We start from the raw sequence: 72,089 nt of genomic DNA, 5'->3' as shown, positions 1-72,089 counted from the left end.
TTGGATCAGAAGTGGAAGTAGCTGAGGTTCAAACCAGCACCAGTACAGGATGGTAGCACTACAGGCAGAGACCTAATCATTATAAACAGTGTGGAAAGCTCCCACTTTATCTATACTTTTTAGATAAATAAAAATATATTCAGATTTTCCTTTGTAGGAAATTGAAAGAGGACTGGATAAAGAAACTGTGATGCATCTGCTCTAGTAAATACTACTAGGGAATAAAACTGTAAATTTAAACTGATTATTTAAAAGTACATATAATAGTTAAGCCAACTATCCATCATAAGGCAGTCTTATAATATATAGCCACTTCTTTATGTTTTAAGAAGAACCAACTTTTACATTTTTTGTGATGAGCCTGGGAGTACAACAGAAGATAGCCAAGACCTTGGGACCCTGCATCTATGTAAGAAATTCAAATGGAGTTTCAGGCTCCTGGCTTTATCCTGGCCGAATCTCAGTCCTTGAGCCAACAAATAGGTAGAAGATTTGTCTGTCTGTCTGTCTGTCTGTCTCTCTCTGTGACTCTGACTTTCAAATGATACACTTCTGGAAAATTTGTGATTATTTCATATCAGAACTTTGGATTTCAGTATGTCAAACTTTATTTATTAATGATTTCTAAATTAGGTAATTCATTATTGTGTAATGGCAGTTTCTTTTGTTTTTAAACCATATCTGATTAAGAGATTCATCAATGGAAGCAGAGAATTTTTACAGGATGTTTCAATGTTAATGAAATTTGAGTTAATGACTTTGAATCCATAAGACAATTGTTGTGTTTGCCTGCTATGTGAAGTTTGCCATTTTCATATGGTTAAAAATTAAGTCATATTATTTTATTACCTTGTAAGGATAGAATGTGTGATTTCATACAAATGTAGAAATTTGTATTATCTGTAGAACATACCTGTATTTCATGATGCTTTCACACCATGAAAAATTTTGTTTTAATTCTTTTTTTTCTCACTGAACTTTTGGCAATAATCTCAGTCTTCTCAAGAAAAAAAAATTGTGTAGTACCCATATTGTAATAATTTTCAGATATCCAAAAAGTGAGTAGAAAAGTGTAAGTTGAGCTGTAAGTTTAAACTAGAATTGTCTCATGATCATTAGTTACTGCAGTGTTTATCAGTAATAGCAGGGGTGTCATATTTTAAGACAAACCAGTGATTAAAATGATTTCTGAACCAGTTTCTTCTTGGATACAAAAATAAGCTTCCTTGTACAGATCCAGTATTTACTATGTTTTAAGGGAAACTTTGATGCTATGTTCCGGTCCATTTGTCAGATTTCAAAAGGCAATTTCAGTCCAAGGCATTTTTTTATACATACATGATGTAGTGTTAGTACAAAATTATGAAAGGTTTCAAACATATCCTGATTAAAAAAAAAATCTCTTTGGAGTTACATTATTATAAAGCACAGGTAAAACAGAAATTTGACCTAGTATAAACTTGAAAGAATCAGAATTGTCAATGGGAGTAAAAAAAAATAGACATATACAGGAAATCCTTTTGAATGTTTTGTTACTCAGGTTTGTGTTACCACTAAATGGGTCATATGGTTTCTTCACACTTGTGTAGCCGTGTCCAAAATCTGTCTTTATGTCCATTTGCAGAAACAAACCTGGTGTTCTCTTGTTAGGCGAAACTAAAGGCCTCTTTTGAAATTATCAGTACACAGACAAGTTCAGACTTTCCAGACAAGTTTAAGGCTGGTCCTTGCCAGTTGACATTGCACTGTTCCTGGTTGCATTTTGACAAGCAATAAATAATATGTCCTGGTCATCAGGCGTTTGGAGTTCTGGCTCTAGTGAGTTCAGGGAGATTGTATCAGTGGCCTGGCCATGACAATGGATCGCTGAGGATATGAAAGGCCGCTTCTCCTCCAGAAGAGTTAGTTGAAACATTAGACCCACTAAAGTCTCTAACATTAAGTCCTGACATGATAATAATGGTTTCTCATAAGTAAGCTAGCTATAAATATGAATTTTGGTTACTGTCTAAATACCTGAAATTATTTTACATTTTTGCATAACATACTATTATACATTATGCCAGATTGTTATAAGATTTCTCTGATGCATCAGTCTTATATGAAGTTATGAAAATGTATTGCATAATCAGGTATAGGTTTGTGAATGAGAGTTATTCAAATATATTACTTTTTTATTTATCTTAATATGTGACATGAAAATACTTCTAAAAATGGATTTGCATTTCCCTTGAGTGTGGGGATGCTGTTCCAACTCCCTCTTCATGTTGAATGCAGTGGTACATGACTTACACGCCATGCCACAATATGGCTTTGCTGCTTTCATCCCTCTTGGTTGGATACCAAACTTCCAGCCATGTAACTCCTCTGAAAAGCTGATGCCTAAAGCCCTGTGAAAAACAAACAAATAAACAAACAAACTAGTGTATCCTCTAGGAGTTGTTCAAAAGTATCCATAAAAGACTAGGAGTAGACATACTCAACCAAAACCTTTTCAAGTTTAGATAAATGACACAGGTTTGGGTTGTTCATGCATATTTATCACATGGCTCATTTTTATGCATGTGGAGCAGTTAGCTTTGTGGGCCATTGAAAATCAGGAGGTAGAAACACCGCCCAGACAGAAACCCTCAGGCTTTGAGTCCACTTTATCCTTCCAAGAAATATGCCATCTAACACACAGATATTGACCATGGCCCAAGAAAGGGCATTGTTGGTGCTTGTAAATATATTTTTTTTAAGTTTGGTAAGGATTTATGGAAAGGCGAATTAGCAGAGAGATGGTAGTCTAGAGAGATGTGAACTTTTCTGATTTGCCCAAATCCTTTCTTGAGTGCCTGAATCTCCAGTATTCCCACCTCTGTGACTGTAATGAATTTCAAAATGCAAGAACACTGTACTGAAGCAGGCTTCCGCCCTGCATGTTAAAGTGGTGTGAAGTTATCCCAGACCCCCGGAGGGTGTGTGCTATGATTCCTCCAGTTTTTCAAATCCACCAGAAGAGCAGCAGTGAAAAACAGGATGACAAAAATTGAGTTGGTTGTGTGTATTTGTGATACTGTATGTACCTGCATATGTAGACTGTATGTGTAACTTCTGCATATGTGTATATATATAATATGTATGATGATGATTTATTGATCACTTACAATATACCATTACATATTAAGTTTCACTTATCAGAAAATCTGAAATCTGATATGCTCTAAAATCCAGAACTTTTTTGAGTACTGACATGAAATGTCCGTAATTCCCATGGAACTTTCTATATAATGCCTCATGCTACAAAGGACAAAAGAAAAGCACACTACTGTATTAAATGATCTGCGCTTCTCTGTAGCTGTGATTTTTCATTTAGATGCAAGTAAGTAAATAGATAAATAAATAAAAATAAATCTTAAGAAATATCGATAGCTACCATTTAGATTCAATATAAATCAAAAAAGAAAAAAAATACGGCTGGAATAGACCCATGCCAGAACTAGTGCCACTGCATTGTGTTGAAATGGATTCGTCTTTAAGATCATCCCACTACTATGTCTCAGAAATGTGGATCATGAATCATTAAGAAATAATTATGTCTATTATTCTTTTATTATTATTATATTAGTAAAAAGGAACTCTATAGTATAATTGTGCTTAGTATATAATAGGCATCCAATGACTTTCTTTTGAAGGATTTACAACATTTTACAATATACACACTATAAAGTTTCATATCAAGATAGTTGTAAATCCTGGGGGCTAGCTTTATTTTAAAAAAAAGTGTTTGAGAGGCTGCAGGAGAAACTGAGAGAATATTTCGATCACCAGTTCACTGCCTAGATGTCCACAATGACCACAGTTTGGCTAGGGACTGAGCCGGGAAACGGGAACAGAATTCGGGTCTCCTGCCTAAGTGACAGGAAGTCAGCCACATAAACTGTCACACTTCCAATTTCACATTAGCAGGAAAGTGGAAGTGTAAGAATTGCTAGGAATGGAATCCAGGGACTTTCATAAAGACACAGCTGTCTGCCCTGCTGGACTAAATGGCCACCAAGGGCTCTAAGGAGATGTGTTATAGTTAACATTCCATAGCCAAGCTTATTAACTGAGCAGCCATTGATCATGATGGTTATAAAGGCAACCTGAAGTTAGAATCAATAAAGAATTTGTATCATTTAGGTTCACTGCTCATATGCTGAAGGTATATAACTATTGGACAATAAAATGTTTCTATATTCGCTTGCTATTGAACTATTTGATCAATCATATTTCATTTTCTAGTAATTCCAAATAGGAATATAACCTAAATTTTTCAATACTAAAAATTGAAGAATATCTACACTGTGTTATTTAATCCTTATGAAGGTTTGAATAATGAGTCTTCCATGGGTTCTGTGGAGGAAAAAATGGAATATGTCAAATGAAGATTTTGTGCCACTTTTATTTATCCTCACAGGCTTCCCACACACCTTCAGCACTGACTTGGACATCTCAAGGTTTGCTTTCACAGATATCTTAAAAGGTAACTTGGAGAAGAGTTCAGAGCTACAAATTAGATTTGAACTTAGAGTATCTGTCTATATACATTCCATAGATAAGAATGAGATCAGCCAGATGCCAAATTCACTAAAAACTTACATAAAATGCTTCTGATCAGGTATTTCTCTTTCTGCACGCATTTTGAAATCTCGGTAGGCAGCCTGCTTTCTGAGAGCTGCCAGTTGAATGACAGTGGAGCAAATAAGGCACTATAGAAGCTACCCCAGGTCAGCACACCTGTTCATATTCCTTTTTCCTTCAACTTTTCATATTTCCAGCTCACTGTTTTCCTTCAAAACCCTGCATGGATGTCCTCCACCCTCTCCCTCCCGCCCCTGCCCCTTAGAAAGGCTTTTCCTGATTGTCTAAATTCATCCCATCCCCTATTGTCCTCTGTGTCTGTTTAGTTTCTTCCTAGCAACTGTCAGAGTGTGATGCCCTGCTGGCACATGTGTAGCTGTGTTGCTCACCAGCGTGTTAGCCCCACAGCAGCAGAAGCCTGTGCCTTTTGTCCCCTGACAATGTGTGGCACACAGACGATTCAATAAGCTGCTGAAGCTTGGCTTTCATTCGAGATAATCAGTGAGTTTGGGGTAAATTAATGAACAGTTGCTTTCATTCAAGCCTGTTGCTTCACTGACTGGTCATCTTAGAACATGCTAACCTAATCACGAACTGTATAGAGGCCCATTTCTTCCCATTAAGGAAGGAATGTTTCAGTGAGAGTTTATGAATATTAGAACCTAGAGACTAACTTCTACATTTTTATTTAATGGTGTATGTTCTTGTGGTCTTAATGGAAAAGGAAATGCCCAGGCTAGGACAGCATTAGTAACTTAAATCTAAACATAGTGACCTGTTTACTCCTCTGTATCCTAGCACTCTGGCAATAAATTAGTTTCTCAGCAGTGATGTTTTGTAAATGAAAGTAACATTTAAAATTGAAGACAAGCTGTGAACTGAAAATACTCAAAATGACACATGTGATTCAAGACAAATCTGAAAACTGAATCAATTGTCCTCTGTGTATGAAATGTTTCAGGTTATTTTTTAAAATTCTCATTTTCTGCCTGTGTGTTTTTAACACACTATAATTCTAAAATTTTATTTTAGTCAATTTTTAAGACAAACTAGAACCAAAGAAAATAACAAAAAGCAAACCATGGCATCCAGAAGCAGTTAATGAGCAACTATTATGTCTTTTCAAGAAGCGTAGATATCATAAGGGTTGAGAATGCAGCTGAAGTAACAGAAAATACAGAAACAAAACTATAGGAACAAATAAATCAGTGTCAAGTGCAAGGTGTTTATTAAGTTAGTGCAAAGTTAATGATCAGAAGATGAGTGGTCAGATCAGGAAATGGCTAAAATAAAACTTCCTAAGTTAGTGGGATGTTAATGATGGACAACTGCAAATCGTGTCAGATCAATGAAGTTTGTTAACATGTTAGACCTATAATACGGAACAGATAGCGAACAGGCCATGAATTGTAGTCTTCTGCAAAAATGTAATTTATGTTTCTCAGCTTTTAAGTCTCAAACTCATCAAAACCACTAGGCCTACATCTTACGTATGTAACATTGTTGAAAACCCCATTTCTGTCCTATAGATTCAACGAATATGCAAACGAAACACTTTAAAAATGTTTATATGGGAAAACAGAACCAAAAGATAAGTTTATTTTAGTACTAAAGATCTTGTGATCCATACATAGTTTTTTCTGTATGATGTATTTTTTTCCTAAACACTGTGAAAATCTTTATTTGTGGATTTTAATTTTTTTGCACCAAAAATAATCTTGTCTTATAATTCCATCTTCTACAAATGTTTTGAAGTAATTCTATATACTTGTTAAATATTATCTGTCTTTTTTTTAGAAATAGGCAGTCCTCCTGTGGTTTTCAAAATAAGCGCAAATTTAACTGACAGCATATATTTTTATCACTTCAAGAAGACAGATACTTGTCATTGTTCTTTCCAGCAATCTGGCATTTGATTTAAGTAACCTGTGCTCATTTTGTGGGACTTGAGCTATCATCCTAGCAAAAGTGCTCTGCATATCTCTACACAATGATATTGTTTTCAAAATATGGATAGAACATTCAGTTATTCATTGCCAAATCCATGCAATGGGGGGTTTGTTGACTACTTAGCTCAAACTGGATAAATGTAATTTGTAAGATTATTGTGGAAGGCTTTTTTTTTTCCCTATTGAATATAATCAATGTTACAGACTGAATTTATAACCTGAGCATGGAAACCAGGTTATTTCCCATTTAAAAATTTTAATCTAGGATCAATCATGTCTTAACAGTAAACATAAATTCAACAATTAAGCAAAATATGAAATCTGGAAAAAAGAATGAAAAAGCCAATGAGGTTCAGAGCACACCCTGTTCATGGTCCTTCACAGTCACCTGGCTTAGATTAAAAGACATGATCAGAAAAGATCATTGCTGGGCCCGGCACGGTGGCGCAAGTGGTTAAAGGTCCTCGCCTTGCACGCCCGGGATCCCATATGGGCGCCGGTTCTAATCCCGGCTGCCCCGCTTCCCTTCCAGCTCCCTGCCTGTGGCCTGGGAAAGCAGTTGAGGATGGCCCAAAGCTTTGGGAACCTGCACCCGCGTGGGAGACCCGGAAGAGGCTCCTGGCTTCAGATCGGCATAGTATCGGCCGTTGTGCTCACTTGGGGAGTGAATCATCGGAAGGAAGATCTTCCTCTCTGTCTCTCCTCTCTGTATATCCGCCTTTCCAATGAAAAAATAATAAAAATAAATCTTTAAAAAAAAAGAAAAGATCATTGCTAAGCATCATCCCTTGAGATTTCTTACATTGCTTATTTGAAAAAAAAAAAATCCAGCTATCTCCCATTTTAATACCTGAATATATTAAGATTAGAAAACACATTGTTTTTTGGTAAGAACTAATTCAAGCTTTCCAATCTGTTAACATATTCTTTACAAAGCAGTAATCAGAATATATTATTTTGTAATTTGTATCATGTCTTTTTAATTAGAGAAACAAAAATAACAGAAAACATCCATTTTCCAGTTCACTACCCAAACGCCTTCAGTGGCTGCGGCTAGACAGGGTCAAGCTGGTGCCAGAAAAGAAGCTAGGAGCTCAAGCTTGGGGACTTGGTGACGTGAGTCACCACCACGGCCTCCCGAGGTTTGGATTGCTGGCAGCTGGAATCAGGAACCAGGGGACTCTGCTGTGTGTTGCAGGCATCTTAGTAACCAGGCCAGAGGTCTGTACCTGCTGTATGTTCTGCTATGTAAATTCCCACCTTGTAAGATAATGCAAAACGTTTTTCCCTAGTACACAATATTATGTTGCGGCACCTAATCCGTTATTGATTTGGCACTTTGATACTTACTATTAAGTTTTGTTTTTTTTTCTCCCTCTTAATATTCTTTAAATGCAATATGGATATCCATGAATAAACTACATTGTCTGTATTTCATTATTCATTTGGTTCTTACTCCAAAAATTCAACTGAAATTAAACACTACAAATTAGGAAGTATTATCAAATGATTCTTTTGAGGAAACAAATGGATGAACTGGTAAGATAACTTATATTCTACTTCACCTTTGCCCTGTCTGCTGTCTTTTATAACATCTTGAATTTTTTATGATTGTACCTTAAAGCAGATTACATTTGCAGTTCTTTAGTTGCTCTCAAGATGATTCACTTTTCTACAAGAAGCTTGTTTTTTTATGATCATTTAAAACACTGACAAGGGGGCAGGAAATAAGAATGTTTCCCACAGCATTTGGCCTGTCCCACAGTTCTCCAATTCAACTGCTTGTTCCCATCATTTCTGGGAGTTTTTTGAACACCTGTTACCCAAACTCTCTAACACCAATTAAATCATAGTTCATGGGAGCAAAACGTGTGGCATCACTATGTTTTATTTCAGGTGGGCTAGATGGGGGAATGGAAATATAGAAACGAGTTGAGTTCCCAAATGTGCAGCAATCAGAATAAAGTGTGCAGCCAGCTGTATTCTCATGCAGTCTGCTGAAAACTAACCCTGCTTTCACCCTGAGTCCTCTTGCTTGTGTGTCTGCCTTCATGTTGAGATACTCCAGTAGCTATGTCTCCTGTAAGTAGATGATTAGTATCTTCTTATCCACTTACAGACTCTTGTTTTTTGGATGCTGTTCTCTCCAGAGAAGAGTCTTGCCTCCTGATCCTGCAAAGCCTGGCTGAGTTTGTACTGTCAGTGAATGACATTTTTATGTTAACTAAGAGACACAACAACTCTACTTCATGCCAGTATTTTTGCCAGCTGCTAGGGCATACCTGCTGCTGAATATGGTTGGGCATCGGTACTTTCTAGGACTGCCTGGATTGGTATACCCATAGATTTAATAAGACATTCCGGCACCTACTCTGGTTTCTATGTTACTCTTGAGTACAAGTGAATGCACATCATGGAGTTGCTGTGTTGGACAAGACTAACGCCTGGATATGGGGGACAAAGAGCACCTTTTTTATTAGTTAGTCTTCTCTTTTTTTTACATTTTGCATTCCATCACTGTAAACCAGCTCTTTTCATCCTTGGTGGTAATGTTAATAATGAGAATAGTTTTCATTAGTTTCTTTTGATCTACAAGTATTTTAGGGCCCTGCAAGGTGGCCTAGCAGCTAAAGTCCTCGCCTGGAATGCACCAGGATCCCATATGTTCGTTCTACTCCTGGCCGCTCCACTTCCCGTCCAGCTCCCTGCCTGTGGCCTGGGAAAGCAGTCAAGGACGGCCCAAAGCCTTGGGACCCTGCACCCACGTGGGAGACCTGGAGGAAGTTCCTGGCTCCTGGCTTGAGATCAGCACAGCAGCGGCTGTTGCGGTCACTTAGGAAGTGAATCATCAGACGGAAGATCTTCTCTGTCTCTCCTCCTCTCTGTATATCTGACTTTCCAATAAAAATAAAATAAATCTTTAAAAATAAAAGTATTTTATAGACTGTGCTTTCTCATTCAGTGCTTACAACCTATAACAGAGTTATTATATTTATCCCGATTTAATTTTTTAGATGAAAAAAAGTAGGGGACAATGATAGAGCTCTAGAGTTGTTAATTCCCAGGACCTGAGCTGTTGACTTTATTTTGTAAAAGGCAGATTTTTTATATAATAAATGCAAGGCCCTTAAAATATCTAGATGGATATTGTATTATACACCCTGGGTTCCCACCCCTTGCTGTCTTCACCCACCTTTTCCTTAAGCACTCAGACCTGCTGGTAGTTCCCACATCTGTGACAACTTCCTGGTGGTTTGGTTCCTTACATGCTGAGATTTTTCTCTTCTCCTTCAAAGTTTACTGTGCTCACGATTTTCAAGCCTCATTTCAAATGTTAAAAAGTTCTTTGTGAAATATTCACTGAGCTCCCACATTCGTTAATAGCTCTACTCTCCATTTCCAGTGCTTGAGAAGATCTCAGTTGTATTGTTCCTCACTTAGTAGCTAATAACTTTACAGTTAAACAAAACTCAGTGGGCCTCAGTTTCCCCATCTACAAATGTCAACAAAGAACCTAATTCAGAGACTTTGTGGGTTAAAGGAGATAATGAGGGAAGAATGCTAAATGACAGGTATCATGTAAGCATTTTCGAAAATATTAAGCGTGCTTTGTTGTTGCTCTCGCATTTTATAACTTCTTAGTTTAACAGACAGCTGTTTTCTATGAGGGTGGACATGACGAAATATATTTTGGATTTCTTTATTTTGCAAAATAGCACTAAATAGAAACTTCAGGTGATTTGTCAGTTTCTTAATACCATCTCTACAATAAAGTACTTGTTATGGTTGATAATGAGGATTAAGAAAAAATGTAAAGCTCATGATCATAGAAGGACTTCGCTAGATGTCAGCAATTATTATTCAGCAAGTTTAAATAAATGGATGACTACATCCAGAAGAAGGAAAACTCTCTCACTAGCTCCTTTTCCTTACAACGAGGCGATGGCAAATCACAGCTGTCCATGCCTGCTAAGTCTCTTTGTGCGATGGAATGTGACACGCGTTCAGATTTTGTCTTGTTAGTACTTGCCAAGACTGTTTCCTGCTAGTGTGCAGGCAGTGTTGATCAGTGAGAGACCCGACAGATCTGGCTGACATGTGTCTTCTTGCCAGAGGATAAATGCTTTCAGAGGATCCTATCTGTTCTCCTCTGGACTTCCTAACTCACCATCTGTTTGACGATATGGTTCATGACTATAACAGAGTAATAAGGTGTCTTCCTGTAAATGCTACTAATTTAGGGACCATAAAGGAAAATGCAGGGCTAGGATGTGTGTGATAATCTTCATCACAAGTAGAACCTTGAAGATCCTGGAGCAACAGAGTGTCGAAACAGACAAAAAGACATTATGGTGTGGGCATTGTAGCACTGTGGGCTCAACTACTGTTGGAGATTCCAGCATCCTGTGTCAGAGTGTGGCTCAAATCCTGAGTGCCTGGGAAGACAGGAGCGTGACCCAAGTCATTGATCCTCGGTCATTTCACTTGGGAGATCAGGACAAATTTCCAGGCTTCCACCTGGTCCAGCCTTTAAACATAAAAGGATAGTAATTTGTATAGGAACAATCAAATACTTTTTTACTTCTGGGATAATCTCAAAAATCATGTATATTCCTCTTGTCATTCAAGTTTAAAGGAACAGTCTACTTTTCTTTCATCAACATATTTTTCTTGTCATGATGGAGAGGTTAAGCAATGGTTACCTTTAAAGAAAGTAAATAAGGTTTGAGAATGATTTTTGAAGATGTACTTGCAAGGCTCACTTTGTTTGCAAAGGTGACACATCATATGATAGCTTGTTGCAACTGCTTTGATATAGTGGTTTGATGAGGAAATGGAAGAAGTTCTGTTTTAAATGCCTTTCACTTTGAACCTTAGGTAAGTGATATAAGATACCTTGCGAATTATCTGGTGCTTAGCTTGGTTAAGTGTTCTTTTATTACCTGTCCATTCCTCTTTATGTCAACCCAGCTGTCATTTGTCTTAACGTATTACTTAGTGGTAGATCTGTGCTGGCTTCAGATGCTAGACTCAACTCTTTTTTTACTGTTGGAAACAGGTTTAATAGACAAGCAAACCCTTTCTTTGTTTCTGTTACTATTGATAACAAATGTCTCCAAGCATAGATCAAATTAATTAATTGCACTATTGAATCATGTAATTCCCAACTCTTGAATTCAGTTTCCTAACCAAACAATAAATGAACTGAAACTATTATTTTGCTCTTTTGCTTGATCCACTAAAATGTATATTGACATTAAAAATTATCTTAAAGCATGTTGCTTATAAAATTAAATTGATAGTTAAAAATATTAAGAAAATGAGATGTTTCAGACTGTGACCCATACTAAGGAAAAATAAGTGTTCAGTGGAAACAGAACCCAGGTACTGAATTGTGTTTATAAAATTTAATGGATTTCAGTGGAGTTTATAAATATAGCCAGAGAAGTAAATGAAACCATGTTTAAAGAATGAAAATACATGACTGATCTTGCACCAAATGGAGGATACCCATAAATACATACGCAATACACAAATGAAAATTTGCTTGAGCATTTTGAGTGTAGAATTGGATGACATGTAGTCAGTAAATTTGAGTACTAATACAATTTTCTGTGGAAATCAGAAAGAGTAAAGAATGAACAGAGCATTGGGGAAGTGAGACAGCATCAACCACGTAGATGTGTGGGAGTTATAGAAGTCAAAAAAGCAATAAATTATACTTACAGAAATAATGGTCAAGATTTTTCATGTTTTTCAGAAATATATCTATGTATCTGAGAAACAACCCACTGTAAGTCAGAACCTAAAGAGATCTGCACGTAGATTCATCATAGTCAGACTGTAGAGGGATGTCAGAGAAAACTTGAAAGCTTTTAATAGAGATAATCACTAGAATATTTTCAGGAGTTCACCAGTTTATCCAAAAATGTATACGTTAATTCATAGGACCTGGGATTTTAAAATTATTTCAACAAAGAATGGTTACAAAACTGCTTTTTCATGATTTTAGAATTGATTATAAAGCTACAGTGAAAATGTGATGTTGGTGAAAGATTAGATGCATATGGACTAATGGACTAAAGCTCAGATCTAGAGATAGCCTTTTATAATTATGGCAGTGATTATAATAGCAGTTGTTAAGTAAAAAGAACAGAGTTAAAAGGATCTAATCTTTACTAATTCATTTGCATAAAATTCTTAAAAACTTCAAGTATACAAATCAAACTGATGGCTATCGTGGGCTGACACTGCAAGATTATTGGTTATAGAGAAATATAGGAAACTTTTTTGGGCAAAGAACGTGTTGTATATCTTAACTGTGGCTGTAGACTACCTGGTAATAAGTAGGGCTTCATCAAGCATTTACTCCAAAATGAGTACATTTTTCTGACTGTAAATTACTTCTTTTAAAAAATATTTGTTTATTTGAATGGCAGAGTTATAGGAAGAGAGAGGGAGAGACGGAAAGAGGTCTTTCATCTGCAGCTTCACTCTTCAAATGCTGCAAGTTCTCCCACATGGGGTCAGTGGCCCACATCACTTAGACCAATCTCTACTGGCTTCCCACGTGTGTTAGCAGAGAGCTGGGTTGGAACTGGAGCAGCAGGGACTTGATCCTATGCATCCAGATGGGATGCCGGTGTGACAGGTGGCGGCTTTACCCTTTACACCACAGCAGCAGCCCTGTAAATAACTTCTAACTAAATCAAATTAAAAGTGAGAAGCAGTGTTTGGTGTAGTAGCCTAGTGGCTAAAATCTTCACCTTGCATGTCCCAGGTCCCATATGGGCACTATTTTGTATTCTGGGTGTTCCATTTCCCTTCCAGCTCCCTGCTTGTGGCGGCCCAAAGCCTTGGGACCCTGTACCAGAATGGAAGACCCTGAAGAAGCTCCTGGCTCATGGTTTAGGAGCAGCTCAGCTCCAGCCACTGTGACCACTTCCGGAGTGAACCAGTAGACAGAAAATCTTTCTCTTTGTCTCTTCTTCTCTCTGTTGAGTCTGACTTTCCAATAAAAATAAGTAACTCTTTTTTTAAAAAATGAGAAGCAAGTAGCTTCTTACCATTATTGAGTATCACCAACGTACTAAGGAGAGCATGAATCTCAGTCTTCACACATGGAATTTAGGCAGTGTCACTTTCTCAAAGCTTTTTACTGTCACTTTGGTTGAAGTCAGTAGTAGTATGTATCAGGAAGCAAGTATTTCAACTGTAAATTATTGTAAATAGTAAATGTAGAACAATTATGTGATGATCATATTAATCTGAATTGTCTTGAATTTGGATCCTAAAATATTGAAAATGCCAATTGCAAGATTTTTCTTCTTAGAAAAGATTTATTTGTTTATTTGCAAGAGTTACAAAGAGAGAGGAAGAGTTAGAGAAATCTACGGTTCACCCTCCAGAAGGTCGCACGGCTGCGAAAGGCTGAAGCTGAGAATTAAGAGCTTTCTCTACATCTTGCACAGGGATGGCTAGTACCCAAACACTTGATCCATACTCTGCTGCTTTCCCAGGCCATTAACAGTGATATCTGCAAGTGGAGCATACAGGACATGAACCAGCACCCATATGGAATGCCAGCGGTAGCTTTAGTGGCCAAACCACAATGCCAACCCCAACCAAAGATTTTACAGATGTATTTTTGCCATTTTAAATATTCCATAAAAGCCAGCTTATCACCTGTGCAGTCTTTCCATTGGGCAAACTTCACTCCCCAGGACAGGTACTCTACTCTGCTGTACTAGATTGGCCAACATGGGATTGCTTCCAAAAATCTAGAATAAATTTTATATGTTTCTTTCTCATTACTTTCTATTGTCATTTAGTCCAATTCAACGACCATTGGAAAGCTTTACTTAAACAACCCTGTAGGCAAGTCTTATATCAACCCTTTCAGTAACCCTTCACATGCGTAGTGAGATGCTTGCAGGTCATTTTAAATTTTGAATTGTGTTTTGTTCAATCAAGATCGTATTGCATTAAACTATTTATACTCTTTTATATAAAAAAAAAGACTGAAGAGGAGAGTGAGGAAGAGGAAGAAAGGGAATGAAGGGGAAAGGACAGTTCTGTCAGGAAAGATTGCCTCTGTTATGGGGAAAGCGTCCCTTTGTTTGTCAGATAATCAACTTGGAGTAGGAAGAGCTCAGAGAAGGCCTTGTTTTGACAGCAAGAGGCAGAGTGGAGGTACAGATAAGGAAAAGAAAGCCTAGTGCTGAGAGAAGCAATTGGCCCGAGTTTACATAGCCAGTGTTAGGGTAACTTGTCCTGTTTGTACTCTGCATGTTCATACATATTGGGTTATAAAAAAAATCTAAATCCACCTGAGTTCTTGAAGATAGAACCATTTCTTGTTTATGGTGATCTGGCCCCCTTTGAATAGTGTCTAAAGATAAAATTTTTGGTAACATTCTTTGAAAAAAAAACTCCTAGAGGGAAAAAGCTATTTCAGATTCTCTGTCCATGTTCTGGGAGCCACCCCCTTGTCAAAATCCTACACTGTTGGTTACATAACTAGAGCTTATAAGCATCTCTTAGTATCTAAAGTCATGTTTTGTTGTTATTGCTGTTGTTTTTAATCAACCTGATTATATTAACATTGCATAGTTATAAAAGTTAACTAGGACATATTTCAGATGTTGCATATTGTATTTAACTTTTGTTACTTATAAACGCTTTGGGCGAAAAAGCAAGCAAAAATTGACACATTGGACAGAAATGAAGAAAATCACATTTTAAAATGTTAGAAGATGCTGAAAATAGCTGAACAAAAAATTTTAAAAATAGTTTGGTGTCAATGGTTGTACTTAGGCATGAAGTATAAATTACATAGTTTGATCATGTCAGGAATTGTAAAAAGCGAGACTAGCATATTTTTTAAGTCTAGTTAAAAAGAATTATGAATTCAGTATTATAAATTAGCATAAACTTATTCTAAAGAAAAATCAGGTGTGCTCTTTGTCATTAGGAGTGTTGCAGGAATGTGCTTCTAATCTGAAAAATATTTCTTAGAAGTTATGTAGGAGTTCTGCTGCACTTGGTAAAATTTAATATTAAGATCCTGAGAAGTTGCGAAGTTAAAGAAAGTAGGAAGTATAAATGCAATTAAGATTATAGGGCAGAAAGGAATAAGGAAAAAACCCTCTGGTGAAGTGTTTGCTACAAACAGGTACTATAAATCATCTTCAAGTAAATGTGAACAGAAATGGGAGTCGATTCAGCTAAAATATATGTCCAGTAATTGCTTTCCCTCTCATTAAATCATCGCCTAAAAAGGATACATTTTTTCATTTTTTTTTTCAAAATGTCCCCTTAATGAAAATCTTAAATTAAATAATTGTGAAGCATTCCTTAACTCATCATAGCACTCTGCCGGAAATACATTTTGAAGCACTTTCATTCCCATTTAGAGTGAAAAGCTTTAAATTGCTTTAAATTTTCTTTTCTTTGATTCCTTCATTTTCGTATGGGTATGATAATAAAACCTTCAAAATAAGATCTCCATGTCTAAGGTGAGCTCCCCATGCGTGTTAGGTTCTGTGGCCATGGGAAGGCTAGCCCAGCCACCCCATCTACTGACCCATTGATCCTGGGGCTGACTGGGTAGCCCTCCGGTGTTAAGGAGACACATGCCACTTGAATTCTGCAGCATCCTAGGAATATTGGAATGCAAATGTTCATTTTAGGGGAAGAGCTGTACTGAGTTGCACCTGTGCATAAGTAACATCAATGCATTTTCATGTCAATATCCGTGCATCCAGTTTTCCTGAAGCTTTGCTAACAGTGTGGGAATCATTTTTGATAGATCACTGTATGCTGAAGCCAGAATTAGCAGCCCCACCTCATTTGCAGTGTCCTATATCTCAGATCTGATTTCAGAAATGGTCTTTAAAGTGAATGCAAAGTGGCAAAAGATAGCTTCATTTTGAATCAGCAATTTCTGTATATGTCAAATGAAGCAGATACACATTTTCAAGATTTGGGATGAAGAATGGATGAAATACAGTTAGAATATGAAACAGATTATCCAGTTCTGAGGAGATCTTCAATAAACAGTAGCAAATAATGAAAATGGGGTATTTGAAAGGTACTGTTAGAAAACAGACACAGAGTACACGGATTTGTTATCAAAGAGGAAAATTGATCCACAGAAGGTGGAAGTGTGCTCCTATGAATGAAGTTGAACACATGGCAAGGGCCCAGACTTTTAGCAAGCTGGGATTGTTTGTTTGTTTTTTAATAGTTTGGGATCTCAGGGCTGTTCTTAGGAGCAGAATACCAAGAAAATGGAATAGTGGATGGGGACACACCAGGTTTTCACTGGCTTTTCTACCTTGATAGGTCTTGCTCCTGTGGGGCAAGAAAGTGCGGAGACTGGGGTGGGAGTGATTTAGACTGATATTCTGAATTGCACTATAAAGGAGTTCCCTAGTGGGAGATTATTTGCTTACCAAATGGCCAAGGTCCAAACTTGTGTTCCTGTTCCCTTCAGATACAGTACTACAACTACTAAGCTTGAGTGAAGGCTTATTTTGAAAATGTTATCATTCCTGAAGAATGTTCAAGGTTTATTTCCTTTCTCATAGGCTTAAGTCTTTTCCTTTTGTTTTGTCCTGGTTTTTAGTCATTCTAGATCCACACTGAATGTGACCCCACCTTGTAAAAATACTTTCTTATCAGCTACTTATACTTGTTCCTGTGTTGCCCTTGGTCTTGGTTAGATCTGAAATACCTGTCACATGGGGAAAGTTTGTCTTTCTCATCCCTACATTTTGTTTTTCTCCTGTTTGGAAGTGACATTGTAAATTTCTGACCTGCAGTTGCTATTAATACTTCTCTCTCAGGAGTCAGCTTCATGGCTGTTAATGGGTGGTGTCCCAGGTTAAGCCTGTTCAGAGATGAGTCTGTTAAATGGGAGATGTGTCTGGACCAGTGAAGTTAGATTCTTGTAGCTGGACCTTGAATTTGTCTGAATGTAACCTGGCCAGGAAATTCTGATGAAGCTAAGGCAGGTCTCCTTTCATAGATATAAGTAGGTAACCGACATGTGTGGTTTTCACAATACAAATTTACTGAACCTGCAAGAAACAGTTTATTTCTAGTTCTGTTTCTAGTTTGGCATTGAGAATGTTGCCTCCAACTATATTATGCATTTGGAGTCAAAGATGCAGGGCTAACACTGGATTTAATGTTGGATTTGTGTGTTAACTTCATGGTTTCTGGCTTCTGTAGTTTGATTTGGTTACCTAAATTCTAAACTTGGCCTTGGCTTTCCAGTTCCCAGAGTGGACAGTATCCTGAAGAGCCTGTTACTTGTATCCTCCACTCTGTAATTTGTTTAGCAGCTCTGATGGAGGAACTGGTTGTGCTCTTTGCTAAACTTTATTTGCCAAAGTTATTCTCTATGACAAACAATCTCTATTGAGATGGCCTAGATACCATTGTCTTCCTTGAACGCTGCTGTACTTGTCTTTAAGGCTTCCCTGACCAGTAAAAAGCAAAAATAAAAACAAAACACTATCATTTTAGATTCTTTAAGAATATTTGCTAAATCCATAAACATTTTAAAACATACTCGAGATACCACTTTAGCCTCAATATAAAGTAACTTGAGACAACTATATGATTTCTGAATCACTCAGTGTCAAGACAAAACTAGGAATGAATGGGAAGGCATTCATGAAGGCAGTGAATCTGGACTCTCAGACTACTGAAGTGAGTAGAGGACATCAACCTCTGTGTTCTTTTGGTGGCTTTCATTCTTAAAACCAAGGTCTTGTCAGGTTTCAGAATCGCTAGTGCACTGATTTTCCCACAATTGAAAGTTACATATTGCGTTCCCTAGGGAACAACTTAGAAGCATTATAAGGAAGTCTTGTTCATTGCAATCTAAAAACATGCATTGCCACTGTCAAGTCATTCAGATGGAAAGCTTCAACATTTAGAAGTGAAATTAAGTCATACAATGATGGGTAAATTTGTTGTTCTTTCCTTAGGTTTCATAGTTAACTTTTACGTTTGTTTTCCTTGAATGCTCTTTGTATCCTATCCCTAGACCATTTGATATGTCTCAAGTAGTCATAATCTGGTTGCCAGTTTTGTTACAATGTGTAGAAGAAATATCCTTTTAATGACTCTTCTAGTCTAGACGTCTCTAGTCTGGTCACAGTTATTCTTTTTCTTTTTTTTTTTTCTGTCGGTTAACTGGTACATCATCACTAATGATACTCCAACCATTAAGACTCAGAAGTTAATTACATTTGTTCCTGACTACTAATGCTACTGGTTTTCTTCTAATAATATTTTTTGTTGAGTGCTTGTCTCTAAATAGAATTTTTCTGGTGATTGCCTTAATTCAGTTCCCAGATTCCATCCCCTCAATCATCATAATTCTTTGTTCGCTCAGAGACTGCTGTGTCACAGTGAGTTCTGCATCTGTACAGTTCTGCTCAAAGAAATTATTTCATTGTTAATAATATAATCATGTAGATGAGGGCTTGATTCTACCTTTTCCCAATGTCGGGTTATTTGACTTTGAAATGTCGACTTCTATGTAATATGAATTATAGTGATAACAGTGCTGGAAATGTGTGAGAAGAAAAATCATGCATGTAAAAACTCATCAAAGGGCTTAGCACAAGTTAAGCAAATAAACCATGGTAATTGTCATATTGTTGCTGCAAAGCATGAGAAAGAAGAGGAAGTGGGGCTGGGGAGAAGCAAAAGAGAGAGAGCAATAGGAGTATGTAATAGCTGTAATAGTGAGATGATAGCCTAACCTTTTGGGAAGATTTCCCAAGAATTTCTACCTTTCATTTACATAGTTGTCATCTTCAATGCAATTGCAGTGCTTGATGAGAGTCTTTCTGAAAGTGATCCACCACTAACAGCATCCCCCACTTCAAGAAACCAATCGAAACTGCTGTCTACTGTCCGCTCTCACTTCTGACCTCCTCTTTGCATTAGCTCCACTCTACCATGCCCCCCGATCAAGTGGCAGGACCGCTTGTGTAGCATCGTGACAGCTCTGACTCATGAGAGAGCCCTTTATCCAGCACCTGCCAAATAGATATTTCAACCCAATTAGACAGTGTTGGAGCTAGATGTAAAATTTAAATAGAGTGCGAGGCTGTTATTCCTGCTTTGTCAGTTACATCTGAAAAATACCCACTGATTCTTGTCTAGTTTGACTCTCCTTATTTAAACTTAACAGAAAAGAGTACTTGGAGCACTAGCACAGCAAACGTAGAATAAACATAGAAGTTAATTTTCAGTACAACTGGTCTTTAAAGTTTAATAGCCAATAAATATAAACATGACGTGACAGTTGTCTCGTTATAAATGTAAACACACAGAGAAATCTACCCAGGAGCAATTTAAAGCAAATTTAGAAATGTGCTTCCTGCCTTTGTTATACCTTATCGTCTTCCAGCTCAGCCTTCTCTTTGATCTCTTATTCTTACCATTGTGGCTATCAGGTAAAGGTACTGAAATAGTAATTTCTGATGGAACATAACTTTAGAGTCTCAATACAGAGAAGAGAAATAGCTCCTCAGAAAACTTTTCAATTAATTAAAACTCAGCTAATAGCTCATTTTCATACAGAATATCAAAATATTCTCCAGATTTACCAAAACCTTGATGTGCTTGAATCAGGGATGTATCAGATGTGAAGCTCTGAGCATAATTGCTGTAGGGAAGAAAAGCTACCTGGGTCCTGCCCCTGCACCCTCCTGCATGCTGCTCCTCACGCCGAGAAGTTGCTACAGGTTCCTTGAAGAGTAGGTTCACTTTTTTTTTTTTGTTCCTTTTTTTTTTTTTTGTCAGAAGATGCTTTTGATTACATGGAATCCTTTCCAATGGTTGTGTCTTTGTTCTGCTCTAATATGAGAACAAGAGAACATCAGTTGCTTCGCAGATTAGTGATGCTGATTGTGGGTGAAACTCTGAAGATGAGCTGGAAGCCACTTACTCTCCAGCAAGGTGATCCTTCAACAGCTGTCTGAGGGCAACTGAATCTCTTGTCAGTTGCTTCTCCTCTTTCACAGTAATCACCTTGTTAGTATTGCTGATGGGGTTCTGTAATTTCTCTCTTGCTCTCATATATAAATTTATATATGTGTATATATATATATTGCATAATTCTGTGTGCAGCGTTCATAAAGGCAGTAAATCCCTTTTCAGCCCACGTTGATTGTTTCGTCTTCATAAAATGTTAACATAATTTAAACTTTGTGGCAGTACTGAACACCAAAATATGTTGATTGCTTATGCTAATCAGGAAGACTTAAGACAAGCTGGATCTATTTTAAGTGAGATACAATATTTAAATAACTCACTTCATCAGTGCTTTCTTTGTCAAATCTGGCTCTGAATGTTTCCATTGCCAATAGTAAAATAAATAGACAAAGAAACAACTCTTGAGAAAACAATGGTAATTTATTTTCCCTCATAAAAGCAATTAAATTTCAAGGCTGGAAAAATTGGGGGATGTCAGAAACTTATACCCATTACCTTGTTCTTAATCATAAATTTGACCACAAATTTAAACTGTCTCAAAGAACATAGTATTTCAAATTTTACCTATTTAGTTTTACTTTTATCACATTATTTTCCAATTCTAATTCAGTACTTCAGACACATTGTTCCTGTCAGAAAATGTCTATATTTAATATAGCAGAAAAGCATTATACAACTTTAACAGTTTCACATTGCCCAGTATATAACTGTTACTCTTTTGTTGGGTTATGTTAACAACAATAATAATTTCAAATGCCACTTATTGACAGTTGACACAATAAATGTTCTTTTAAAAGCCTCTTTTAATGAAGTAGAAAATGAACGTAGGTTGCTACATGGAAAGGCTGAGATTTTAGAATGTGATACTCCACAATGTCTACAACCCGTGTAATAGTTACAGAGAAGAGCCACTTTTTCCTTCACATTCATCATGCTCATCTAACAAAATAACAGATGGCTGATGGTGTGTCCATACGACTGAAGCTGGTGCATGGGGACTTAAGAAACGAGGGAAGATGGTTACTGGGAGCTACTTGTAAACCTAATTTACTCACATGTATAAAATGAAGATATTTCTATTCATATCTCCAGTTGAATGTTAAGGATAATTAAATGGTCAACATTACCAACAGCATGAAAAGTGTTCTTCATATGTATTTGGACATACATATGTGTATGTGTGTATATATATGTGTGTACATGTACATATGTATATATGCATGTGCATATGTACATATCTATATACATATAAACATATATATGTATATATACACACATATATGTCCAAATATATATATATATATACCAATTCCTCATCATTATCTTCCTTTTATTTCCTGTTCTTTTATTTAATTTTTAAACAAATATTGCATCTGAAGTCACTGTTACACTCCAGATTGCTGGTGACGTGAAGAACGTATCATTGATTCAGTAGCATTATAGTCAGACCTCTGTGTCACCTTAATCATAGGCCAGAAAATACACTGAAATATGAGTGAGAGAGAGAGTGTGTGTGTGTATTTTTTGTGGATATGCTCTCCCATGAGATTATGCTTAGTCATCTTGATGCCATACCAGTTAGAATAATCAAAACTCTTCCTGAAAAGACAGACATGTTAACACTCTATGAATTACAGCAATTGATGCACAAGGCATTACAGCAGGATATGTATGCCTAAGGGTCTAAGGGTGGCTCAGAATTTGCTTCTGACTTATTTTTCAAAGGAATACCAGTTTACTAGTGAATCACATAAAAGCACAATGTCATAAGGGGTGGCAGACCCCAGTAAAACAGAAGATGAAAAGTTAAGTGTGGAGTACAGTGAATCCAAACATGTTTGATGACTATATCATTGTACCCTCAATAATTGTGGTATATTGATTACTATTAGTGGTGAGGGAAATGTAAGGTGAGTCGGACCTCTTACACATTGGAAACTGGGAAATGGCATCCGTCACTTGTGATAGGCAGTATGCCATGCTTTCGGTATATATTTTATCTTGTATCTTCCAAATCACTCTCTTTTGGAACTGATGAAATTGTTTGAATAGGCTAGTCACTCACATAATGAGGGATGGAAATGTTGGACTTGGTTTTAGGAGTCAAATCCTATAGATCAAAGCCTAAACACAATATGTTTGTTTGAACGGCAGAATGACGAGTAGAAAGAGATAAATGAAGATAGACCTTCTAGTTCAGTCCTCAAGGGCCTGCAGCATCCAGAACAAGGCCAAACTGCGCATGGCAGAAACCCAAATACGTAGACCATCATTTGCTGCCTCCCAGCTACACTAGTGATAAACTGGATTAGAAGCTGACGCAGGACTCACTCCCAGAGACTCCCGTATGACTAGCCTGTTGTACCACAGTGCCCAGCCCCAAAACCTATCTTTTTTTTTTCCACCTCTAAAATGTGGTTTAAAGGAAAATGGCTTTGATATCTTTCCATATATTTGGGCATAATTATCATCTGTAATAGAAGATAGTGTTGGGGGATTTTAGTCTCTGTTATTGAGAGCACAAAGCTGATGTTTTACAAAAATTTATTTTAATTTCTTTTGATGTCTTTCAAAAGGAAATGTTTCTGCTCCATATGATGCTGTTTATCTGATCTTACAAAGCAGATTCTTTTGTAACCTTTGTGTTTCCCGTTCATGCATCGCTCTATGGCCTGCTTTTGCGCTTAAATGAGATGGTTTGAAACATTTTAGGCTGCTTACAATTTTTCTGGTTATCACATTCCTCAGACATCCAGAGGGTTGGTTATGTAATTTACATATCATTGTGAAATTTGGCATGTGTTGCAAGAAAAATCAGAGCCAACAAATTTTCCTTCAGGGTGAGTTCATCTAGCAAGTTAGAGAATGACAGTATCCTGGTGGACAGCTTTTTAAATGCATGCTCCTTGATTCGTGCTCCAGCCGATTCCAGAGTGGGGCTGTGTGTGACCTTTCCATGCCTTCTCCGGGGAAATGTCCTGTCAGGTTCAGCGCTATCATTGCGTTGCCTCTGTTGCTCTTGAGTCTCGGTCAAGAAGGGGAGTCACTGCCCACTTCCAATCTCCCCTGAAACACCCCCTTCCTCTTAGAGAATATCCTCCCAGTTGAAAATCAGGTTGAAGTAGACCAGAAACCATCAAATGCTTTCTATCTTGGGTCAGTCCGTGTCCGTGGGTTCCAAATCCATAGATACAGCCAAACATGGATTGAGAACTTTTGGGGGAAAGAAAAAATCATCTGTCATGAACATGTACAGACTTGGCACTACTCACTTAGTAGTAGAGCATAATGATTGTCATATTATAATAACCCTCTGATTATGTAAAGCATATGAGAAAATATGCATAGGTTATACCCAAACACTTTGCTATTTATGTAAAGGACACAAGGTATGCACATATTTTCATATTCTTGATTCTGGAATCAATCCTCCAAGGTTACCAAGAGTTAACTGTATATTTTGGACTTTGCATGTCATACTGACTGTGCCACAACTACTCAAACCTGACACTGAAGCATGACAGTAACCTTAGACCATGTGAAAATCAGTGACTGTGGCTGTGTTCCAGCAAAACTGTATTTATAGACTCACATTTGAATTTAAAATAATTTACACAATTTAATTTATTTCAAACACTTAAAAATGCAGAACCCTTTCTTAGCTCACAGGATGTAACAGGTAGCGGACTATCTTCTCATCTCTGTTTCAGACAGTCTGCTCTGACATTGCTATTTCTGCTTTGTAAATTGGGTTCTGACCAATGACATCTCCAAATTGGCTGTTTTTCTATAGCATCTGTAATCCAGAGCAGCTACTTTTAGGTCCTGGTTTTCTCATTCCAACCTCTTGCAGCTTCTGAGAGACTAGAATTTGACAATATCAGCTATCTCCTAAATATGTGAGAGGGAATAGCTTATGTTTTAAACCTGAATTAAAAAGTAAATTGCCTTTTTTTCCTTTATTGTTTCTTGTGTAATAATTACTTTTAGAATTTTTTGTTTACTTTTTTTTCCAGTTTGGGATAAATTGAACTTAACTGGTGTGTAATTTTTGAATGAACATATTTGTACTTCAATGATATTTCCAATTATTCCTTCTACTTTTTCCTTTTGAGATTGTGTTGCCAACAGAAACATAACTTTGGCAAGTAAATTAAAGAATTAGCAATGATGTGAGTACAGCCAGAAAATAGATGCCAATACCTACTATTTTTGATGCCACTTGTTCATTCACTTACTTAGATAATATTGTCCTGTGCCAAGCACTGTATCCCAAAGTTCCATGTAACTTGATATCTGTCTTGCCATACAAAACAAGTAGAATGCTGTCTGTTCTTCCAGAACACTAGTGAGATATGTATTGATACAATATTCTTGCTACCTGTCATGTTGTAGGGTGAATGGGGCCCAAATGCCAGAAAGGAATGTGTGATCTGGACACACCACATGCTGTAAGTGAAGTAACGGATTGCACATGCAGAGTCAGGGGCCCGTGGTTTCAGTTCCCTGAGTTTTATATATATATTTTTTTAAAGATTTATTTTTATTATTTTTTTATTGGAAAGGCGGATATACAGAGAGGAGAAACAGAGAGGAAGATCTTCCGTCCGATGATTCACTCCCCAAGTGAGCGCAACGGCCCGATACTATGCCGATCCGAAGCCAGGAGCCTCTTCCGGGTCTCCCACGTGGGTGCAGGTTCCCAAAGCTTTGGGCCGTCCTCGACTGCTTTCCCAGGCCACAAGCAGGGAGCTGGAAGGGAAGCGGGGCTGCCGGGATTAGAACCGGCGCCCATATGGGATCCCGGGCGTGCAAGGCGAGGACCTTTAACCACTTGCGCCATGGCGCCGTGCCCGAGTTTTATATTTGTAAACTGAGACAACTTCCTATGTTACTGCTTTGTGATAACAGACATGTTGTACTCTGAGCACAGACCCATATGAAGTTTTTAAAGTTTGTTTGCCTGTTTCTAAGTGCTAAATGTGTGACTGTCCAGAAATACTACATCAATATTCTACTGAATGTATTTCTTCCTAATCAGACATAATACTTAATGACATAATACTTAACATTCCCACGCCTATACTGCTCCCAGCGTGGTAAACCCCAATTTTTAAAATAAAATATTTTGCTTACATAGCTTATCAATTTTTAAGATGTATTTATTTTACTTGAAAGTCAGAATTACAGAGAGACAGAAGCAAACACAGAGAGAGAGAGATCTTCCATCTGCCGTTTCACTCTCAAAATGGCTGCGATGACCAGAGCTTAGCAGAAGCCAGGAGCTTCTTCCAGATCTCCCACTTTAGTGAAGGGGACCAAGGACTTAATCCATCCTCCACTACTTTCCCAACCACCAGAAGAGAGCTTGATCAGAACTGGAGGAGCCTGGACTCAAACTGCTGCCCATAAAAGACGCTGTTACCACAGGCTGAGATTTAATGCGTTACTCCAAGGTGCTGACCCCAACATGATTCATTGGCATGATAATGATGGCAATGATTTAGATTTGAAAAGAATAGTGTAGTGGAACGAATAGTAAGTACTATGTGCTGCCTCATTTTGCTGTGACATTTGTGTGTCTCTTTAGATATGCACAGTCATGGCACATGCTTCGGTTACGAGTTGCTCAGAGGACTGTGAGCTGAATGAACTGTGTCCATCTCCATCAGGATGTACGGCACCAGAGCTCTTCACATGTAGGTATTCTTATTTTAATTCAGTTTTTTGAATATGATTATGTACTGATATTTCCAACAGGGTATTATTTGTCAACCAAAAGTGTGCAAAAATAAAATAGGTTTATGTTGCTGCTATGAAAAATTAGTGGATTTCATCTATTTCTTTATCAGAAATTGTGAAAGTTATGTCTGAATACAGAGATGTATGTACTTATGTATATATTCTTGTGATGTCATTGATATATTTTATAGATGTTTAAGGGTAAGGACACTGGCTCTTTTTCAATGGAATATATCGCTAGGAAGTTTCTGAGTCTCTGAAATATTCTGGCTCTTTAACATCAAATATACCTGATACTAATTTAAGTCTAAAAATTTTACCTCTTTAGTATTTGGAAACGAGTCAGTATTAGGATAGTTCTAGCCATTAGGGTCATTTATGTGTTGCTTCCACTTACACATGTAATAAGTTGCTATTTCACGTGCTCATATTATGTCATGAAAGGGAGAGTGTGCTCAATTGAAAGATTCTACCTCTGGTCCTGCACTCAGCATTTATTATCCGAATCAACCCTAGTTTTCTAGACCTCAATTTCCTCATCTAGAGAATGAGAGGCATAATTCACTCTCTACCTAATTCATAAGATTGCTGTGAAAGGTCAAACAGGGTAACAAATGTGAAATTATTAGCTAGCTGTGAAACTCCAGAAAAACAGATGATATTATCCATGGTTGACTAATGACATAAGTAAGGAACTATAAAATGTTACAAGCCTAATATTCTTTTTACAATATTTACTACAGTCCAACATTTTGTGGTTTTCAGCAGATAACTGATAAAACCTGAATTTTATGTCTCATTTAATTCCATGTATTTGAGGTTAGTATGATTAAGTGGAATATGAGAAAATGCATTTTTTTTCATATATGTGTGCAAACTAATCCCCACTAACTCTAAAAAATTGCTGCTTCTGCATTCCAAGATGTATACTCTTAGATTGTTGTATCCTGTTTAATTTTTTTTAGCTTTTTATTTATTAGAGAGGGACCAAGAGATGAGGCGGTATGACAGGAAGAGAGAGAACCTTTCACCCCTTACCTCATTCCCCAAACGCCTGCAAGCACACTGGCTGAGCCGGACTGAGGCTGGGGTCCTGGCACCGGTCTGGGTCTCCCACAAATCAGTTCTTGAATGCTTCCTGCCTCCCCCAAGTGTGCATTAACGGAAGTCGTGATTGGCAGAAGCAGGACTCAAGCCCTTTCACTCCAGTATGGGATATGGACACGCAAGCCATGTCTTAGCCACTGTAAAAGACATCTGCCGCACTATTATGTTTTATTTATTAAGTGTTTACACTTGGATAGAAAGATTCACCAGATAGGGGCATAGTTTAATATCAAGGTACTAAGGAAACAATGTTGGAATTTAATCAGACATTACTCCTTTATTTAAATGTATGGCTTTGTTCCACAGTTTATTTAAACCTCTTAAACATATTATGGGACCATCTCTTTAGCTAACAGGAAATAACTAGCCTGTTTAAAAAAATGAAACTGGAAATATAATTAAAACATATTCATTATAATTTCCAAATGTATTTAAATATTACGTGACAAGGTCTGTGCAATAAAAGTAATTTGCAAATTTTTCCCTCCAGAAATTAGTGATGATTATCATTAAAGGAGCAATGGTCTACTATGTGCATAAAATCTTAGCATAAAAATGAGGCAAAAAGTCCTTTTATTTTAATTTTTTGAAAAGTAGAGATAGACAAACAACTCCTATGCGCTGATTCACCCAAATTTCTGCAATGACCAGAGCTGACTGGGATTGGGGCCGAAGACTGGGACTACAAAGTACATATTCCATGTGGGTAGCCGGATCTCAGGTGCTTGGACCATCACCTGTTGCCTCCCATGGCACTGCTGTAAACTGGAATCAGGACCCAGTGCCAGAAATTGAAGCTAGACTCACCAATGTGGATGTAGGCATCTTAACCACTAAGCTAAACACATACCCTTCAAACAAAAATTGTAATAACATGTGATACATATTTGCTGATATTTTCATCAGAAGTTCATTCGAAACCTTCTTGTAAAAATGAAGTTAAAATGTGTTTAGTTTGGGCACAATGCTATGGCTCAGTAGCTAAATCCTCACCTCACCTGCACTGGGATTCCATATGGGCACCTGTTTGTGTCTGGCTGCTTCACTTCTCATCAAGCTCCCTGCCTGGAGCACACATTGCAGGATTGGCCCCACATTGGAGGATGGCCCCAAACACTGGGACCCTATACCCAAGTGGGAGACCCAGAAGAAGCTTCTGGCTTCTGCTTTCAGATTAGCTCAGCTCCAGCTGTTGTGGCCACTTAAGGGGTGAACCAGCAGATGTAAGATCTTTCTCTCTGTATCTCCTTTTCTGTAAGTTTGCCTTTCCAATAAACTCAATCCTAGACACTTTAGCAGCAGATGCAGGGGTCCCAAGCATCAGTGTAAGCCACATCACCACAAAGCTCATTCTGCTCATGCACTTGCTCAGAACCCTGGCAGAGTGCTTAACTACAGAGCATCTGTATTCACAATGCCTGAGGTTTAACCCAGTTCCACTACTTCTCAACTTTGCAAATTAGAACAAGTCTTTTAACCAGAGATCAAGTCATATAGTACTGCTTAAATGAGTTAATATGTTCAGATGTTTAGGAGTGCTGTGTCACACTTAGTAAATTATCAGTCATTTCCCTGAGGAGTTTGGAATTGTCAGTATGAGCACATCATGCCCTGGGTCCCCACCATTTATTAATTAAATGTGGAACCAGAGGAGCTAGTGAACCTTTGGCATTATCAATTTCTCAGAAATAAAATGGAACTAATTATAATATGCTCCATGTTGCTTTTCTTAAATTGGTTTAACAGCTCAAGGAATAGTAGCTATCACTTCCATTGGAAGTTGTAGAGGTATAATCATAAGTCATTGTGTCGTGTGAATTTAAACTAATATGTCAGAATTTCTCTCAATTTCAAGATGGCCTTACTGTATGTTATATTTAGAAAACTTTAAAAATTAAACCCAACCGGGCCCGGCGCGGTGGCGCAGTGCTTAAGGTCCTCGCCTTGCATGCCAGGATCCCATATGGGCGCCAGTTCAAATCCTAGCGGCCCTGCTTCCCATCCAGCTCCCCGCCTGTGGCCTGGGACAGCAGTTGAGGACAGCCCAAAGCTTTGAGATCCTGCACCCGTGTGGGAGACCTGCAACAGGCTCCTGGCTTCAGACCAGCATAGCATTGGCCGTTGTGCTCACTTGGGGAGTGAATCATCGGACGGAAGATCTTCCTCTGTCTCTCCTCTCTGTATATCCACCTTTCCAATAAAAATAAAATAAATCTTTAAAAAAAAATTAAACCCAACCATAATATTTCATTTGGTTCTAATTTTTAAAAAGTAATTTGAGTAAAATCAAATATATAAATATATGCTACATATATAAATACATACATATAAACATATAAACATATAATTTGCATATATGACATCTTGATTTTTAAACAATGACAAGAACTCATTGGACTTTTTTAGACCTATCAGAAACATAATGGATCAGTGTTAAAATTTTCAGGCAGTTTTGGCTACTTCTTAGGGAAGAAATGAGAGAGGAAGTTGGAATATAGGGCAAAATGATAGACAATAAAGGCTCAAGCTCTCACTTGAGTAGCCACACATTCTACACTGGACTCTATCCTAGCTAGGAGTCAAGTGAGGGTGTTGTCCTCTGGCCTTATACTGGACAAAATCCAATAGTTATAATTGGTGACATTTTCCAAATGAGTCATAATTTGTTCCCAAGGTGGGGATCCTGATAACTGGATTTGCTAGTCAGAGCCGAAGTGCAGGCATGCTCTTCGTGTGCATCTCGTTTAGATCAGCCGGGACCTGCTAACATGTTTTTCTCAGAAAAGAACGCTAGTCATGCTCCCTCGTGTATTGATAATAAACCATCTGAAACACTGGCAGTGTTTGGGTTGTCCATTTCTGTATCTATTCATCTTAGCAGTCAAGATCGTTCACATATTAATTTTGTCTGACTTGTTGATAGTTAAGACGATAATGTTATCTGTGGCTGTTTAAAATACTCTTGTTTATTCTTCTTGTTTGTTTTTTCAGTAGTGTTAGCCTCTGTAGAGTTTTCCCATGATGAGGACAGTCATGGTTGTGAAAGAGATCTTGGAGCAAACAGACTTTGGGGGAATATTCTTCTCAGAACTTCAGGTTCTCAGGCATGGGTATAGGCCTAGTTATTATTCCTGTTCTGCCTAAAGATGGAAAATGGCCACATGGTTCCTTCTGTCATCTTTCATTGGGGCCTGTATTATCCCACACTTCCAGTCTTAAACTGCCAGCATTCGTATTTTAAGGTCTTGTATCAACATTTAGGAGACAATAAAAAGAAAATTGAGTTCATGGGGTTGGAAAGTCAGCCTTATTTCACACAGATTCTCAGAGATTCCTACATGTTTGGGGGATTTTACTGGCCATTATTTTTTTTTTAATGATTTTCCATACACTAGTGAGTAAAGGAGTGTTTCAATATCTTAAAATCAGAATATGTTGTATGGGACATTTTTGAAATATACTATGTATTTGAGATGGAAAATAGATAAAATCTCTGCCAGAGGATTTTAAAAGCAGGTAGGCATGGTAAAGCCTGTTTGCTAAGAAAATCACACCCATAATCCCTGGGCCGTGATGTGTTGTCTTTAAAGACTTGCTTACTCGTGTAAGACTGTGCCCTCCTTTTTTCCATCAGCCTTCTGTGTGCATGTTTCATTGTAGACCATGGTTGCTTTTGCAATGGTCGGTGTACATAGCCACCTTTTTGCTTACACTGTCAGCTTGGGAAGGGCAGTCCTGTCTCATCCATACTTGGTTTTCTAGTGTCTAGCACTCAGTAAATAGTTAGCCACTGAAACAGATGATCGACCAGTAATATGTGCTTTTCTTAGATTTAATGGCAAACGATAGCACTTGGCATGGCATTAAGGTTTCTGTGACATGTCCATTAACCTGAATATTACCTTAAGTTATGATTAGTATAAATCTTAAAAGCTACAATCAGAAAACTGCAAGGTGTCAACCTTAAATATACCTTGATGTTTACTTACATTATCTTCAAATTTTTTAGTAACGGATACAAGGAATTTTTGAGAAGTGTGATGAATCTGCTATTTTATTCATTTATATTAAGATTTTTACAACATTTCCAAAATGATACTATCTAAACTAATGTTTACTTGAGTGAATAATTTCATGTAAGTCCGAAAAAATAGTTCTTAAACTCTTAACATAATGTACTCTATTGCTTTTATTCAGTACATCAGAATCCATAGTAAACTACTTTAAAGTATATATTTGAAAGCATAGATTTGTGTGTGTGTGTGTATATATATATATACATACATACATACACACACACATATATATGTCTACATATAAAGCATATGAGGCTGTTCAAAAAACTTCTGGAAAATGGAATTGGAAGACATTTTATTTTGGTTCAAGACACTTTTTAAAATACATGCACAATTATTTCAAAATAACACTTTTCCTCCATGAACTTGTTGAAAATCTCACAAATGCATAGACTTAAAATTGCTTAAACATTTATTCTGGAGTTGTACCATTTTAACAGAAATTATACAGTTTGTGCAGTTCCAACAAGGCAGACAACTGAGCCCACTGAAGCAGTTTTAACACTGCGTACTCATCTTTGTTGCTTATTATACCTCAGTCACAAATGATGAAATCACCGTGGGATAAGGACAAAGAGGAGTTCAAGTTACCTCAAATAAGTCTGCTTTCCTACTGACTTTTGATAGGCAAGTGAAAAGCATTAAGCTGTTAATGGCATTTTTAAGAGAGGTAAATGTACCTGATAGGGTAATAGTTTTGCATGTGTGAGCTATTTTAGATTGTCAAATGTCAAGCGAAGAGGGGTAGTATTTATATTAATCTGTGTTAAGAATACCATTCCGTTGTGTAAGCAGAATTACAAGACAACAGTGTAGGTGTCACAAAATTATTGAAGAATTGATATATTTAAGTAGGTAAAGCAATACAGCCAGAATACTGTAATCCGTTTTTGTATTATTTCAAAGATAATGCTTAACAAAAACACCAAATCGTCTCCTAAATGCCTTTGGGTATCTGTTTTATGCACTTGAAAATTAACATGCCTTGGTGACTATTGTCTAATATTCTTTTGAGCTAAGGTACTTAAATTATATGTTAAAATTAAACATCAGCAATGGCCCCTTCAAATAAGCTAACCAGTGTGTTCGGTAAGGTTTTAATGACACAACTCTGTTTACTCTTCATCACAGCTCTGCAAGGAAGATATTATGTCTTTTTATAAAGGGGTCAGATGCTGTGCAATATGAACTATTTATTATTTACATGTGTATATAGCCCAGATTTGTAAAAGCTGAGTTCCAAATACCAAGGAAGGAAGTTAGCCTTGTCTTAGATATTAGCATGGAAGCATATAATATTGTATGTGAATAAATAGAAAATAATTTCATTTTTAAAATTATGAAAACATCAAATGCTCTGATTTACCCCTGTGTCTTTAACATTCTGGAGAGTAAATAACTTCTAAACCTATAGTTAAAGACGTCCCCTTCTGGGCTTCAGTAGCAACTGGTGTGTATAAAAATGAAGATCTGCCTCTATTAGACGCATAGCTCCAGCAGGTGATACAACACAGGATTCCCTCAACAGAATGCATCTACTGCTTGGGATGCTGGCATCTTCTATTGGAATCCTGGCTGTGTGTCCTGGCTCCACTTCAGATTCTAGCTTCCTGCTGAACTGGAAAGCAGCAGATGGTGCCTGTAGCATTCCCACCTTACTGGGAGCCCTGGATTAAGTTCGTCACTCCTGACTTGCATGTGGCCCAATCTTGGCTATTGTGGGCATTTAGAGAGTGAGGCAGCTGATAAGATATCTGTCTTTCTCTATTTCTCTTTCTTTCTATGCTTTTCAAATAAGTTAAATAACTAAAATCTAAAAAGGAATGTTGGAGAATTCAAACAATCCATTAATCCAGTCAGTTAATATTTATTGAACCCATATTATGTGTTGGATCTTCAGGTTATAAATAATGGAAAAAATTGTCCTCATAGAGTTTCTATTTCTGTAAATTGGAGCTAGAAGTGGTGGAACAGGAACATGTGTAAAGGAAACATGTGGAATAGGTGAGTGTATATGTAGACAACATTAAATATACGTATAAATAAGTAGTAATAACTTCAATTTTTTAAGCCACTCTTTATAGAAAAGACTTTTTTTGCATTCACTTTTCTTAAAATATAGTTTTACGATCAAGTATTACTTATTATTTTTACTAATCAAAATATTTGGCATCCACAACTAATTTTTTCATAAATGACTTGACTTTAAGTGGTTCACATGTTTCTGATCTTTCTTTATTCATTCTAAAAAATGTTAGTAGATGTTGTAAAATCTAGGTGAGAAAAAAGGCAATTTGGACCCGACGAGAGTGGTTATGGGGGGACTTGGGGGAGCCCTGACTGCTAAGGTCAGAATTGAAAGCTAAATGTTGTTATTAAATCAATGGAAGAGAATTAAATCCCAACTTTTGGTTTAGTCCACATGTTTATTTTATTTATTTATTTATTTATTTGTTTGTTTGTTTGTTTAGGGTGAAAATGGAGTAACAGAAAAGTGTTGAGCTTGTATTACTTAATCACCTGGAAAAGTTATAAAACTTGACTCATTGGCTCATAGACATTATTTAATAGAAATATCTATGGTTTGGGCGCTTAAGGACTTATGACAAAAGACAAATTCAAAAATACACAAACAAAGCATCAGCCACGCAGCATGCTGAACCGGTTTTCTATTAGGAAAGTAAATCAATCACATTTAGTCATATTGGATGCAATGTAATAATCTCTTCATTAAGCTCAGCAAATAAGCATGAATCAAACTCTGTTTGCTTGATTGTAGGGACAGATAAAGTGGCTCATTTGTCTTGGAGAAAATGAAAAACATAACCATCATGCACTTCAAAAATATTTTGTTTTCTTTTCTTGTTGGAAAACCTATCTACATTTTCAATTCTATGAATGCATGATACTGGAGACTTCATATCAAGACTGTTCTGCTTTCATGCCATTGATGTGAAAATCAATTCTCCCTAAACAAGAGTACTACAAAGATTTCTCGATCGTTCATGTTTTAATTTAGTAAATTTTTGATTAATCAATTAATTTAGCAAATTTGTTAATTAACAAATTTGTAGATGGGGTGGAATTTATGGCGTAGTGGGTTAAGCTGTGCTTGGGACACTTGTATCTTATATTAGCATGTTGATTTGAATCCTGTCTCTACTGCTTTCTACCTGTGTTAGCAGGTAGAAATGAGAAGGCAGTGGATGATGGCTCAAATGCTTGAGTCTGCCACCCACTTGGCAGGCCTTGCCAGAGTTTCCAGCCTCTGCCTTTGGCCTAGCCTAATCCAGGAAGCTTCAGCCATTTGGGGAGAAAACCTGTGGATGGAAGAGGCACTCCATCTCCCACCACTGTTTTTTTCTCCTGCTCTGTGTCTCTTTCTGATTCTGTTATGCTGCCTTTCAAATAAATATTTTAAAATTGTAAGTTTGAAAAGCATAGTCAAATGATAATGGCTAATATTTATTTTTGACAATGGAGCAGCATGATGCTGAGGCTAAAAAAATTACTAGAATCTCAGTTTTAATATTAATTTTACTTGTTTTCCACTGTTTAATGTACAGAGCAAAAATATCAACTCTGTCAAATTAAAAATCATTGGCAAAATACTTATAGCACTTATTCTATCAAGAGTCTGAAATGTATATCACACAAAATATAGTGCAAGATTAGTTGATTTCAGTGCCTAATCCTCCTGATATGAAACCTATTAAAATACATAGAATAGATTTTACTAATGTCTCCTTAATTTGGGTTATGTCTACCCATACACATATGTATACATTGCAAGATATAAAAGGTAAACACCCATAACAAAGTAAAGTCTTTTTATATAAAGAGTTCCATTCTATTATTTCCGGGTTTGTGTTTTTGTTGTCGTTTGTTTTTTTAACTCTCCCTAGGAGATTAATAGGACATGTGGAAAGAAGAAAATCCCTGTTGAATTGAATTTGATAGAATGATGCTTCTATTTACTAAATCCTGGGGAAAAGAAGCTTGGAATACATTAATAAAGGAGTTTTAGTTCCATTTTTTTAGTTTTCATGTAAAGATTTATTTATTTGAAATGCAAAGTTATGACAGGGAGAGCAGGGAGGGACAGAGCACACTTTCATGTGCTAGTTAACTGCCCAAATTATTGCTATTGCAGATCTGGGCTGGTCAGGTCAGAGATTTCTCCAGGGTCCCCCACATGGGTACAAGGCCCAAGCACTTGGGCTATCTTCTGCTGCTTAACAGGCCACATTAGCAGGCAGCTGGATTCATGGTGGAGCAGTCAGAACTTCAACCAGAACTCATAGGGGATGATGGCATTACTTGCACTAAACCACATGCGGGCCTCATGTTTCATTTTAATAAGTAGCTGAATTGTAGACCTTATTTAAAAAGCATTTTTATTTAAAGTGCAGAAAGAGAGAGAGAGAGAGAGAGAGAGAACGAGAGATCTTTCAGCCACTTAACTTCACTGTCCAAATACCCACAATGAATGGGATTGTGCTAGGCAGAAGCCAAGAGTCCAATTCCATTATTAAGAGGTTTGAATAGAAAGCAGAGTTGGATCTTGAACTCAGACATTTGATTATAGGTTGCATGTATTCCATATATGCCAAACTCATGCATCAGATCCTGGATCTTAACCTTATTCTTTCTTTCATGCATGGGGCTAGGTCACCTTCCAGGACCATGAGAAAATGAAGCCCATAAATAACCCTCTGCCCTGATTCACCGTTTATCTGCCAGTTTGATCAGTATATCATGGAGGCATTGCTCTTGACACCCATACTACTCTATTTAGCTGACTGATGAGTCAACTGATTTTTATATCTGAATTATTTGTCGATGTTTTTAAAGCTTTCTTAAGACAAAAATTATCTTCTTATTAATTTTGTCTTCTATGCTATTTGGCCCTGTCATGTTGTATCTCAAAACTTGCAAAAAACTCCTCGGTGGTATGACTCAATCAGTATTCCTTCTGGTTGATCCCTGATCTTGGCGTTGAAGTTTCTTTCTAACACCTATCTGAGTATTTTTAGACTCTGTGTAAACATCTCTCATAGCTATACTCCCTTTGCCTTTTGGGAAAACTTCAAAATGCACCATAAAATTCTGGAAAATAAAAATTCCCGAAAAGTCTTATTTCAAGAAATTTTCCAGTTCTTGGCACTGTGGCTTAGCGGGCTATGCCATTAGCTTCAGCATTGGCATCCCATATGGGCTATAGTTTGAGTCCAGGCTGCTCCAATTCTACTCCAGCTTGCTGCTAATATTCCTTATAGAAGATGCCCCAAATGCTATGCTCTCTGTTTCCATATGTGAGCTCTGAATGAAGCTCTTGCTTAGTCCCAGCCCTTGTAATTACAACTATCTGGAAGTAAAACAGTGGTTGGAAGATTCTCTCTTAATCTCTCTCCCCCAGCTCCAATCTCTCTCTTATCCCATTTTCCCCTTCCTTCCCACTTTCTTCCTGCCTTTTGTCTTTGTATCTCTACAAATATACCTTTCACATAAATAAATAATTCAAAAGAAATTGTCCAAGCTCATTTTTAATCATCCCTTTTAGGCACCTGCACCCAACCTTGGAAGTTGATCAAGATGCACCACCTATTTTAAACTATTTAATAATTCTGAGGAATTGTACTAGCCCACATTCTTACCTAGAATACTTTTACCTTTCTCTTGGAAAATTCTACTCGTCTGTTAGTATCTTGTGCAAGATTTTTGTTGTTTGTAAGAATTCAGAGTCACCTGGTTGGGCCCTTGACTTGGCTTACTTCAGTATTTGTATGAAGCTGGAATCATTCATTCTCTATGTCCCCCTATTGGACTGTGAGCTCTTCCTGGATGGTTATTGTTTAGTTACTCTTTGTAATCCCAGACACTTTCACAGGGTGAAGTTCATAGGGAATGCTCAACAGGTAACGCATTGAGTGAGCTTTGATCCTGGAGTCATCTAGGACATCTACCAGTCCACTAACAGCATGGCCTTCCTTACTTCCTCATTCCCCATATGCCACTGGTACATTTATTGCTAAACTCAGTAAATAAGTTACAAAATTATTTGGCATTTTATATCACATTTCTTTTCACTTTTTCTCCATAACTCGGAGCTTCAAAGTTTGTGTAGAGTCACAGAAATAAAACACTCTGTCCGTTATTCACAAATACAGAAAGCCATTGGTAGGTAACCCACCATTGCTCTAGGCTCTAGGTCATAATCAGATTACTTAGTTCGTCAGTTAAAATGTCTATTGAGAGTATTCCTACAGTGATATACCTGAAGGCATATGCTAATATGTCCTTGAATACTTACTTAAATAATTCTGTTTAAAACTGAGTCTTGGGTTTAAGCTTAACCTTGACTGTATAAAATACAGTTTTCCAAATTACCTCATTATAGAAAGGTCAAGACTGAGTATCAACTACTGAAAACTTAAATATTGCATCAGATTTTAACCCAAAATTAGAAGGAACATATTTTCAGATTATGGAATGCTCCCTGTTAAATTTCAGGAACATTTGGGTAGAGTTTCACAAGAGAGCACAGTGATTTATTTAACCTCAAAATTAATACTCGCTATTGGATTTGAGCTAACAACTGATCACCATTTCTTCCCCCTGGATTTATGAAAAGCTGACTCTTCACTATTTTCTAGTAATCCTGGAGCGACCACCTATACGTGTTAAAGAAATGTATTGCATTAAACCCCTCTAATTTCAATTCTGAATGACACTATACCAGATGACATGCCTTGTTCAAATTATTATTTTAGTCATTGTTGGGTACAATTCTTACACAAGTGATCTTTTGCAATATGATATTCAAATCAGCTTCAGGGGACATAATGCAAACCATGACTGTTAGCTGTACTCCATATTTTTGGGATTGTCAGCAGTGGCATTTAAAAAAAATTGAAAAGCTATTGGGTGACTAACTGCCATTTATTCACAAGAAAAAATGCAAATAGAATTTTGTATGTGAAACCCTTTGGGACACATATATGCTTAGTGAGAAAAACACAGAGACTTAAGAATATTTTGTTTAGTAAATATATTTTAAAGATGCCGGTATGTAATCAATTTTAAAATAAAATATGTAGCATTATTAACTAAGGAGAATATGTAAATATTCTTAGTAACATTATGATGATGTCAGGAAATAAATCATAACTAAACTGTTTTGTGCTAAATCTTTAGTGATTTCAGATATTGTAACTGATAAACTGATATTCTCAATCTATTTGTTCTTAAGGTCATTAATTTTTGCATTGTCTAATCCTGAAAATGCAAAAGACATTATGAAAATAAGCTGGAATTCTCATGGCTTTATCCTTGAAAAATTCCAGAATCTCTTATGAATACTTTTATATTCTAGATTTCTGAAAATGTATATATTTGTATACAAATGTGACATCTCATTATGCATTTCACTTGAATATGTAGCCATGTATTTCCATTTCCCATTCTTTTAAATATTATCATAAAACATAACTTAAAGAATATAGATACATTTGCATTTAAAACTTTGATTCTGAGTCCATTTTTCCCACAGTGCCACAACAGCCTCAATCTCTGAACATCAGACTCCAGACAACTAGGATGAGTCTTTGCTTGAATGTGCGGTGGTTTGCTCTAAATGAACATGTCCACAAAACAACCATGCACATTTTCCACACACTTCCAAGCTTGCCACTCCCCCACCTTATCATCTCATCATTAACAGACTCTCTCCTTAGAAGGTGCTGACAAAAGAAAGTGTTATTTTTCTCCTTTTTTCATTCTCCACCTTTGGTTCTCAAGTAGCATTGAATGGATTAATGTTCATAATACATCTTGCATCTGTGTTCTTTTTTTCCAACTCTGCAGCACCACATGTTCCCCCTAAACTTGCCTAAACAAATGTAGGCCATAACCCCTCACCTACCCTCCCAATGGCCATTCTTGTGCCAGGTTAATTTCCTGAAGAAAAGTGTTGTGATCTTCCAAGACTGCTTTTAGTCTAGAGTCTCTATGTCCTCACCATTGTTTGTCAGGGCCAGGCACCTGACTCCTGTTATTGCAATCATAAATGTTCTTATGACAGTCTGATATACCATATTTGATCAATTGTGTAAATGTTCATGTTGGTGTCTACTAATAAGGCCAGAGTATTTCATAATTGACTTTATAAGCAGCAGCCATATTCTCTTCTGATCGATCTCTGAAAAGCCAGAAGCATCTTCTGGCTTCTGAAAACCAAAAGAAAAAGAAATATTTGTTGAGATTCAGTCATATACCTTATTTTTGATTTGCATTTATACTTAAAAATCAAGATTTATTGACTTGACAGGCAAAACATCAGAGAGATTAAGAGGGAAAGAGATCCTCCATTTACCAATTCATTCCCCTTAACACTTGTACCATCCAAGACAAAGACCACCTAAAGCTAACAGCCAGGAATTTTATCTGGTTTTGGACAGTGTCCAAAACCCAAATCTCCAATCACATCTTATGTCAGTCACATCACATCACATCACATCACATGACTTGAGTCCAACCCTTCTGTTCCTGACGCAACTTCCTGCTAATGCATTTACGACAGCAGGTGATCATTGGAGTGTTTGTATCCCTGTCATCCACATGGGAGACTGATGTCCTGCCTGCTGACATCAGTCTGGTCTAACCGTGACTGCTGTTAGGAAGTGAAGCAACAGGTGGAAGATCTCTCTTTGTCTCCCTCTCTTTCCCCCTCTCTTACTGTCTTATTCATTCTCTCATTCTCTGGCTGTTTGTCATTCTGTGTCTGTCTTCTCCTCACCTCCCTCTCCCTCTTTCTCTGCCTTTCATAGGAAGAAAAGAAGACCTTAGCAATACTAGCTAGCAGATGTGATGTTCTTCCCTGTTGCCATGTAAAGAGACAGCATCACGGGGTTACAGAATCAAAATCTACCTTCAGTCTGGCTCATACCATAGACCACACTATTAATGCTTCACCATATTTTTTTTGAAGATGTGCCTCTATCATCCAAACTTCCTGGGGCTTAATCATTATTTTTAATGTAGGTTCTGGATATTACCGTTCTACTCAGATCATTTGAAAAAGAAACAAGTGTCATTTTTTCTGACAAGATTTCCACAGGTTCAAATATTTGTTTTACCATATAAAGAAAGATGTCAAAGGTAGGGAAATGGAAGAAGCTGGAATTCGTCATTTATATAGGCAAACGAAAAATAAACACCTGCTGGAAGTTTCAGCAAACCTTTTATTTATGCCGTTAATATCATGTCATATCCTGTGTAGATGGGGCTTCTGTCGTCCTGCAGAAATGCTGACAGCCTCAGAGTCTTAACTAGCTTCTCAAGAAAGACGATGGTTTCTTTAGTTCAGGATTTGTATGCAGCAACGGGAAAGAGACCACCAAGAAATAAAGCCAGGTGCAAATTCTCTCCTTCAGTTTATATAACCAAAATTTATTTGTTTCTAAGAATAAAGAGATTATCACAGAAATGGCTTTAACCAAGGCAGGAAGCTGATTCCGTTCAGAAAGTGCATAAAATTGCTAAAATTTTTCAGATAGTTAACTTAATAAAGATTCATCAAAGTGAGAGTAAAGTAACCGTTTGGGAAACATGAGAAAAGAAAGAAGAAAAAAAGAATGACATAAACCAAAGAAAATTTTTAAAGGCTTGAGTAGCCTTCCTACATGTTCCCTAAATCTGTGAATTACTGTTTATAATTGTTATTTTAAATACAAAACATTTAATATAATTCGTTAATCATGGAGAATTCTTAATGAGTTCATAGAATCTTGATCTTTGTGTGGGGATGCTATTATAGCAGTGATCTATTTTATTAGAAGGAGGTAAAATTGTGTTTGTGATTTTATAGGAGGGCTCTTTATTTTTTGGTGACTATAGAGAGCTAAGTACACAGCTGAGAAGCCACTATTTGTAAAAATCTAATTTAGAGTTTAAACAAAGAGTTGTGAAAAATGAGGAACTCCTGCTGAAAAAACAAAAAACCGGTGTGGCAGAATCCCATCAAACAGGAGTGCTAGAATAAGTTACTATTCCAGGAGATCCAGCAGCTGGTTTACCTAAAGTGTTCCTTGTTTTCATGTACCCTGGAATGAGAACAGGAAATGGTTGAAAAACACACTTACTTCCCTGGAACAGATCTCTACAAAGCTTTAACGGCAGAACGTGAAATTCTAGAAGCCCAATTCTTAGCTTTTTCAGGGAATCTTCAATGAAACAATTCATGTATTACTAACCCTATTATTTAGAAATAATGATAGAGTGAAAACTTGCTAACAGACTAAAAAGGAAATCGATTTCAATCTGTCACTCAAAAACAGATTATAATCCTAGACCTTAATCCATGGAACTGTTACTTTTTAGGTAACAAACTGCAGGTTTCATTGGAAGCTTCATTTTGTGTTGCTCTAGAGTTGCTATGGAAAAGCAATGAGTCAAAAATAAATGAAAACAGTTTTTAATAGATATACTTCTACACATATGAAAATCTCTGCTTTTAATTCTATCTGAACTTTGTAAGGAAAGTTGTTTTTTTAAAGATTTATTTATTTTTATTGGAAAGTCAGATATGCAGAGAGTCAGAGAGACAGAGAGGAAGATCTTCCATCTGTTGATTCACTCCCCCAGTGACCACAGTGCCTGGAGCTGAGTCAATCCGAAGCCAGAAGCCAGGAGCTTCTTCCTAATCTCCCATGCAGGTGCAGGATCCCAAGGCTCTGGGCCATCTGCCACTGCTTTCCCCAGCCACAGCAGGGAATTGGATTGGAAGCAGGGCCGCTGTGACATAAGGGGTCTCAATGAATGCAAGGCGAGAACTTTAGCCACTAAGCTATCACGCTGGACACAGGAAAGTTTTAAATGTGCATTATTGTCCTGTTGCTACAGCAACAACCTTTGTGGTTTAGAATGGCAGAAATGTATGCACTTTCACAAGTTGGGGGAACACAGGTGCTCCTCGTAGCTGCAGGCTTTTCTTCAGCCCTGTCTAGCGGTGCAGTTAATCCAATCTACACTTCCCCTTTTCACATCTTTGAAAGTGTTTCTTCTGAGACTGGATGGCTGTTAAGGCGCAGTTGTGAAATTCCAGATGTCGTCTCCAGCTCAAGCCCCTACCTTTATTACCTTACTCCCTGAGACCTTCTTTCTGAGGACAAGGACCTTCTGGAAGGAAGATCACATTTCCAGATTGCAGAGATTAGTACCCTGGTTTGTGACCATCAGGGCTGTTCTGACTACATCCTGTAGCATGCAGTATCCAGTTCTCAAGTAGTTTGAGACTGGTACCATTTGTGTTTCTTTCCTGAAAACTAAGTGCCCACCAAGAGCTAAGTAAAGTTTGTCAGGGCCACTGTATTTGTGATCCACTGTGTGGAAGGTATTTTGAGTGGGAAAAAAAAATGAAAGCAGTAAGTAGTTCTCTTGTGCGAGTTCCTTTTGACCATCATACACTTGAGTTGGTCCCAGTTCCTGGTGCCATGATGTAAAGTTCTGTCGTTTGGTGCTGGTTGGATGTTATGTAGGTCAGTGTCTAAATGTTTCAGTAGAACAATGTTTTATTTAAAATTTTTGTTTTCTTGATACATTTCACTTAAATGTACCTTGTGATACATATTAGAAGTAGAACTGAGTAATTGCTATGGACTTTCTAAAAGTGTCACAACTACACAAATAGCTTCTTTTGCTTTCTGGTGATGATTTTCTTCACACTCAGAGAGTAATTTGCTAGATGGTAAAGAAATGAAGAAAGTAGAATTAACAGATATGACCTGATTATTTTATAGCATTTCCAACAGGGGAAATTACACACACACACACATGCATATATATGTATATATAATAATGTATAAAATTATAGATATTATAACATGTATAATTATACATAATATATAACATATCTATTTATACATATGTATAAATACCATAGGCAAACACTCTTTTCATTGCAAGCACCTTTAATTTGAATCAGGAGCATCCACAAGAGCAAACCAATATATCAATATTAATGTGGATCCGGAGATTATGTCATTGTATCTGTCATTATGCTAACCAATTAAGTAAAATACTAATGTCCAGAAAGACATTACTCACTTTGGAATGCACTCCATTAGCAATTCATCATAGTAATAGGAGATATCAAAGAGATTTCAGTTCCTTAAGTGGCAACAGTTACACTTATTAGTGGGAGGGGGAACTGTAGTTATTCAAACATTCATATATATATACATATATATATATAGCTATACTCGGAGCGTTTTTTTATCAAACATCAAGTTTTAATTTTCTCAGACTTTGATACAAAGGGAAAGTTACTATTTGAACATGATTTTTTTATTAAATGAGAAAAGGTAGATATACTAATTTATCATGTACATTGACATTACCTCTGGTATTTAAAATACTCATATGTTATACAGATGCATGCATGTTCATACCCACATGTGAATATTATAGTCTTACTCTCTATTAGCTATGAGATCATAACAAGAATGTGTATTTTCCCTCTAAGATGCAGACATGGAAGTACATACCTCGAGTAATTTCTTTCTGAAGTGGTAAACAGGATTTCCTGGATGCAGTCTCGGGGCTTCAGGAGAATCAGAGACACGGGCTTACTAAATCAGCATCTGTCTAGTGACTAAGATACCCACGTTCCTTATTGGAGTATGCAAGTTCCGTTCTTAACTGTGACTCCCAACTGCAGCTTTCTGCCAGTGCAGACAGACCCTGGGAAGCAGCGATCACTGCCTTAGGTGTTCAGTTTCCACTTCCTGGCTTAGGCCTGGCCCGATCCTGGCCTTTGTGGCCAACTGAGGAGGGAAACAGTGATAGGAAAATCTGAAAGTGACTCATTGAGCAAATCAGCTCCTGTTAACTCATCATACAATGATTTAGACGGCTTTGAAAAATTACGAAATAAGAAAAATGTAAATACTGAGAAAATGAAAACAGTAGGGAAATATATTTTTGTATTGGCCATAGAGTAGTTGAACCAAACCACCCACAAAACATCTGAGCTTTGGGTAGGTTATTCCGTTTGTTGGAGCTTCGAATTCTGCTCTTCTTCCCAACATGGGACTAAAATCTAGTAAAGAATGAATAATCTTTGAGAACCAGAAGCTAAAACGGAAATGTTAGTGCCAGTGTTATCACTGGTAAAGGAAATTCTCTAACCTTGCAACTCAGAACTGATGACAACAGCGGACGGAGGCAGTGATTTCCGCAGGAGTGGAGTCTGCCCTACCCACATTCACAATAGTGGTGCCCAGAGCAACAGTAGCTTTTACCAGAGAGATATGAATGTTGAGCCAGTGTCTGTAGATATGGGATTCCTCCTTTTTGTGTGTAATTTAACCAGTTTTGAATCCCGGAGACTTCAAAAGTTCGCTACCCATTCTTCTCCAAGGAAATCAAGTGGGATATTTATATTTTAGGTTTCAAAATTAAACAATGGCCAGGGTGATGCTTCTAAAATGAAAAGGTCAAGAGTTCCTGTTCTCCCCAAGGGAGGAAGTAGATATGGAAAATCTTTTCCTTTTATTTTTTTTGGTATTTGTTTCTAACATCAAATAGGACAGGGTTTGTGAACAAGCAACTTGCCGATGTCCTGAAATCTGCACAATGCTTGAAAATATGTTGTTCTTGCTTCTGACTGAGCATAATATCCATTATATCAAATCACTAACAATCAAGGATGATTTTTGAATTAAAATGTTGAAATAATCCAGGTTGATCCCTGAGTCATTGCTCAAAAATGTTAGGCAGTTTAAGGTTAAATGACTTCCCATGAGAAGTGTCTTAGGAGGAAGTCACCTTAGGAAATGGGACATGTTTATTTAACTGATCGCAAGCACTAGCTTCGAAATGGAATAAAGATGTTTCTATTCTCTCTCATCTAGAAAAATCCTTTGTGAACAAAAATAACGAGAGATAAACTAACAGTGCAGAGTCTTTGCTACAAGAACATAGTGACAAGTGTGGGGAAGTGGGAAGAGGAGCAGCGGCTGGATTAGATGCGGAGGCTTATGTGCGTCTATAAAGTGAACTTGAAGATCCCCATACCCACGCTTTCTCCCCTTTCACCACCAGCCGACAAAGTCAATTGGTAAAGGCAAGTTGGAGGGATCTTCTGTGGGTAAACTGAATCTGCCCAGTAAATGACCTAGAGACGATGACAATGAAAGGTTCATCAGTTCAAAGGTGACACGACTCTCCTTCTCCACCGAGAGAAGTTCTACCTGTGCACTAGACGTTCGGTTTCTAGGGCTTTGTATGCATGATCAGAACAGACCATCAAAGAATTCCAACTACAAGAGCAAGACCTTGACGTTAGCACTCCAGAAAGTTAGTGCAAAGAAGCCTAATAAAGAAATGCTATGGGAACAGTTTGCAGAACCAGAACATAGAAAACTTCAGATTGAAAAGCCAGATTGACTGTCCAATGTGTAACATGAGTGAACATCCACAGTGAGATGTGTGACTGAAATTGCCAGGGAACTTGAAATGCAAGTCCCTGGTCGCTGGGCAGTTTGAAAGACAGCTCTAGGAACCTGTGTGGATGGACCCTGGCCCGTTTTAGGAACACTGGATCAGGACACAGTTACCAGCAGCTGTTTCTTCTAAGAGTAATATTCATGTAGTCACCACAGCATTGTCCTTGGTCAAACACTGCCTTGGACTCCTATTCCTTTGACCAGTTTCACTCTCCTGCCTATCATTGTCTCCTCCTGCACTCTCAACACCATCTCAGCCCAGCAGAGAGTTCTTCCATGTGCCCAACTCCAAACGGAAGCAGTCCACAATGCAGCTCCTTTTCTCTTAGAAGTAACTTTCAAGCTAATTTGTAAGTCTAAGCAGGTATCTGGGCATGTGCTTCTTTCTTTCCATGGAATTTCAAGCACATGTCGGCCCATTGGAGTAGTACTGACTTGTTGGATTTCTTTTCTAAGCCCTGGCTCAATCAGTAGGCCCTCTCAGTACCATTTACTTGTAAAACTGCCATGTGCCAGAGGCTGAACTACGTTGTTTACATATAATATCCAAGTAGCTTTCACAAGCATCGTTTTATAAACTTATTGTGCCCTTTATTTTACTTGGATTAGACTTAATGCTACACCATTAGCTGTTGCCACCTAAAGCTCATGCAGGTTGAAAACTGGGTCTTATAAAGGGGAATCAAGCTTTAGTCCCTCTGAGGAAATGCTTTCCCATGAAAATTTCTGGCCCTGCAGGGTTTACAAGGTGACCACTAAGCAGTACCTGGAGCGCTTCAATGAAGTGGAGACAAGATTACAATGTAAGAGGTTGCATAAATTCATTCTGCTTCTCTCGGGCACTTAAGGGGATAATGGTTATTAATAAGTTTCTCCCTGAAAGTACAAAGGCTTGAGTCATCTTTTCCAGTCTATGTGTTGGTAAACATCTGCCCTAAATGTGATATCGATGAAGGTCATGTTGAGTGAGATTTCCTAGTTGTGTATCAATTTGCATGAAGATAGTGTACAAACATACTTTATTTCTGACTGTCATCTAACACATTTAATAATCATCAACAGTGAGCACATTTACACATTTGTATTTGTCTCCGTTGCACTTTTAAACCAGTTTCTTCACGTGATGCCTTCTGCTTCCAAGAGGAGCTGAACGTTCCATATCTTTGTAAGAACTGCTGGATGTTCATATGTTACATTGACATAATGTTCCTCGAATCCAAAGTTGTTTACTAATGACAGTGAAAGTCGATGTGTAAAGGATACGGCCTGATGTGCCTGTAATAAACATGTTCATTATTACAAATTTAAAGAGGTGATTTTTATTATATTATTTAAAAAAATTTTTTAAATATTTATTTATTTGAAAGAGATAGCCAGAGAGAGCACTTGCACCCACTGACCCACTGCCCACATGCCTGAGACGGTTGGAACTCCACCCACGTCTGTCCTGTATCGGGGGCCAAAGTGCTGTAGCCATCATTTGCTCTTTCCTGGGGTGAATCAGAAAGGGGTTCAGAACTCAACTGCGTTTTAACTACTACATCAAATACCCATCCCATAACTTTGATTTCAGAGGAAATATAATGCAAGCATATTATTATTGCACAAAACGCAAGAGAGGAAATAAACTTCATTACTTACCTTGTTCATAATTATGTCTCTCTCTCTTATAATTTAAGTCACTTCCACCACTTTTATTTTATTTTGTTTTTTTTTTCAAAAAAGGATTCATTTTCTGCTATCATCAGTTGAATAATCTGCTGTTTTCCTCAAGCATTTAGAGATTATTCATCATTCCGAGTTGACCTAGGTTCTGAGCTATTGGCACCCCCAGAAAAGGCCTTTTTATCCTTTGGTGTCTTCTGTATCGTTCTCATCTGAAGGCTGTCTTTGTCTCTGGCCTCCCTTTTGCTCATATCTTTTGGTGTAAAATTTCTACTCTTTTTAGCACTTTCCATTTTTTACTTTACCTCTCTAATGCTGGATTGATTGGCTCACCTTGAGCATGTTTTGCATGCTTTCTGTGTCAGAAAATTGAAGAAATGAGTATACTGACAGGCCTAGTATAAGATGCATCATGAAGATGTTCTATGTGGACAATCCTTTTGAACAACTCAGTCCTGGTGTATTCCAGGGCCAACACTTTGAACCTGGTTTCCTAGCACGTGCTTTGAAATTCTCTTCCTTACCTGTGTTCTTTTCCAATTGCTAAAGTACGTTAATGATTTTATTATATAGGAGTTATTGTGATGACAACATTGTATATTTCATATGCATAGTCTATACTTTTAACAAATGCTGGAATGGACATTTAAATTAAGAGTTACAGCACTTGCTATCTACATTAGCATTCTTGAGCTTGATTCCTGGCCCTGGGTCCTGAATCCACCTTTTACAGTGCAGACTCCTGGGGACGACGGTGATGGCCAGTCGGACTCTTACCTCCCATGTGGGAGTCCGGAATCAAGATCCTGGCTCCTGGCCTCAGCCATTCTGGGTCCTTGGGGAGTGAATCATGGAATGTTGGCCTCCAACAACCATTTCATTTATCCCGGTTAGATTTTCCTGCTGCCACATTATTTGGCTCAGACCTCCTTTGAAGCAACCTCCAGGACCCAAAGCATCCCACGATCTTTTAATCATCCTTTGTATTCTCAATTTCACTGAACTTTGCTCAGAGCATTTCTGACCATTTTATATGTATAGATGGGTCTTGCTCCCCTCCTTTTAAACTTCACGTTTTTCACTCACAGTTCTCATATACATAACTCTTTTCCTGTTAATCATTCTGGTCCTTCATTTCCATATTAGATCCCCTGTAATACTTTAGAAAGTTATTTGTTTAGTTATTTTTTTAGGAGGTTGGTGGAGGAAGGTGAATTTTTGTCTGTTTTCTTGTGACCTAGTGCTTTTGTAGTGTACACAAACACCCTGATATCATCTTACCTAAAAGGAATTTTATTACCTACCCTGATATTCTTATACATGACTAATCTTCATAAGAGGATGGGATATCTTTTTAAAATTAATTTATTTATTCGAAAGAGATCATCCTTACACAGGCATAATCCTCAAATGTCAGTGGTACGCAAAGCCAGTTCTTGGAGTCAGAAACTCCATCCAGTTCTTCCAGGTTGGTGGTTGGAGCTTTAGCCCTTGGGCCCTTGTTCACTGCTTTCCTACCTGCATAAACAGGGAAGCGGATTGAAAGCAAAGTAACTGGGACTCATAAAGCCACTCAGATATAGGATATAGCCTTTGTAAGTGGTGGCTCCACCTGCTGTGCCACACAATGCCAACTTCTGTGTTGTTTCCCTTTGGTTATCTATTCTTCCTAGTTCTTGCTTCATGTTGCTTTACTCCCAGAAGAGCAGCAGTTACCTTTGTAAGCCCTCTCTCAAGACACTGCCCTTTTGCCTTGAAGAAGCTGGGGTCCACTAAAGGTTCTAAAGGCTCCTGCATGGAGGTCCACGCCACATCTGTCTTGCCTTCTTCATCTGCCTTTTGCTTCTCTGCATTTGCATTGCTTGTGCTTGCTCGTGCTCACGCATACGTGCCGTACCTTGGGACACCTGCTCCAGCCCTAGGTCTAGAACATGCTGTGTTCTCAAAAGCGCTGGGCAAGCTCCCTCACTTCATGAACAAATTACCTCTGATGGATTCTCACCTGCTTGCCAGGTCTTTCCTGGACCACCTTTCCTGATGGAAGGGTGTGTCCTCCAATGGAAGGTGCAACCCAGACACTTACTGTTAGCTTACTATTTTGGCATAGTGTTCATCACTCTTTTGGCATTCATTATAACTTTCCTTTTTTATTCCTTGTGTTTTTCGAAGCATTACTCCATTTGCCACCATTATTTTCAGTGAAGAAAGTGACTGTCTTCATTTTGTTATTATTTTAACCTGGAATGCTGTTGGGCATACATTTTTTTATAACATTAGTTATTGAATCGAAGTGTTAATCTTACTCAAATTACCTTTTTTCAAATGTTATCAATAGAATAGAAGTCCTGGGAAATTACAAAATCTCAGAGTCAGAGTGGAACTTGAGGAATCCAGGAAAGTCTCACCGGTTTGAGATAGGCAGCCTTTGTGAGTGATGGCCGTGAGCAGTCATCTGTCAGGGTCTGGGCAGAACACCTAAGAATGACTCAATAAGTCTATGGAATAGGTGTGTTATACCACAGGGATATGAATATTTGTAATTTTTAAGTTTATCTATATATGTGTGTGTGGGGGGGTGTAGCCACTATGATAAAAAGCACAACATCTCAATCATTTTGAGGATATAGATGAGTAGTTTTAAGTACACTCAGATTGTACAGGCAATATCCATAACGTTTTCATCACATGAGACAGAATCTCTTCTTGTGAAACAGTAACTTCGGGGCCCAGCACAATAGCATAGCAGTTAAAGTCCTCACTTTGCACATGCTGTGATCCCATATCAGCACCGGTTCTACTTCCTGCAGCCCTGCTTCCCATCCAGCTTCCTGCAGTCAAGGATGGCCCAAAGCTTTAGGACCCTACACCCGGGTTAGAGACTCAGAGGAAGCTCCTGGCTCCCGGCTTCAGATTGGCTCAGCTCCAGCTGTTGGCAGCTGCTTGGGGAGTGAATCATTGGACAGAAGGTCTTCCTCTCTGTCTCTCCTCCTCTCTATATATCTGCCTTTATTTTTGTAAATAAACAAATCTTCAAAAAAGCCACAGTAAGTCCAATTTTCTCCAGTTCCTTTGATTACATTATTCAGCTTGGAGTTTCTATGGATTTGTTTACCCTAGATAGTGACATCGTATACTATGTGTCTTTTGTTCCTGGTTTATTTTACTTCACATAAATGACCTCGTGGATTGTCTGTGATATAGCATGTGTTGGAATTTCCCTTCTTCTATGTTGAATACCACTTATAGGATATGGATACAGCATTTTTTTTTTCCATCCATTTGTTCTATGTGGCAAGAAAAACATACAACTTTGAAACTTTCCTAAATCCTCTATCTTCAACCCACCAATTCTGCCAGGGGTCAGAGTTAATGACATTTATAAATGATTTTAGAATGATTATCAGCTGTAATTCAGATTATTCAGAAAGATCAACGGAATGACTCCTACTTAAAAGTGGGGTTGAGAAAACGACCTGCGGAACACTTTGGCTCATGATGAGAGAGCATGAGCCTTCACAAGTTGTGCACACTCTGCAGTTCCAGAGTGTTCCCTCAGTGCAAAAGAGACCAGTGGCGCCTCTGGGTGTCATCCTGGAGCATGCATTGCACAATCAAATACACACAAGCCTGGCCCTTGTCAGTACAGGTTAAATACACAGAGATTTCAGCTCCAAGGCTAAGCTACTTATTTCTCCATACCAAAAAGAAAAAAAAGTTTCCAATGGGGACAAGCAATCACCAACAGTTTAGAATTTTCTAGACTATGTGAAGTCTTTGGGTTAAGAAAGAAATATTAGAAACTTAGCTTGCTTGTGATTGCTTCTCTAGAATACAAGGAAGTCTGAGTATGTCAGTGAGTTTCTGACAGATTCTTCTATTCTTTGTTTTTTAAGGTTTATTTGTTTTTGTTGCAAAATCAGATATACAAAGAGGAAGAAAGACAGAGGAAGATCTTCTGTCTGTTGATTCACTCCCCAAACGACTGCAATGGCCGGAGCTGGGCCGATCCAAAGTCAGGAGCCAGGAGCCAGGAGCCTCTTCTGGGTCTCCCACGTGGTGCAGGGTCCCAAGGCTTTGGGCCATTCTTGACTGCTTTCCCAGACCACAAGCAGGGAGCTGGATGGGAAGTGGAGCTCCTGGGATTAGAACTGGCGACCATATGGGATCTTGTCCCAAGCAAAGCGAGGACTTTAGCTGCTAAGCCACTGCGTCAGGCCCTCTTTTCTTATTCTTAGGATCCTTCTTTCCCCTTTATCTGCCCTTCACTCTGGTATTTATTCACTAGTACTTTATGCTGCTATGCATAAACAAATGCATAAAACATTTGTTTTAATGGAAATTGCATGTTTCTGTGAATTCATTTTGAAAAAAAAAAAAGGAAGAAGACCTCTTCTGACAAAATATATAATGAACATAGTTCTCAAATATGCCCAAGCCACACGTTAACTTGAGGAAGGCAGGGCCTATTTACATTACTGGCATCCTTCAAAGAGCTCATCACAGGGTTTTGAGCTGATCTCTCCTGGGAATAATCACATTTCTAGTAAAAATCTGTTCATGATGGAAGTGACACACCTACTAATGTGAAGGCATTAATATCTGAGAGGGTTTATTATGTCATCCTTCCCAAGGGCTTGCACCATTTTGTAAGAATCAGTGCCGTAAATCTGTCGAATGGAACACTAATGGTTAGACTTTAAATGTCTGCAGTGGACCAAAGAAACTAGATATTTTTACTAAGGTGTAGGATTCTGAGAGCATCAGTGTCGTATTACAGAGATAATTGCCTCTGCGTAAGACCAGCTAGCCCTTTAGGGCCATCTAATTGTTTATAGTTCCGTTTGAGTATATAGACTGTATTGAATGATCTCATGAACTTGTGCCTTGATGCTCTGCAGTCACTTGTCAAGGAAATATTTGTCTTCATTTTTAGATTTTGAATTTTATGAGTGCTTTTTACCTGACTTTTGTAGAGATGCCTTCTTGTATTTCAGTGATATTATTTTGTTCAGAAAAATTATTGCATCTTAAGGATTTTATTTAGCTCTCAGTAACTGGACTTTTTTCCCCCTAACAATCAAATAAAGGTTAATATTTTACTGTCATGGCCAACATTTGAAAGCTCATACAGTAGAACCTGGCGAAAAGGCATAAAAGTTCATTGTATTTTAATGAAAAGTTAGTTTTGCTGTTAGTGAATGTAACCTCACATGTGAGTGCTTTGAAGGTTTCAATCAGGTTGGTTTGATGCGTGCTGGCTTTCTTTATTCAGCCCAGCCTGATTCTTAGGAATCCCTTCCCCTTCATGAAGTCCTTTACTACACTCATTCATTACAGGTTCATTACTGTAATGTTAGATAAACTGGTCTAATGGAAATGATGATTCTTTCAGAAATTTGGAATTTTGTGTGTCGTATTTCAGAAGTAAAGTAACTCTTACTCTTTGGGAGGGATGATTTGTGCTGATATATTTTTTTAAAATTTATTTTTATTTGAAAGTCAGAGTTATAGAGAGGAGACACAGAGAATTCCTTCATGTGCTGCTTCATTCCCCAAATGTAAAATGTTTTTCAAATGAAACAAAATAAAGTCTTTACCAGATATGTTTAAAAAAAGAAAATTGCCTCATTTTCTTCTCTTTTAATAAAATTATGAGAATGCTCCTATCTAACAAGGGAGAAAATAAAATTCCTCCCCCCTGTTCACACTTTTCAGCTATTTCTGTCATCTTCTATTTTTGTAGTTTAGCAGCTGTTTATGCCTTGCTGGAAAGTGCTGTTGTTCTCACTCAACAAAAGAAGAAACTGCTAAGGATTGATGTGTGGTCATCTAGGATTCCAGGGCACATCCAGTGCAACTGATTGCTCGGATCTCACATTCGTATCTGATGTCAGAGCAGGCACCAGCACCACTCTCATTACTGTTCATGTGTTAGATGTACCACTTTTGGCTAGTCTCCACAAATATTCAAGGATGCTTCAGAAAGTCTATGGAAAAATGGAATTATATGATAAGATGATGTGACACAAAGAGTTTACAACTATATATCTTTTAAAATCATACACATATCCAAAAACATGTTTTTACGGATTTCTTTGAAAGTTAGAGTGACAGAAAGATGAAGAGACAGAAAGATGAGAGATATTTTAAGTTTGCTGGTGTACTCCCTAAACAGCCACAATGATGAGGACTGGAATAAGCCAAATCCTGGAGCCAGGTCTCCCACTTGGATGGCCTGGGTCCAGATAACTTCAGCCATCCTCCCCTGTCTTTCCAACAGAACTACTTTTTTTTGTTATGAACAAAAATTAAGAGAAAACCCAAGACATCCAACACAGCAGAGGAATCAAGTTCTGCAAATGATTTGTGTTGCCTGTCTTTTAGTCTTTTCCATTCTGCCATTGATGTTGTGGGAATAACATGAGTATAATTAAACTTGCAATATACTTAGAATCATGTTACCTGCAAATACATGCAGGTAACAAATAACTGAAAATTTCCTGAGAGATCACATTGAATCTAAATTATGTGCAAGGTAAAACTAAATTCTCTACCATGAGTCGGGGATGCTGATAGGTAACATGAATCATATCAGTTTGCTAACCTTTATGAGTTTTTAATTTGTGCTCATATTAACTTGAACACTTCATGCTGTGTGCAAATAGAGAAGAGCTTTATGTTGTTTCCTGAAAGTACTTATTTTTAATCTGCATGAAAGATCCTCCAGCAGTTCATGGAAAATATGAATTATCAAAAAATATGTATGCGGGCCCAGCGCGATGGCGCAAGTTGTTGAGGTCCTCGCCTTGCATGCCCAGGATCCCATATGGGCGCCGGTTCTAATCCCGACAGCCCCGCTTCCCTTCCAGCTCCCTGCCTGTAGCCTGGGAAAGCAGTCGAGGACGGCCCAAAGCTTTGGGACCCTGCACCTGCATGAGAGACCCAGAAGAGTCTCCTGGCTTCGGATTGGCATAGCATCAACCGTTGCACTCACTTGGGGAGTGAATCATCGGATGGAAGATCTTCCTCTCTTTCTCTCCTCTCTGTATATCTGCCTTTCCAATAAAAAAATAATAAAAAATAAATCTTTAAAAAAATATGCATACACATTTATCAGAAAGATTTGCCTCAAAACTAACTGAGCTTAATTTCTGTTTTTCCATGAACTTGAAGTACTCTTCCCCTCAAAGAAGAGAATACACCTTATGTAAAGCAAAGATGCTTGATTCACTCTCCTTTGAAGATTGTTTATCCCTGACTCAGTGTTTCACATAGGTGATGAGTATTACAGATGTGACCCTCTTGCAAGCCCAGAGTTTTGCTGAGTTGCCATATGCTTCTGCCGTTGTGAGGAATCCTCTCTTGGTTAGCTCTCCTGATCTCCAGCATCCTATGGCACATCATCCCTTGTGTGCTGCAGGCACAGAAAGCACCTCCCAAACTGTGACCCTGCTGCTTTCTTCCCTCCTGTTTAATTTGTCTGTTCAACTCCATCCTAACCTCACTTGGATGCTAAGCTGCTGACCTATGTCGTGGTTCTGTGAAGCATTCCTCATGGGGTGAGCACAGTGACGGGAAATCTACATGGAATCGACTGTGAGGTGCCAGAACTTCTCGAGTGTCTAAGTTTAGGATCAAAGCCAATTACTTTAAGTTGATTTAGGAGATGGTTCCTGATGTAGTCTTGCCTTGCATGTGCTGTTCTGAAACATCATAAGCCACTCCTTTCTTCCCTTGCCATTTCCAGCCAGTGTGAAACTCAGTTTCTGTCCCACTGAAGCTCCCCGCCCTCCCCCAATGAGCTATGTGTCTGTGCTGGCTGGTGTCTTCCCTGTCGTTCTCACACTGGACCACAAGTTCCCTCAGCACTACTTACCACCATCCTTTAGAGCAACTGATAGTGTAGTGTCTGTTTTTCTTGAAAAAATAAAACCCTATTTGGGCAGGGCCACATGTAGCAAAGAACTATATGGGAAGCCAGTATGTTAATATTATTGGCATATTAAATATGCAGATAGATTTGTATGTGACTTAATTATTAATTATTTGTGAAGGAGATAAAATGTAGAAGGGGGTCAAACACAGGCAATCCTTAACTTAAAATGATGAATCCTAAGGTGTTCTTATTTAGTAGGAACTGGATTCTTTCACAGGCAAATTATTAGTCTTTATTCTTATGAAGTTGGACAAGCAAATAAGGCACAGCCACCATCCCAACTATACAATCACAAGGGGAAAGAAGCAATACTCCATAGTGTGGTTGTTGTTTTTTGAGCTTGGATGTTTGTTAGACTGCATGCATTAAATGTATTTTTTATTTGTTATTTCCCATTTTTGTTCAGTTTGTTGGCACATAACCACAGTCAGTCAGATAGCATCTACAAATAATCAATTTCCAAATACATTGATTAGGAACACACTAAGTGCTAGATGCAGCCAAGAGTGCAGCAAGTATATATTAGAAGTCTTTAGCATGTCGGGTATTGTGCTGTGTATCACAAGTATAGCTCATGTCTCCAGATTTTTTGGATAATTCCTTTGAAAAAGAAGACCAAACACAAAGAGTGGTGGTCATAGAGGTCAATTTAGGATACAGACAGTAGGTCTGAGGTTTTATTTTTACTGAATAATTGAGAACTGATTTGAAAGCAGTTGTGCTGAATCCGACTTGCTTCTCTCATCTTTTCCTCCTCCACGCAGACTTTGCTGAGCAGAAGTTGAAGGTTTATTTCATTTCCTGCCTTTGGCATCATGACAGCATAAAGTCATCAGGGTAATCTCTGTAAGAGGACTCTGTTTTGTTTTTTTATCCCCCAGCACATTTTTATTGTCAGAATGGTTACTAATCATTCATTCTTATTTACTCTATCTGGGGAAGTTTTGAGAAATTCCTCTGAATATTTAGGGAAAAGGGTTTTTAAATCATGGCTTCTCTCTTACCCTGACTGCTTGTGAACACAGCACAAACTTAAACCCTCTGACTGCACTGAAGGAGGCCTTCGGGAACAGAGAAGCTCTATCCACCTTGCTGTCTGGGGCCTCCTGGCCCTGGGACTCCCTCACGTCCTTCCAGACCCTACTCCTTACCCGCAGGCAAGAGCCAGCCTGCAGTTTTCACACCCTTGATTTGTTATAACCATTCTTGAGAGTCTGAACTAGAAAATGACTAGTGTCTTTTTTCAAACTCTTGGTCTCTTGCAAGATTTGAAAAATAGGCAGTATTTTATAGATTTGTTATGCTAAAAATTTTAAGAGCGTATGTGATGGGGAAAAAAGAGCAAAGATTAAGTAGACTTTTTCAGAAGCTTTCGATACGACAGATGAACATGGCATACTTGGGAACTAATCAGAGTACTTACAATGCTGTGTTGAAGATACGGTCAAAGAGGCTGAGGAGGAGGGCCTTTTGCATCAGCGCCCAGAATTCACTGCCCTCAAAGTACCAAATACAGTGACACTTATTCCCCTGAACGCAGCCTGTGTTTCCCAAAATCTCACTGCGAAGCAATGCTGAACAGCATCTACTCGTGGCATGAACATTGTGTCACAAAGCAGTAGGTAAACTGTACCTTCTGGTATCTCAAATTCATGTTCACTTAGATACCACTAGCGTAATTTTAAAGTCACATTAATTTTATGTCTTCCACAATATGGGATTTTGGTAGATTAATTCACAATTTCCAACTTTAAGAGGTAACAGTCATTTTTATGCAAACAACAGTTTAAACTTTGAAAATTATGTACAAAATCATGTAGAGATGCTCTGATTATACATAAATCTGTCTATACAAAGACAATAGTGATGCTTGTGATGCTGAGAGTGTTGTGCTCTGGCAATTCTATTTAAACAATGTGTGGCTGTCCTTTCTTTCTCTTGGATGTCTAAGTGCTCTGAAAAGGCCATTAAGAGCCTTGCTGGGAGGACATGGCACAATAATGTAGCAGTTAAGGTCCTTGCCTTGAACGTGCTGGAATCCCGTATGAACGCCAGTTCTAATCCCGGCAGCTCCACTTCCCATCCAGCTCCCTGCTTATGGCCTGGGAAAGCAGTCGAGGATGACCCAATGCCCAAGGCCTTGGGACCCTGCACCACGTGGGAGACCCGGAAAGAAGTTCCTGGCTCCTGGCTTCAGATCAGTGCAGCACTGGCTGTTGCAGCCACTTGGGGAGTGAATCTTCAAAGGGAAGATCTTCCTCTCTGTCTCTCCTCCTATCTGTACATCTGACATTCCAATAAAAATAAATAAATCTTAAAAAAAAGAGAGAGAGAGCCTTGCTGGGAGTTCAATGGCTGGTCAAGGGAGAAGCGTATGTCAGGTTGGATTTACATCAGGAGATGTTTAAGCTGAGCTCAGTGGGAAAGATTTTGCATGATTTTTAAGTTGAAAGGAAATGGCCATGATTGTTAAGGGAAGTGAAGATATGATGTATTCATGGATCAGAACCCTCTGTCATCTTTGTGGATTTTGAGATGTGTAGGAGAACGCCTCCACTTTGATGCTTTTATCATAAACAGCCACCATTAGATATCGTCTCCACAGTCAAATCCAGCAGTAAATATTGAACTCAGTGGAGCCAGGGCATCTAATAGTCGCATCTGCGACTGGCATAAATTCTTGGCAGATATATTAGTATACTCAGATGAATATTGTAAAAGCCCATGGACATTTATCTTTCAGTTAATCAGTGAACTTTAAATGGAGAGATAAAATGTGAATTCTAAATGGCCACATCAGCATTAACTTGGTTTGTAAAATATGGTGACCTTCTTAGATGGAAATTTATAAACCATGAAAAGAGAAATTAAAGAAGGTGGGTATACATTTTCATTTTCCTCCAGAAAAAAAAAATCCTCTGCAATGTTGGCTTTAGTATTTATGATTCCCATTTGATAGATGAGGATAATTTGTTGTAGTCAAGTGCAGTAAGTGTGCCTGCGAGAATCCGGCTAGGAAATTACAAGGCAAATCTTGGTCCTGCAGGTTGCAGTCCATCTCCGTTTTCTCTTCCTTGCTGACTCTCTGAAAGAATAATTCCTGCCCATCCTTCATTCTTCCTTAGGAAGCCAGCTTCTCCCAGTGACCTTGGTTTTTGCAAACTAATGTGTAAATAATGTATAGATTCTTTTAAACCAATAAATAGCTAAGGAATAGTTGAGTCAGAACTGTCTGAAAGTTAGATCGGTGTTTTGTGGTTGCTGTCATTTTGTTGATTTTGGTTCTGGATTTACACCCAAGCCCATTGATGTATAACTGTGGCCCACAGAGTAGTGGAGGTCTTCAAATGCACATCGTGGAGGTGAGCTGGAATTGCAGCCTGGTGTTTTTCAACATGGATGTCTCCAAAGCAAATGTCAGGACTTTGAAACTTTTTATATGCCTGTTGGAATCAAAGCTAGAAGCTGGAAATTAAGCCTCTTCCTGTTCTTCAATATCTGAACAAGATTATTCTTATAGCAACAGTTTCATTTGCAAGTTATTTAACTGTTGTTTTAGAAATAGTTGAGCTCTTTTATTATTTGTTTGATGATGTTATAAAGCAGATGTCCGTGTGTACCTGCTTCATATTTCTGTGAAAAATATACTCGGGTATAAGAGTTTTATATTTTGTCAGTAGATCAGAACGATTTTGCATACTTGTGAAGGTCTGTGCTTGATACTAGTACTTTTGGGTGCCTCTTAATCATCTTTCCTTTCTAGAGTTTACATGTCAAACATAAAGAAGAAATGGCATGCTGAAGCTTCAACTTTATTTCTGAAAGATGTTGGCATCTCCCAAAGCACAGGAGATTCTTGATAGAAAGCTAGATTTGAAAGTATGTGTTGTTGAGAAAGCTGAGCTGGTAATAACTCCTCAGGTATACACATTTTCATGTTTATGGAGAAGCTATATACACATCCTGTTTCATGAGCGGGACCTTAGCTGTAGAATATATTCCATCACAGGTAGACCAGAAGCACTGCCAGCCCACTGCCAGTGGGCTCTCCTGGTCACCTGCTGCAAAGGGGCCCCTGGCCTCACTCTCATGTGCTGCCTAGAGCAACAAGTACTGGTGGTCTCCTGAACATTCCCAATGTGTCACAGACTGACACGCTGTCCATTTCCCGAAGGAGAGACAATTTAGTCAAAATGGGCCAGGCACTTAGGAGTCACTGCATCACCAGTGCTTTCCTTTTGATGAAAAAATATGCTTAAAAGAGAGATATACAGGAAAAGATGAACCTGCTCACCCCAAGAATACCACAAAGAACTTTGATTTTCTGGGGTAAAGGCATTCACTTACAAGCTGAAGCAGAACTAGCAGGAAGCAGCTGCCTCTGCAGTGTAATGGGGAGTTTAAACCAACCATGAACAGATAGTGCAGTTAGTAAAAACTGTTTAAATTATCAGCAGACACTTAATAGTCTTTATTTTATTTTTTCTGTGTCTCTGTCTCTCTCTGTCCTACACTCTTCCCTTTCTCAATTTCTCTTAACTGCTAATGGAAACAAAGTCATTTTTTTTCATGACTTTAATTCAGAAATTATAGCCACTAGTACAAAAGCATGCTTCTGCCAAGAGAAACATTTTCTCACACTCAGAAAAAAAAGAAAAGAAAAACCTTTCTCATTTGCTAAGCAACGAAAGAAACTTCATATTTACTTAAATGTTCCAGGTCTTAATCTAGATTTCTTATGCATATTAATTTTCATTAACCAAGTAACTTGCCTATTCAATCAAAGAGCTTCTGAAATTTGGAGTTTTAACCTCTGATCTGACCAATAGATGAGTTACACATCTATGCTCTTCTAATTCAAAGCATGTCGTGTATTTTTAATTCCATGCAAATACTGCATAAAACTTCTGAATACATTTCGCTGCTTTCTAATTTTAAACAAACTTGATTTAAGCATGTGAGCAGATTGCTTCATGTGCTACTCAGAATACCATCCCTTGCGGTTCCCAAGGAGTGGATGAGCACAGGCACAGGATTTATGAAGCTGTCATTTAGCATGTAGATCAGCCTTCACACTGTCCTGTAGACACTGTGTGCTTAGAAGCCAGGCCAGTGCATCTGAATGTGCCTCTGGAGTATCTGCGGATATTTTGTTAAGAAAAAATTCTTGAAGCTCCAGTGTATAGCATAGTGTGTTTCATGTGGGAGGAGTTCAAGGAATAATTGGTTGCTGAATGAATGCTCATTAATTTAGATGTGCTCCTATTCAAGTCTGCACCATTGTCCTTCACGTGTTGCATTGTCTGAAAGTTATCTTGTAGCAATTCTGTGTGCTATTGTTTGACTGTCACAAATAAAAGATGATTTTGAAAATCAAAAACAAATGAAATAGCAGTGAGATATCCAAAGAATAACTTTTAACTAGCCTATGTCCCCATGTTCTTTACTGTGACACGAGAATTTCAGTGCCACTAGAGGAGGTGCTTGAATTAGGGAAGATACTGTTAATAACAGAACTGGAACATTGCCATTTAGGACAAATTTCATTGACATTTGACATGCAGACCCATAGAATGAGAATATATGCATATATAGGATATTTCTCCAATTCCTTTACCGCTTTGAAGAAAAGGAGGTGAGGGTCCTGGGATACCACTTCACATATCAGAGGTTATGAGTCCCAGTTTCACTTCCTATTCTGGCTTCCTGTTAGTCTGCAGCCTGGGATGTAGCAAGTGATGGCTGAAATGTCTGGATCCCTGTTTCCTACATAGCAGGCTAGGAATGAATCCTGGGTCACTGAGTTGGATCTGGGCCAGCCCTGGATGTTACAGGTTATTTGGGAAGCTTATCAATGAATGGAAGAACTCTCTCTCCTTCCATCCATCCTTTCTTCCCTTCCTCTCTCTTTCTTCTTTCTCTTCCTCTTACGCTTTCAAGTAAGCAAAATAAGTAAAAATTAAAAAGATGATTTATTAATTCATCTTATGTTCTTCATATCCTGTAGGAAAGCCAAACTGCTTTTCTTTTTTTTTTTTTAAAGATTTATTTTTATTATTTTTTCATTGGAAAGGCGGATATACAGAGAGGAGAGACAGAGAGGAAGATCTTCCGTCCGATGATTCACTCCCCAAGTGAGCGCAAGGGGCCGATACTACACCGATCCGAAGCCAGGAGCCTCTTCCGGGTCTCCCACATGGGTGCAGGGTCCCAAAGCTTTGGGCCGTCCTCGATTGCTTTCCCGGGCCACAGGCAGGGAGCTGGAAGGGAAGCGGGGCTGCGGGGATTAGAACCGGCGCCCATATGGGATCCCGGGCGTGCAAGGCGAGGACCTTTAACCACTTGCGCCACCGCGCCGGGCCCCAAACTGCTTTTCTTAGTGAGTCATTGAAGCAGCATTATACCTGATAACTGGAAAAAGTTAATTCTCATGAATGGCCAATGTACTGATTACAGTAAGGAACAAAATTTATTATCTATTCAATCTACTTAAACTCAGTGAAAAATAGCTTCCTGCCTATGCTTCCATCTTTGTGCCAATGATGCTTTAAGATAACAGTTTAAATCACTTTTTTCATGCAATCATGAAAAAGTCTCATAATGCGTGGAAATAACATGGAGCTATATATTTCTGGCTTCTTAATTTAAGTCCTTGTAAACACTTGGATGTATCTCTACTATATACTGTAATAATAAGGAAGGCATCATACATGTCTGATCTGACAAGACCATTTTACACTCAAATACTGTAAAATACCTAAGTGATAAATGTAATCAAGCACTTAGATTTTTATATACTCACATTTTAAGCCTTGTTAGTTTTAAAAATCTATCATGTTCCATTCCTCCTGAAGCATATTGTAATGTGTGAATTTAAATGGTCTGAGACTTTAAATTTGTGGCCTCGAGCGTTCACAGATTATCCTGTCTGAGGACCTCCTTTGCCTTCCTCTTTTCTTAGGCAGCCATGGGGAGCAAGAGGTGGCTTTGCTCTGTCTATTTTTACATAGACGGTGGTACATAGACGGAGATGTTGAATTTTTGTTGATGAAATAAATTTATCCTTTTCCCTCATACTTTTCAATTTGTTTAGTGACCTGAAGTAACCATTGAAAATCTATTAAACACTCCCGATGCATCCAGAGTCATGAAGACCAATAGGTTAGGATTCCTTGTATAAAGACTTCAAAATTAGCTGAAGGAAAGACATACAAAGAGAGTACATATTATAGGTGTAAAGCAAGTGATGGGCCCATCATAGTGGCATAGTTAGTTAAGCCATTACCTATGATGCTGGCATTCCAGTTACTGTCCTGGGGTGCTATTTTTCTGATCTGGTTCTCTTCTGCTAGCCTGGGAAAGACAGAGAAGATAGCTCAGGTTTTTGGTCCACTACCACCCACCCATGTGGTAGTGTCAGTTAAACTCCTGGTTCCTGGTTTTAGTCTGACCAAGCTCTGGTAGTTCTAGCCATCAGAGGAAATCTCTGATTCTCTCTCTCTTTCTCTTTCTCTCTCTGCTTTTCTCCTTTCCTCTTTTCTTTTTCCTTCCCTCCTTCTCTCCTTCCTTCCCTCCCTTCTTTTATATCCATTTAACTCTGATGATTAATTAATAAATAACCCTGAGAGAAAAAAGACATTCAACAGTCAAAGACAGGATGGCCAATTCTCAGTGAAGCAGGGATAAAAGTTTCCTAAGGGGATCGTTGTAACAATTATTTAATTAGAATAAATTTTATGTCTTTGAAGTTAAAAATAAAAAGAGTAGATATCAAACATTTCCTTTTGCCTACTCGAACTTCTCTGACCCTTTTTTATGATTATATAAAAATTCTTTTTATTCATCTTAAACATAAAGTTTAATCATTTATCCTAGGAATATAGAAGGCAACTGATTGGAATCCCTTATTTAGCAATCTGGAGTCTTGGCAGGCTAAATTCCTGGCTCAAAACCAGAAGATTAAACAAAACAGGAATAAACATAAGATCCTATATTTAAATTAAAATGTTATTACACAGATTTTAAAAAGAGAGAGAGAAGCACTGATGGGAATGGAAAAATATGAGAAAGTCTAAGGATTTCAGCTGATTACTAACTCATTTATAAGCTCCTGGTAGATGGGGCTGCTAAATCTGATTGAATCACTTGAGCTCAGTTGGAATTCAAGGAATCAATCTCCACATCCCAGTATTATGTATATTATGTCTGGTGCTCATCAGAATCAAGACAAAAAGTCATCAATTAGACCCTTAATCGGGAAAAGGTGTGAAAGTTTTGTACAAAAAAATGAGAGAAGAAACAAAAGAAAGGAGGGCTTTGCATAGATGTCTTCATCGACAATTGGACCAACCGCTAATCATCTCTTGCCTTCCAGCTGGTGAGAGTTCCTGTTCTCTGAGGTTCCTGTTCTCTAAGTTTGTTCTGACCTGTACTCAAACAAGTTTCTCTGTGATACATTATTCATTTGCTACTGAGACTGGTCCAAACTGGTTTTCTTTAAGGCCTCCTTTTCAGTTGCTTCTGGTTTTCTAACGTTTTCTGGTGCCCAAGATAGGACTTCTGTCCTTAGTTGTTGTGGACTTTTAGCTGCCTATAGCTATGATCATTCTGTTTCTTTACCTTTTGTGTTCAGTTTTCAGCTTAAACTAAGAAAGAAGCCTGGCCCTACTATCTTAATACACTAAGACAATAACAATATCTTACATCAATTTTTTTTTTAAGAATGACATTTATTTTCACTTTAGATCAGAACCACACAAAAAAAATCCATCATGCACGGAAAAAAAGAAAAGTAAGATTACTCTGAACTAATATTCTTGGTTTTTTTAAAAGCTTTTAACTAAATACATGGGCTCTCTTCACTGAGCCCCTAACAGGCATGTTATTGGTCCTTGTTTCTCAGAGTGCAGGGTAGAGTGAATACTGTCTGAAGTTTTAGCTAAGTAGCTGAAACTTGTGAGAAATTTCAAGCTTTGATGAATAATAGCACTTTGCTTTTATACAGCTGAGAACTGAAAGCAAAACTAGTGACCTTGGCTTAGACAAGGAAGCAGGGTTTTCTTATAGCTATCTCTTTGGCCTGGGACCCTGTGCTAGAACTCTGTGCCAGCAGAACAAATGGCTCCATTATCCTGGTGTACCAGTCTTTTATTTTCTGACTGTTGAGGTAACTTAGTCTGTATATATGGAGCTTATTTATTTGAGTTGGACCTTCTCATCATGCCTTCGTTAAAAATAGATGGGTTCCCTGATTCATGGCATCAATTCGTGACCTTAGTGTTATCAACATTATGGTAGCACAGTTGTATAAAAATGAGTAACATTTATTTTCAGAAAACTCCATTGTAGTGAGACAAGTTCTGCTTCAATTCTTCAAAAATGTAAGGGTACTTCAAAACATTTTAGGAAAATGGCATTCCAAGCCATGTTCAGGCCTTGCCATGCTAGCATGGTGGCTAAGTCCTCATCTTGCGTCTTCTGGGATCCCATATGGGTGCTGCTTCATATCCTGGGTGCTCCACTTCTCATGCAGCTCCCTGCGTGTGGCCTGGGAAAGCAAATAGAGGATGACCCAAACCCTTGGGATGCTGCACCCATGTGGGAGATCCAGGAAAATCTCCTGGCCCCTGTCTTTGGATCAGTTCAGCTCTGGCCATTTTGGCCATTTGGAGAGTAAACCAGCAGACGAAAGATCTTTCTGTCTGTCTCTCCTTCTCTCCGTAAATCTGACATTCCAATAAAAATAAAATAAATCTTTTTATTTTTACTGTTTTACTTTAGATCTACTTTATTTTGAGAAGTCAGAATTACAGAGAGAAGGAAAAACAGAGAGGAAGATCTTCTGTCCACTGATTCACTCCCCAAGTGGTTGCAACAGCTGGAGCTGAGCCAATCCAAAGCCAGGAATTAGGAGATTCTTCCAGGTTTCCCACACAAGTGCAGTGTCCCAAGGCTTTGGGCTGTCCTCAACTGCTTACCCAGGCTACAAGTAGCAAGCTGGATGGGAAGCAGGGCTGCTGGAATTAGAACCGGCGCCCATGTGGGATTATGGTGTGTGCAAGATGAGGACTTTAGTTGCTGGGATGCTGTACTGGGTCCTAAAATTAAATCTAAAAAATAAATTAAAAAAAAAAGCCATATCTATGTGGTAGCAGAAAGTTTTATGAAAGCATTCATCATTTCTTGATAACATAAATTTCCATGAAAATTTTGAAGACTTCTTATGTTTCAGAGAATCATCCATGATTGTCCTTAAAATCAAAATTTATGATGCACTGATTAGAATAGATCTGCCTTTTTTGTCACTGTAAGCAATCAGGTTTTTTACTGTTCTTTTTTTATTTTCTTATTATTATTGATCTTTATTATTTTTATTATTATTTTTTCATTGGAAAGGCAGATATACAGAGAGGAGAGAAAGAGAGGAAGATCTTCCGTCCGATGATTCACTCCCCAAGTGAGTGCAACGGTTGATGCTGTGCTGATCCAAAGCCAGGAGCCTCTTCTGGGTCTCTCATGCAGGTGCAGGTTCCCAAAGCTTTGGGCCGTCCTTGACTGCTTTCCTAGGCTACAGGCAGGGAGCTGGATGGGAAGAGAGGCTGGTGGGATTAGAACTGGTGCCCATATGGGATCCCGGGCGTGCAAGGTGAGGACCTTAACCACTTGCGCCACTGCGCCAGGCCCATTGTTATTGATCTTAATTCTAAGACCCGAGGCCCTGATTCTCTTTCAGTTTGTGCTGTTTATTTGAATATTGGATTAGCTTGATTTATATCTTAATGTATAAAATTTCTTCAAAAGCAGAACAGGCAGCCTTATCTCATTTGGATGAGATTAGTTCTGTGATTTGTTTACTACTAGGCTGTTTTAATTCAGTATTGAGTCACACAACTAGGAAATATATATTAGCTACATTAAAGACTCTTAACTACAATGCTAACTTCAGCAGCTGCTCTTGATGTTTAGCCCCTCAGAAGCCAGGATCCCAGAGGCCCTTTTGGGTCTCCCACGCCGGTGCAGGGTCCCCGCTTTGGACCATCCTCCACTGCTTTTCCAGGCCACAGGAAATGGTGCCCATATGGAATCCCGGTGCGTGCAAGATATTTCCAATCAACCACAGAATAAATATCACGAGTTTGTGTGAAAAGAAAAAAAATCCTAGTATCCATACAGATACTCCGTCATCTATTGAAGGAATCTACATTTTAAATTCAATTATTTCTATAATGTATGCAACACTAAAATCAACACTAGTAACATTTTCCCATGATTTCACAGATTTGCATAGTCCCATCTAAAAAAAAAAAAAAAGAACAAATAGCAGGTTTTCATCTCTCTGCCTCATATTTTCCCAGATTTCTCAAGAAGCAGTTATGGACTGACACACAGACAGAATACTGCAATTGCAAACTTGCTGGCCTCTTTGCAACCTCATCCCTGAGAATATAGACATGCCCCAATTAGATTCAGAGATTCTCCAAGAGGAAGAATTTAGAGAAATTTAAGTTAAAAGATGAACTGTAATAAATGCAGAATAGTAACACATCTAGTCAGGTTCCTTTTCTCAGCTTGAACATACTTGGCCAAGCCCTCCATGAAGGATCGGACAAAGCGATACGTGTAATGGTGGGGAGGTACTCCAGTGTAAGGAGACCAGGAGTAATTCATACTCCTGAGCTGATCGCAAGCTTGATTCAAAGCCATGCTTAGCACCTAGGACCCGGAATCAAAGTCAGTTACCACTGAGTTATAAACGTATCTCCAGAATTCTATTTCAACCTTGATGTTCAGATTCTCTGCAAAGAAAGTTACTGACCGCTCTGGGTTATAGCTCTAACTGTGCTCTTAGGCATTTTTGGTATTAGTAATCTCTTTTCTTCACCTTTTCAGCTTCATTAATGATTAGCATCAGCTCTGTAATAAGTGAGAACGACTTGCAAAAGATCCAAGTAGAAAAACCTTTTCTCCTTTTTAATCTTTATATTGGTGAGCAGAAATTATTTCTGTATCCCATGCTCTGACATAATTTAGCACAGTTAGTCTTAACACTTAGAAATAAAGATGAAGCTGTTTTAAAAGCTTTAATTTGCCAACAAGGCAACAGAGCTGCATTTCTAAGGCACACACATCTGATGAGGAGAGTTGCGCAACCTGAGAGCTTGTTGATTTAGGCAGAGCCAAAGAGCTTCTCTCCAGATAACTGGAATTTCTACACATATTTTGTATTGTAAGAGACATTGGCAGTGAATACATTCTGCAAGCTGCTTGTGTTTACATGAAGCATTGTTTGTCTCCGTAGTTTCCTTATTATGTATACAGCCATGATGTTACAGTACTAGCATATGGATGCCAGACTAAAATCTGTGAATTTATTCTTGTGCAATCAATTTGTTGGTGGTGGAAAAGTTCATTTATGTTCAAAGGCAGTTGTTAGACTGTCTTCAGTTTCAAACCGTTGAGGTGTTTTGAGAAAGTACAATTTCAAATACATTTGGGACCATTTCACAGCTTGATCAAAGTCCGACCATTTCATTTTTGATAGCTAGAATGCCAGTGGCATGCAGAAGACTGCCGGAATACATGATGAAAAGAAAATCTTTTGAGAAAGAAGATACTATTATCTTAGTAACTGAAAGAAGCAGTGTGCCTTTGAAATATTTCCATGCCTTCGGTAAGATATTGACATACTCAACTAGACTTCTATTTTTTAAATCAGTTATCTGTGCTTTCTTTTTGGAAAGCACAGAATTGTTGCCTTATTTAAGTGTTTGGGGACCACATATTTCTAAGATGTTTTCTTACTTTCTTTGTGTTATACCAGAGCATTTCTAACTTCTCTTGCAATTACTCAAATCGCAGAACCTGTGAGAATTGTAAGTAATCTTGGGACTGTGTTCAATATCTATTCATTTGGATACAAGAATTTATCCTTTCCTTGAGACAAACAAGTCAAACTTACTTTAACCATTTCACGTTGTAATTAAAATTAGCCCCAGTGTTGTTTAAAATTGGATTGTTTGCCAGGGGAAAAACATTCCAATCTAAATGTCAATACCATAATTTAATTCTGTTTTGCTATTCTATTCTTTGTGTCCTTTATTTTACAGATAGTCAAATAACTTTGAATATTAAGTTTAACCAGCCTTTCTTTTCCACATGTGATTACTTTTTAGAGAATTCGCCTAAATATCTAGTACCTTTGCACTGAAAATCATCGTTAGTTTATATTTCTTCTTTTAAATCAGAGCCAAAAAAAAAACACACACACTTTAAAGCACATCTTACTGAGATGCATTCATAGAATTTAAACAACTTGATGCCTGGCATTTCTTCCCTATCTCTATTTTCATTGCAACATTTAAAGTCTCATAGAAACAAATTAATGTTGCGATAGCCCCTCTAATGCAGGCTTCTTTTTCATTGTTTAGTGATTTTCCATCTCTGACTCCTTACTTGAAAAGCATTTAAAGCTTCTGGGATATTTCAGCTGTTGACACTTTAGAAACCTCCAACTCTGTGTAGGTGTTTGGAAATAAATTTGAAGCATGGAGGTGGAAGGAAAGCCATATGTCCCCCCAAATTTGATCTAATTCTATTTAAGTGAAAGAAGAGTGATGAATGAAAGGACAGACAGCAAACAGCCCATACAACCAGGAAAGTGGCTAAGAGGGCAACTACGTAGAGTGTCTAGTGTTTGTATAACAACAGTAATAACCTAACCAGATTACAGAGAGTAGCAAACCATCGCTTCACTTTTGAAGAATCTGACAAACATAAAAAAGATAGCTACTAAACTAGGGGTTCCTTCATTATAGATCGATACGTATTTTCAAAGATAACTATGTTACTTGATGCAGTCCATTTGGATTGATGAATTCAATAGATTCAAATAGGACAATGGGCTTACTCATCATGAGGCAAGTACTTTCTTGTAACAAGATATAATACAGTTTTCCAGAATTTGACACATTTCCTGAGGACACAGATGTAACCCCTGTGTCATCTAGTGCTAGTAAGTTTCAGAGTATAAAAAGAAAAAGATCAGGTTTTCTCGTTTATGTGTTTTGGGTGGTGAAAGGTCAGAAACAATTTTTTTCAGAAAGAAAATATTATCCTTATAATTTTAAAAATTGCAAAGAGTTTTAAAAACAGTCAAAATTAAAACTAAAATAAGACAAATACAATTAAGTAAACTCAAAGTAGTTATAATTGACTTCAGCCTGCACTTTGATTCTATAAATTGCATCATTTTGTAACTGCACTGCTGACCTTGAAGGGCATTTATGGACATCTCTAAGGAGCTGAATGGCAGAGATACAAGAACATATAAGATGTAGGCACTGCTCTACTGGTTCCCATCTATTTTGGATATTTTATGATAAGGAAAAACATCTTTATTATTCCTTGGTAATGATTTTCTCAGGAAAGAAATTTATTTTTGAATGCTCAAAGTATAATTTAGTAGGACAATCATCAATAGCTAACCTGTTGCGGACACTGAGAAATCTTTTCCTGTGTATGGAACGAAATCACAGTCCAAAGTTTTTGATCTTGGTCAGTTTCCCAGGTGCTTGAGCCATCACTTTCTGCTTCCTGGGTTGCACATTAGCAAGAGGGTACAATAGGACTCAGAGCCATAGCACCTGAACACAAGGACTCCTGTACAGAATGTGAGTGTCCCAAGCCCTTGTCTTAATCACTGGGCAAATTGTTTGCCCCTAGATCCTTTTTAATGACATAACTGTAGTTATCTTTCTTATCATGGATGATGTACAAAGGACAATTTCTTTATTTGAAAAACAGGATGTTGGGAGAAGGAGAGGGGAAAAATGGAGAACATTGGGGGAAGGGTTCTCCCCAAGATGACTCACACTGACTGCAGGGCCAGGTAGTTGGGTAATCTTTCAGTGGCCTCTAAGGCATAATATTGGAGAGCTGAATTAGAAGCTAAGCAGTGGGTTCTCATATGGGATCCTAGAGTCCCAAGCAGTGGCTTAACCCACTGGGCAGAAATGCTGGCCCCCTAATTCTACCTTCTGAGTTGTTCTGTCATACCTTATTAATTTTAGGCCATACAATCACAGTATTAAATTGTGTTTATTTTTATAACTTTGTTGTCACCTTCACTTCAAGTATAATACCCTAAATTTTCTAGGATTTAAATCAGTGGAATGCTGTAACTATTCTAAATAATATAACACTTTGATATTTTCTTAACCCCGTTCTCCCTTCATCCCAGTCACCATCCCATTATGAGCATTTTTGAACTTCTGTAGAAGCTTAAATTTGTTGCTGGAATTTTTTTGTCTTGTGTCTCTGGGACACATTAAGAAGAGACAAAAAGCTTTGTCAGAGCTGCCTCTCCACCCTAAAAAAACAAGCCCCCTAGTTGGGGTCTCTAAGAACAGCTGTCCATTGAGTAAGTCATAGCAGTGCTTGGGAGAAAGGCTTGGCTTTGGAGGAAGTTCGAGCAGGATTTAACTAAGCCATCCACTTTCATTCATAGTTAGTTCCTGGGACTCAGCTCCCTGCCACGAGGCTGTGGGGACACACCAGTGTGGATGACTGACACATAATCACCCAGGTGGGTACCTGCTGCTGCGTCGAATCCCAGGACCTTGGGAAGCATTCAGTCATCCCTGAATTCCTCAGTGTTGTTGCTGTGTTATTGTTGTCATTGTTTAAAATCCCCTGCTAGTCTAATAGAAGGGCTTAACATTCAATCTGTGTGGATTCAGGAAAAACAGAGGGTGTTATTGTTTGGCTCCCTTACCGCTTTAAATGTTCTCCGAGACAAATTCCTACCCTTTGCATTTATATTCTTATAAAATTGGAGTAAAGAAAAGGCGGCTGGAAGCTGACTCCGGAGACCCTGTCTGAGCTGCAGTTTGCAGCTTTGTCTTTGTATAATGTGGGGCGTAAATGCTGTTGTAATTTTGTTTTGATTAAAGTAATGTTAAAATGAATTTGCTTCATCTAAGCCTGATTATTGGAAGGTGCCTCTGTTTAATTAAATGTCCCAGTAAAGGGTATGACACAAACGTGCTTTGGAGATAGAGTTCCAGATAGCCCAGAGCAGGACTGGTCTCGCTTGACTTGCTGCACAAAGCAGGAACAAGAGTTTCAAGTTGTACCTTAATTTGGCTCCTACATGTTGAATGTTTCCAGACAGCTCTCCTGCGTGTGAACGGGCTTTCCACCTTTTCCCTTTTCGTCCCCTCGCCTCTTCTGCAAAACTGAGAGTACTTTTGCCAAATTGGGGAATGTGGACTGTGAGGCCAGAAGACAAGACTGGTCTCTGGTTCTCTCCCAGCCAGTCCAACGCTGCACCAAGACGTGGCGAGGGACCACCCAAGTACAACTAAGCTCAGCTTCCTGCCAGCCACCGAGAGATTTATGTACTCCTCAATTAAGGGTTGGCCCTCCATCACCCATTTCCAAGAGCTCTCTCCTTCCCTGATAATTCTTTCGGTGT

Source organism: Ochotona curzoniae, unplaced genomic scaffold (assembly GCF_017591425.1).
Source record: "Ochotona curzoniae isolate NIBS_2020 unplaced genomic scaffold, NIBS_Ocur_1.0 scaffold_4683, whole genome shotgun sequence".
Classification (NCBI taxonomy): Eukaryota; Metazoa; Chordata; class Mammalia; order Lagomorpha; family Ochotonidae; genus Ochotona; species Ochotona curzoniae.
The sequence above is the reverse complement of the archived record's forward strand: the minus strand, read 5'-3'. Positions refer to the sequence as shown.